This window comes from Glycine max, chromosome 17 (genome assembly GCF_000004515.6).
Source record: "Glycine max cultivar Williams 82 chromosome 17, Glycine_max_v4.0, whole genome shotgun sequence".
Lineage (NCBI taxonomy): Eukaryota > Viridiplantae > Streptophyta > Magnoliopsida > Fabales > Fabaceae > Glycine > Glycine max.
In genome coordinates this window covers 13,450,074-13,522,162 of record NC_038253.2, presented here as the reverse complement: position 1 = coordinate 13,522,162, position 72,089 = coordinate 13,450,074, and the positions used below count along the sequence as shown (strand labels likewise).

General features: G+C 31.3%; 4 protein-coding genes and 1 long non-coding RNA gene across 7 annotated transcripts; 1 reads left to right on the top strand and 4 right to left on the bottom strand.

Annotated features, from left to right (window-relative positions):
• The first annotated feature begins 4,435 nt into the window (after positions 1 to 4,435).
• LOC100791928 (1-aminocyclopropane-1-carboxylate synthase 3) lies at positions 4,436 to 6,634 on the top strand. Its single transcript, XM_006600844.4, has 3 exons — positions 4,436 to 4,817; positions 4,955 to 5,247; positions 5,346 to 6,634. The coding sequence occupies exons 1-3, from the start codon at positions 4,671 to 4,673 to the stop codon at positions 6,331 to 6,333; spliced, it is 1,428 nt and encodes a 475-aa protein (XP_006600907.1). The 5' UTR covers positions 4,436 to 4,670; the 3' UTR covers positions 6,334 to 6,634.
• Positions 6,635 to 31,315: 24,681 nt separating this feature from the next.
• On the bottom strand, positions 31,316 to 33,110 carry LOC100791406 (transcription factor RAX3). Its single transcript, XM_003550910.4, has 3 exons — positions 32,823 to 33,110; positions 32,517 to 32,646; positions 31,316 to 32,215 (listed from the first exon to the last, which is right to left on the bottom strand). Exons 1-3 carry the CDS (start codon positions 32,956 to 32,958, stop codon positions 31,462 to 31,464), a joined length of 1,020 nt encoding a protein of 339 aa, XP_003550958.1. The 5' UTR covers positions 32,959 to 33,110; the 3' UTR covers positions 31,316 to 31,461.
• An 11,267-nt stretch (positions 33,111 to 44,377) lies between these two features.
• On the bottom strand, positions 44,378 to 50,382 carry LOC100804453 (protein CROWDED NUCLEI 4). 3 transcript variants are annotated; one of them, XM_006600842.4, is made up of 8 exons: positions 50,018 to 50,382; positions 48,599 to 48,808; positions 48,240 to 48,493; positions 47,460 to 47,730; positions 47,275 to 47,358; positions 45,029 to 47,179; positions 44,806 to 44,900; positions 44,378 to 44,683 (listed from the first exon to the last, which is right to left on the bottom strand). In XM_006600842.4, exons 1-6 carry the CDS (start codon positions 50,204 to 50,206, stop codon positions 45,035 to 45,037), a joined length of 3,153 nt encoding a protein of 1,050 aa, XP_006600905.1. In that variant the 5' UTR covers positions 50,207 to 50,382; the 3' UTR covers positions 44,378 to 44,683; positions 44,806 to 44,900; positions 45,029 to 45,034. The 3 variants fall into 3 exon arrangements, with proteins under 3 accessions (XP_006600905.1, XP_003549990.1, XP_006600906.1); XM_003549942.5 differs by having other exon boundaries at positions 44,806 to 44,883; XM_006600843.4 differs by having other exon boundaries at positions 44,806 to 44,874.
• Positions 50,383 to 56,224: 5,842 nt separating this feature from the next.
• LOC102663344 (uncharacterized) lies at positions 56,225 to 60,579 on the bottom strand. Its single transcript, XR_419101.4, has 3 exons — positions 59,269 to 60,579; positions 58,994 to 59,034; positions 56,225 to 56,550 (listed from the first exon to the last, which is right to left on the bottom strand). It is a non-coding gene; the product is annotated as an uncharacterized lncRNA (long non-coding RNA).
• A 608-nt stretch (positions 60,580 to 61,187) lies between these two features.
• LOC100804985 (lysosomal Pro-X carboxypeptidase) lies at positions 61,188 to 65,928 on the bottom strand. The gene is made up of 10 exons (XM_003549943.5): positions 65,405 to 65,928; positions 65,007 to 65,193; positions 64,374 to 64,507; positions 64,161 to 64,273; positions 63,931 to 64,054; positions 63,477 to 63,626; positions 63,177 to 63,332; positions 61,862 to 61,941; positions 61,708 to 61,757; positions 61,188 to 61,468 (listed from the first exon to the last, which is right to left on the bottom strand). The coding sequence occupies exons 1-10, from the start codon at positions 65,810 to 65,812 to the stop codon at positions 61,329 to 61,331; spliced, it is 1,542 nt and encodes a 513-aa protein (XP_003549991.1). The 5' UTR covers positions 65,813 to 65,928; the 3' UTR covers positions 61,188 to 61,328.
• Positions 65,929 to 72,089: the final 6,161 nt, after the last annotated feature.

The window sequence follows — 72,089 nt, the reverse complement described above, 5'->3', positions numbered from 1 at the left end:
GCTCGCACTAAGTGCGATTAGAGACACAGGTGCTAAGCGTGCAACAGGCACTCAGCAGGTAAAACAGAAATAGTACGCGCTAAGCGCGCAACAAGCACTAAGCGGGCAAAATAGAAACAGCACACGCTAAGCGAGAGGAGCTCGCTAAGCACGCGATCCAGTCTACGTTGAGCAAGGAAGGACGCGCTAAGCGAGCCTACGAAGATCCAAAGTCCACTTCAGCAGATATAAATAGAGAGTCAGATCAAGGGGACACGACACACCGAGTCTCAGAGCATTCTCACTACTACCTAAAGCCTGAGAACTCTTCCTTAGGGAATTCTCTCCTCTCTTTGATCATCTTCTCCCTTTCTTTCTTTCACCCCTTCTACTCCATCAATTTCTATACCCTATTCATTGTAAAGTACTCAATGGCTATGAGTGGCTAAACTCCTAATTAGGGCCTAACAGGCCTAAAAGCCAAAGTGATGTATGATGTACTCTTGCTATTTATCAATGCAATACAATGTGTTTTCTATCCTATTGTCTTTTTTGTTTATCTTTCATGCATTATTCATCTTTAGATTCTTTTAGGGATTAGATGTTCGACAGATGGTAACTTCTAAATAAGATTTAAAGAATGTATGCATGCATTAATTTTAGGGGTTAGACGCTCGACAGGGGGTAAGAAAATCATTGCTAGACATAGAATGATAACTTTATGTCCATACATTTAAGCACACGTCTGGAATTCAATCTTCATGCATTTTATTTGTTGAATCTTTTCAAAGGCATTTGAGAGATAAATAAATAAAAGGTTTGTTATTGTGAGACATCAAGGACAAGTAAATGAATAGATGTGGGTAGGATAAATTCACTTGAATTGATAAAAAAAAATCATAAAATCATACATCCTAAGCAGATAAGGCATGCTAGGTTCTAACATTCACATTCCATTGAATTTCCTATCTAATTCTTTTGCTTTTAATTTTTTTGTTTTCTACTATTTATAATTCCTATTATTGTCCCTATTCTTTTTTCTACCCCTCTTTTTAATTATTTTTTCACTTATAAATTGAAAAAATATCCAAGATAAATACAACACAAAATTCCTGAGAAATTTGACACTCAGACTTCCGAAACTTTATTACTTAAATATTTGATACACTTATCAGACAGTTAACATAACACTAACTTATATATTTTAACTGTGAGTGTGATCACTTTATTATTGTCTAAAATGGATCAACGCTTTCACCATTGCCTCTACATAACACTAACTTATATATTTTAACTGTGAGTGTGATCACTTTATTATTGCCTAAAATGGATCAACGCTTTCACCATTGCCTCTACTTTTAACATTGCCAACTAACTAAAAGGGATATAACTCAAAAGAGACCAATTGTTATTTTTGGCTTTATGTGACCCTATGACTTCAGTTCACCTAATGCATGTGAATTATCGGTTTGAATACTATCATGAAATCAGGTGGCTAAAAAAACTAAGGGCGGATGCCAGGTTGCATTGCAACTTGCAAGTGATCGATAAGCAATTATTGCTTCATTTCTATTATTTTAAAAAATAATAATATATAAACATCTTATTATTTTAAATACTTCTCCAACATCTTCTATTTTTCTTAACTCACTTTTCTAATATATCATAAATTCTATTATATCTATATTTTTTTCTCTCTCTCTAATTTAACACTTTTGTATTTTAAAATCTTGGCACCAACTTCGTAACAAATTCAAGCATTGCTTTTCCTTTTACTACTACTAAATTATGCCTTTTGTTTATACAAAAACCTAGGGGCGAAACAACATTCAGGACTTTCTCTGTTTCAGATTTGCTCTTTTGAAACGAAAAGAAGAAGAGTATATTCATTCTACATTTAAGAGTATTAATTTGAAAAAATACATCAAATTTAACTTACTTTGAAAAGAATTGATGTACCTTTACTTTTTACTTTACACATTTAAAAGAGTCAAATCTGTGTATTCCTTAATCTCTTTATGTTGTTTTTTTTTTAAAAATTAACAACTAAAAATTATCAAATAAATATTTTTCTATGATCACAAGTATTTTAAACTCAAATAAATTAAAAAATTTAAACAATATAAATATTTATAAAAATTATTTAAACACATAATAATGTACATAATTGAATTTTAAAAAAAGTAAGATAAATATAAGTGGTTATTTTTTTTAAGAAAGAGTAATAAATATTTTAATGTAAAAGGAATTTAGTCTAAGAATATAATTCATTGAGATTTGAGAAAACAAAATATAACACAATGAAATTAAAAATAACTAATACATTTAAGTTTTTAAAATGATTAAAGATATAAATAAGGATATATAAAGTAGCGTATTGTAAAAGAAAATATAATAAATTATATTTTATTATCAAAATTAAATTTTTTATTTAATAATATTAATAATTATCAGTAGCAATCCATTATTTAACTAAACAAAGAAATTTTCTCCAATAATTACGTTGGTCTACGTAAAGTTAGGTTAAATCTAAATCATATAAGGAATATAGATTTTTATTTATGGATGGAAAAAAATGATAAATAAAAAATACTCTATTAAAGATGATGAATTAAGTTCTCTAGCAAAAATCAATCATCAAGCATATCAATAAATATTTCATATTTATAACATGTTAAAAAAAACACTGTTTTTTGAGAGACATGGAAACAGACAAGTAATAACGACCAAAGATTTGATTCTCAGCTCAAGGGTCACCTTTCTCAAATTTGTTAACATTGTAGTAATTATTATTATTATTATTATTATTTTATCTTTCCTTCTACATTTTATATTGTAGTTCCACCACTGAACATACTCACCAATCTTCAACCTTTATAGATATCTAGAAAGTATTACCCTTCATCAACTCCTTTTAGTGTGGGCCTCACCTGATTGAGAATCTTTGTTATTGTAATTTTATATTCATAGAGAACAATCTATTATTATCGTCGTTACAGAAGAAAATCAAAACCTGGATTTTAAATTATCGTATTATTATTATTATGTAATCAATTTTTATTGGTTGAAGGAATAAACAGTTCTGTTTCTTGTAAGTACGGCTGGAATTTAAATTTTTGTGATAAATAAACAAAAATGATGCATAAAGTCCACGACTAGCTTTTGAATATCAGAGTCTTGAACCCCAAAAAATGGTCCTTCTATTCTATTTCAATCGTAACAATCTACCAAACAAAATTAAAGGGAAACTTCTTATTTTCGGTCATAAAGGGAAGACCTATTTTAGGTTAACAAAACGGGCATTGCACACACATGTCACATGGCAACTTGCATTTCTATATACACAATTTTACTTGTTCAACTTTCTATAGTGTATGGTTCAAAACCCATTATCGCGATAACAATAATATTAATAAAAAAAATTCTCAAAGTTTGACCAATGAAAATTTGATATTCCGTAATCGATATGTTTACGTGATATTCGGTAATCTCTAGCTGCGAGAGCATAATTAAAACGTATATGAAACGGGAGAAACATATCATCGATATTGTCTTGATGCCCAATTGAGATTCTATATTCATGACTCCAAATCAACAAATTTGTTAGTTTGCTATAGTGCCAGTATATTAAACGAGGAGAGACATTGGGGGCATGTTTGGGGAAAGGTTAAAAAGTGGGTTGAAGAAAATTGCCGACACAAAATTGGACTGGGTTAGGGTTAGAGGGAGCATGTAGGACATGCCATTGGGTCCTTATTAAGCCACGAATGGATCTCGTAGGTCACACTGACCCACTTTCCATGAGATTTGCTGTCGGTATAGTGTTCTCGGCGTCTCTACCAAGTTCCCAAACAAAAATACACTACTTTTTTTTAATTACATATATGTTTTATAATATAAGAGACAATTATATTCAACTGGATAAAATTCTTATGAACAGTAATTTTTTAAAAATATTTGGCATAATAACGTATTTAAAATTTAAACAAAACATTTGGTTAAGATAAAATAATATTATGTCAGTTAATTCAGTACTTGTTACTAAAAAAAAATACACTTTTTCGCCCTAATTTGTACTTAATTCATTATCTGCATCCACAGAATTAATTACTACGTTCTAACCAATCTAGACACAATTAATATGACTTGAGTTGATGGCAATAAAAACAAGAAACAGAACAAAAACATTCATTATTTCTTGACTTGCATAAACTCGAAATCTCCACGCTAGATTAAACCCGGTGGGAGACACTTTCCACAAATAGTGTCAATAACATTTTAGTCGCTGCTTGTTATTGAGCGATACTAAGGAGCGTGGACTTCTCGTGACATGGTTGGGGCGGTGGACAAAAGCGCTTTTAAATTAAGCCCATTTATTCAGAGTTTCTGTCTCCTCTCTCTCTCTCTATCTCTCTCTTCTCAACAAACCTTACATTTTTTTCTTCTTTATAGTCAAAATTGTTTCTGCATTACCACGAGGCCCTCTACCCCTTTAGGACTTGCATTATAAATATATATTGACCAACCTTACAACACCACACACCAATTCTCGTCTTCAACAACGTTTCACTCCAAACATAATTCTCTTCTCTTCTCCTTCATACCTTCCTTTAGAAACCAACCTTGTTGTGATAACCTCTTCATTCCTTACTAATAACTACCATCCCAAACACACAAAAAAAGAAAAAAGAATGAGACTTTTGTCCACAAAAGCAACGTGCAATAGTCACGGCCAAGATTCTTCATACTTTCTAGGATGGCAGGAATACGAGAAAAACCCTTATGATGAGGTCCATAATCCCAAAGGGATTATCCAAATGGGTCTCGCAGAGAATCAGGTAATTAATTAAACTTACACATTCATTTTTCTCACAACCCCAATCTTCTACAACGTATAACCTTATAAAAAACTTTATACAAGTATTGTGTAACATTTTGAGTCAATAAAAATAATAATCTTTTTGGAACATTGCAGCTCTCATTCGACCTCCTAGAGTCATGGCTCGCAAAGAACCCTGACGTGGCAGGGTTCAAACGTGACGGCAAATCCATATTCAGAGAACTCGCTCTCTTCCAAGACTACCATGGCCTCCCTTCATTCAAAAAGGCATTGGTGGATTTCATGGCCGAAATCAGAGGAAACAAAGTCACTTTCGACCCCAACCACATCGTTCTCACCGCCGGCGCCACCTCCGCAAACGAAACCTTAATGTTCTGTCTCGCCGAACAAGGCGAAGCATTCCTCCTCCCCACTCCTTATTACCCAGGGTGAGTATTCGTTTCTATTTATAAGAAACAAATCATAGTGTTAAATATATTATTTAAATTACATTCCCCTGACCTTGGTTTATGAACAACTTGTGCAGATTCGACAGAGACCTAAAGTGGAGAACCGGGGTTGAGATTGTTCCAATCCAATGCAACAGTTCCAACAACTTCCAAATCACGGAGGCAGCATTGCAACAAGCCTACGAGGATGCGATGAAGCTCAACCTAAGAGTGAAGGGCGTTTTGGTCACGAACCCGTCAAACCCATTAGGCACCACAATGTCTCGGAGTGAACTGAACCTTCTGGTCGACTTCATCAAAGAGAAAAACGACATTCATTTGATAAGCGACGAGATATACTCCGGCACCGTTTTTAGCTCCCCAGGCTTCGTCAGCGTCATTGAAATTCTCAAGGAACGAAACGACGTCACTGACGGAGACTGGAATAGAGTTCACGTCGTCTATAGTCTCTCAAAAGACTTGGGTTTGCCGGGGTTCCGCGTCGGCGCTATTTACTCCGAAAATGACACCGTGGTTGCCGCGGCGACGAAGATGTCGAGCTTTGGTCTTGTTTCTTCGCAAACGCAGTACCTCCTCTCTGCCATGCTGGGGGACAAGAAGTTCACCAGAAACTACATAGCTGAAAACAAAAAGAGGCTTAAACGACAACAGAAAATGCTCGTTTCGGGGTTATTAAAGACCGGTATTCCTTGCCTCGACAGCAATGCGGGGCTGTTTTGTTGGGTAGACATGAGACAACTTTTGTATTCGAACACGTTCGAGGCGGAGATGGAGCTGTGGAAGAAGATAGTGTACCAAGTTGGGCTGAACATTTCGCCTGGCTCCTCGTGCCATTGCACCGAGCCAGGGTGGTTCCGCGTGTGTTTCGCGAACATGTCCGAGGAGACTCTGGCCTTGGCCATGAAACGCTTGAAGAACTTCGTGGCGGCTGAGTCTCAGAGGAATAGTGGTAGTAATGGTGGTGCTCTGTTCAACAACAATGGAAGCTCCAAGAGAAAGTCACTCACCAAGTGGGTTTTTCGGTTATCGTCTCGCGATCATCGTCGTGAACAAGAAGAACGGTAGCCTGGTCGTAGTCCTTTACGTCGCTCATGCACAAATTCATAAAATTCAATTTTAATTTTTCTTTTTCGGCCTCCCCAATATTTTTGGTGGAGTAGTCCAAAAAGTTGTCCATTTTTTTTTTTCTAAAAAATTAATGTAGAGAGAGAGAGAAAGCACTCTGTCCATGTGGATGTGAAGTGTGTGGGCTTTCTAGTCAGCCTTATTTGTATAATTGTTGTTCCATATCTCAGTCATTAATTCCCCTACCTTCAAAATCTCCTTACTATCACATTAATGAAAAGTTTTATTTATATTGCTATTACTTATTAATCCAAAATCTCCTATCATATGCAAATCTTCTTCGTACAATCAATGACAAGTTTGATTACTTTATAATGTTTGTTAACGTGACCACAGCTTAAATCTTACTACTTTATAGAATATGAGTTTAAATGTTTAATGATCACGACATATTAAATCAGCTTTACACATTTTTTTGACAGTTCAGCTTTACACATTGAATCACAGTTTTGACTGTTAATATAATTAACAAATTTATTGTAATGATATTTTCATGGTAAATAAAAAATAATAAAGAGTTATTTTATAATGTAGAATTACATATAATTTTTTTCATGGGATATTGCAAAGAAACTTAATTATAATTGTGAAGATTGATATGCGATGTTCTGCTATCTTATTGTTATGTGTGCTTGTAGCTTCTTTAATTTGCCATGTGTTGAACACGCACACTTGGTTTCAAGAGCTTACTTGTACGTAATTAACGGCACCGGCGAGATACACGGCTGAGGACGATGGGTTGGGCTGCCGACGTTGACGGCCCGTTATCAACAAACCGACCTTCACACCCATTTCACCGTTTTCAACCATAACATATTTTTCTAGGCGTTTGAGAAGGAGAATTTGCAAAGTGTCGGTCAGAGACAAAAAAAGTCAATAAGGTTTGATATATTTAGAATTTTTGGTATTTGGTAACAATAATTTTTTTTTTCCCGTTTTATGGGTTTTGATTTAAGACAAGGCAGAAGGTAGCTCCACCTTTTTCTCTTGGACCGCAAGAAAGGGCTACTACACAATGTGCTGTAAACCAAGTAAAAATTTGAGTAATTAATTCTATTTGTCCCTGTTTTTCGTTCAATAGGAAAATAGGAAAAAAAGAAATATAGAATAAAGATGGATAATTTTAATATTAAATAGTATAAACTCGATCTGAAATCTGTGGGGGGAGACTTCGAAGTTTGAACAATGGATTAATTACCGTTTTTGAAACCAACTACGCAATCAAAAAGTGCGCTGGAGTTCCTTACAAGAAATCATTTTAAAACTGTCGAAAAAAACTTTGGTTTGTTGAACTTTCTGGGAGTAATCATAAATCATCACTGCTGAAAAAGTGATTTTGTCTCGAACTGATTTTGCGGTGACGAGTACGTGTGTGTGCTGGCTGTTCCTCAACGAATCACAAGCTCTATTGGAGGAGCTTTTTGTTTTGAGTCGCTTTTTCGTGAATTAACAGAGCAAAAAGCTGATTGAATTGATGTTTTGAATTTCTACGAGCTACTACTATGGAATGCCCAAGAAAAACACTACCTAATTACATTCGCAGTTCACCCACACACAGATGACACGTTCACGTAATTGACGCATTGAATGAAAATGTGCAATCACATGTGTCACTTCCACACGATAGCCCAGGTTCAACAGTCTCGTATATATATATTTTTTTCTTTTAGAGTATAGATATATCGTCCTGATGAGATAATCCTGCTGTTTTTTTTTTTTTACGTTGATTCAGCTTTTACTATACTGAAAAAAAAATTAAGAAAATTTTCAGTTTTATTTATGATTACAAAAATGTTATCTTACTTTTCTGTCAAACTTTAAAGACTTGTAAAAATAATAAAAACAAAATAGTAGTAGCACTACCTAATCAATGAATAGAATATTTTGAAAATAAATTATTGTATCAAATTAGTAAATAGATCCCTAATCTTCCTACTTGTCTATGCCCATGTTAGCAGCAGACCCTGCCTTTATAACTTCCGTTATGGCCATGAGTTCACACTTGAACAATATAATACATAATCTCCCCTACAAGTCTACAGCGCACTCATACAATTGTTAAAGCACCAACCTATCATAAACTAGGGTATAGTATTCTGTATTATTTACTAGATAATAATATGCGTATAAAAAAACAAATATTATTCATGTATTCCAAATTGACCTTGCATAATAACAAAACAACATGGAGTGGATACATATATAGGATATTCTCCTTCCAATTCAAATCGAATCTACTAACGACTTTGCTGATTTTTTAAATAAATAACCTTTAATTTATATAACTGGTGTATTTTGATAATGTCAAGAACTTACGAAAATGTTTCTTTTTTAATTTATTCTACACCTAAAGATTAATTCCTTTTACAACAACAATAATCTAAAGATAAATTCCATTTAAAGTATACAAAATCATGCAATTTGTTAATTTGTTTGTTTTATTTAGATAACTGGCGAAAGAATGAACTTGAATTTCCGGATCATGCCAAACAAATTTTAGGCTAAAATATTGCCTGTAAAGCGATTGCGATGCTAGGAGTCAAAATCTGGAAGGTGGAAGGCCATTCTAAATTGAAATGTAATGCAAGAATGTTGAAACTTACATTTAGCAGCCATTGAACATGGATCCGAGTGTCTTTGCTTGTGATCACTCAAATATATCTACTATATAAAACTAGTTATAAATAATTTTACAATATTTATTACAGCTTCACTTATGTTGTACTTCAATTCAACTTTTAATTTTTTTCTCACCTTAGAGATCACATATGTCTTCAATTTATTAGGTCGTAACTGTTGTTTGACCCAAAAAATTTTTAAACACACATAATGAAAATCAAATACAGAAAAATTCTTCTGCTAAATAAATATTCTCACACATGAGTTAAGACTACAATCTTAAAGAACTAAAGCCGTGTTCTATACGAAAAAAGCACTACTATAATATAATCACTAGAATTAATGTAAAGAGCGTGATCATAATAGTAATTGGGAGAGAGTTTTGAGAGGGAAGAAGGGAGGGCGAGAGAGATGTGTAAAATGAATCAGAATTATCTAATTTCTCGTATAGTTACAATATTTATAGATCGTTATAGGTCTTTGACAGAAAAATTAGTTGTCATGTGTCGCTTAATATTCGCGTTTTTTATCCTATGTCGGTGGTTTTATATACGTCGGACTTAACACATCTAATGTTGGGATAATCCCCGTAACAAGAACTGAAACCGTGTTTGTATAATAAAGAATAGAATTTCATTTTCTGATTTTTTTTTATAATTATATCTTTTATAGTAAATTAATGAGAGACAATTAACTCCATTGACAGATTCATAACGTAACCTTTAATCAATTATAAAAAGGTAACAACATTGCTTACGTCGGAAACAATCACACTTTTTATCTTAAAAATTAAAAAAATTGGAGTGTCATATTTCATATATATTTTGTCAATTCAATATCTTGATCGCATGTAGACAGGTGTCAATAATCGAGGTCGCTGGTTGCCTTGAGAAACTTAAAATTTAATTTGCTGTATCTCATGGGCTATGTTACGACTTGTAGATGGGGACTGAGGATCCACTTGAACTAATAAGATATTGCCGTATTAGTGTGTATGTAATTATATATTATTAAGATCTCATTACTTCTCAATAAAAGATTTAAGTCTTTTATTTCTTAATTTCTGATTTTCTTAGTCTAGTATTTTAAAAAATAAATAAATGTTATTAATTGCTTACGACCTTAATTATATACCACCCCATCATCCTTACATGTGAAGAAAAGCTTTCCAAGCTTCAAGACTTCATTAATTATTAATGGCAGACTCGTAGAGCAATATAATATGTTAAATTAACAAATTATGGTTATATTGATCGAGTTTATAAAATTTTAAGCTTTGGGAATTTTGGTCGATTTCAACATTCTTGTCAACTATATGCATGTGCCGAAGAAGTTAAATAATCTTTTTGCTACAAATACGCCTTCACTTTGAACAATTAATGCTCTGTGGTACAACTAACTAACATATCATGAGGTTCGTTTCTGGTAGGTTTGAGTATGATTATATAATCAAGTATTAAAAATATTTGTTCTTCTCATAAAATAATTATCGTCCCATGGAACACAAAACAGAAAACATGTCAACACGGTTTTCTGTTAAGATTTGTAGAACGAGTCTCAGATTTCGGACGGCAGCTGAACATGAAGTATATCTATTGCATTTTGGAGAATCCAAATATATACAATATCATCTAAGACTAAAGATCAATATAAAAGCTTGTTGAACGATAATTCTAGTTATCCCCACATCCAAGGGGGCCACCACTTCAAGATTTTCTTCTGTGATTCGATTATAATCTTAGCTACTTGTGATGATTGATCGATCAAATGAATTTTTTTTTGCATTAATCATTTGTTATATATAGAGAGAGATGTGCACATACACTAAATTACTAATTAATGATATAGAAAAGAGAAAACAAATCAAAGCGGAAGTTCTATTTTAGAAGAAGAAAAAATGTAATTAAAGAAAATGGCATAATGATTATTAGTGATTGATTGACTTTTTATATTGGATATGATATGCCTAAATATGTTTAGACATCAACAATACGCTGAGAAATTAATCACCCACCCAATACGTGTCACCTTGACACTTGAGAGATTAAAATAACAACATATATATGAACACTATACGCTATTGCACCGAATTTCTGAGATAATTATATATGCATATTATAAAAGCATTAATATTAGTTAATGATGTAATAATGAATGTTTTTTTTTATTATAATGTAATTATTGATGCGGAATATATATTCACCGACCGATTTAACTAATGATTAATCTTGGTCTAAAAATTTAATTACTTTTAATTGGGGCATCCCTCCTACATTAATTATGTTTATTAGTAATTAGTGTAAATTATATAAATTATTTGATTTCATCCTATATTATAGGTGGGAATCTAATTATTCTTAGATCAATTTCTCTCCCAATAATATAGAAGGAAATCTAATTACTCTGGGACTGGGAGCAATTTTTGATAGAATTACTATGTTCAATCGCTCTTTGTAAATATAATATTTCAATAACTTAACTTTTCAGTTATTATTTTATTAAATAGATTAAATCTAAAAATTTTCATTAAATTTTAACGCTTCATTAAATAAATCCAATTTAACATAGAATATATACTTTTTTTAAAATATAATTAAATGTCGACTCTAAAATTTTGTCTAATTAAAAATGGCCAAATTAGTTAAATTTTGGTATACATAATTATTGAAATAATATGAAAATATTCAATAATTGAATTATTCAAATATACATATAGAATAAGTTATTAAAAAGAGTAACTTTACAAAAAAAAAAAGAAGTAAATATGACACACACACATATTATTCAAAAGTTATATAATGTTGGAAATAAAAAAATATTATAAATAGTGGATGAATATTGAATCATCACACAACTCTTTAAATATTTTAAAAAATTGGTTTATATTATATTAGAATTACTATAATTATACCCATTAAAGTTGGCGAATTGATGGAGGATATGTGTAATCTGTAGGAGGTTTTTGTTTAATTAATTTGTATTATTTTCCATTTTGTTATATTATTAAAAAAATTATTATTATCATTTTTATTTTTCTAAATAATTTTAAAGAGGTTTTTCCTAAAAAATTGAAGATTTTTTTGGTAAAAAATCTTGAATCTCAGTCTCTAATAAACATAATCATTCGTACAATATATTTCCCTTCATAACAAATAGCAGCTCTCTAATAATTAATGGATTTGGAACAAGTTTATTAAAAAAACAATTTTTTTTAATATATATATATATATATATTATATTATATTTTATATATATATATATATATATATATATATATATATATATATATATATATATATATAATAGTGAATCATGTTGAGATAATCTAAAATGTTATCTAAGTCCATCTTTAAAATACACAGAATCTAATTTTTTAAACTCAATTTCGTCATACGTACAACCGTTTTTTAACTAATCAAAATTAATTATTAAAATAGAACTCATATAAAAGAACTGTACAGTACGTTATCCTCCAGAATTTTTTAAACTGTATATCAGAAAAATAATGAAGACAAAACATTTGTAAAATTAAAGTAGCTAGGATTTTAACCCCTCCTTTGACATGGATATTTACCTATTTGGGCAGGATGTGACAATTTGATTACGTGGTATGGGTAACATGTGGGTTTCACATGATGTAGCACATGTTAGGGAATAGAGAACACCTGCACAATTTGAATTATGCAAGTGGGGAGAGAGAGAGAGACTATTAGGGTTTCCTTGTTCCTCATGGTAGGAACTAGCAAGCAAGCTGCAGATAAAGGCCTTCCGTTGTTGATGGCGACATGAAGGGTCAAATGAACATGGCCTTTTTCTTCTCATAATAATTCTCTTTCACCCATAAGCCATACAAGAAATTTTAGTATTCTAATTTTGGGCCCCATGGGTCTGCTCCGGATAAACCATGATGATGATGTAGAGATTGCTCTAATGAATGATTGATCAATTACTAAATTGTCGCTGATCGAAACGATTGATTTGCATATATAGGCTTGATTATTGTCAGGTTAATTACCTTTGTAACAACTATCATGTTAATATATAGTTTCATTCACGATGAAATTTAATAATCTATATGCTATATGATAAGAGTTCAACACCAGCTCAAGGTCATTTTCCGTGGGTTTTGTTGCTCTAATCCGCATAATCTTAATTGAGCATGATGGAGTGTTGCCTTCACCAAGTGGGATCGGTTTGTGTTTTTGTCTTGGCTTATTTCAGCACTTCTTGTGCTGCTCTAACCATTTTCAGTATAAATTATTTTAGCCTTTTTTTTTTATAAAAAAAAGGACAAGGTGGCGATCGAGGAATATTCTTGAAAGAATTTGGAATCTCTAGTGATTTTTTCATGAGACAAAGTTTGTGTCATTAACAAGATGTTGAAACTCAAATCAGTATATTTAAGAGATGATGAGATAAGGTAAAATTAATTGTGTATCTTAAACTTATTAGACTTACTTAAAAGTTACTTATTGGGTATGACTGATGATGTGTGAAGGATGTCTAAGCTAGAAGGTTCTCATTAAGTATGTCAAACAAGATTTTTGAATAATGAAAAAAGTAGAGTTGGATGAGTAATTATTTTTTTATTCGTAAAAATTCACCATATTAACTTCATTCAATCATATGGATCGAGGGGGGCCTAGTAATGACATAGAACAAGAATGAACTTAAGTAAATGGGTGTAAGAAGTTGAATGATATTATTATTATTATTAAATCCAAAAAATTTATACAATTTTCTTGTTACAATGAAAAATTACATTTCTATTAATTTTACTTGTTTAAAGAATGATAAGCTCAAACTAAAAGATTAGTGAAATAAATCGTGAATAAAAACTTTGTGTGAGGTAAAGACAAATTAAAGTTAATAAAATAAATAGAACATGAATAAAACACAAATTTCATACACTTGTATAATTCAATCTTGAAGTTGTGGGGGACCAAGGCTCCCCTTCCTCTCCAATGGATCCATCACTGATAAAAGTTAACATAGCAGCGTTTGAATTTCCATGTTGTTGCATATGCTTGACACACAGATACAACAAAAAAGTTGGTGGATGAATAATACACACACACATTATATATATATATATATATATTTATTTATTTATTTTCTCATGCGCATGCAGTTCAGCAGTTATCTATGAACTTGTTTTTCTAAGTCACACAGCATCCTGCAGACTCTGCCCCTTTAACTATCACGGTCCATATATCACTCCCCATCAACATTAATACAAACAAAGAATTAGTATTTTACGTCGATCGAATAAGAATTGATAGAAAGTTCAAAGCTGAGGATAACGATGAGTCGATGACTTCAATTATGTATCCCTAATTTCTAGTCATGGAAAGCATTTTGGTCTTCCATTCTAACTTTGCCTTGTCCAAAGGGGTAGCATTAGTTGAATTAATATGGGAGATATTATATAGTCAAGACATTAGGCTATATATGTTCAAGCATTTGTACCCTCATCGAGCATTATTTTTTTCAAATGCAACAATGAAAAAGGAAAAAAAAATTAAACGTGGGGCACTGGCCATATGGGTGGGGTGATTCCTTTTCAGATATGAATTGAATTGTATTGGTATGCTTAATTAATATCAATGTTTGTATTGTATACGGTTGGGAAAGTAATCAATTAACACATGGATCAGAATTTCCAAGAAACTTCAGAGGTACACAATAGTAAAAAGTTTAGGCAGAATTATATTCCACTGTGTGGCATAGGGTGTGCATGCTTCGTGTCTTCTTCTAAGACTATGGACAATCTTTTTGGTCCCTGCCTTTGCTTTCTATACAACAAACTTATTTCATGGTTCATAAAGTGGTGTAGATATCCCCCATATTCCGCTCTAAGTTCTCCAATAGTGTGATATTCTTCTTCAGTCATATGTGGCGGTGCCCAAAATCCAAAAGTTAATGAAACACTCCCAACATTTTTTCCAAGCAAGATTTTTGTCGGAGCTAATGTTCTCTTTAATGAGTTGGTAAGAGTTATACCTAACGTACGACGGTCTCTAATTTTCCATACATCATAGAATCCATCTATTGCTATAGGGTAATCATACGTGCAAAAGTAATACACTTAATACTAATTTTAATATTTTTTTTTAAACACAAATCATATCCTAACTTGTGCTTTACTTTCTTTCTATTTAATTATCTTCCAGCTAGGTTTTTGTCAGTGTCTGGTCTGTACTTTGAGTTCATGTTTTTGTGGACTTTACGGTGGCGATAGTGTGAATTCTGAAATGTTGTAAACTATGATTGTGATGAAGTCCCAAAAAAATTTTCTTCTTGCTTTTATATAAAAATTCTATTTGTAAGTTACTCATCAATTGCCATTCAAAGTTTTCTCCAACTACACAGACTGAGCGCAGTACATACATTTCAACACAACTAAGCTTTCCTAAACCTAATGCTACGTACGGTTGTTCACGTCACGCCACAAGTTAATTTTAACGACTTTAACTTTTAATTAAATTGGTTTATTTTAAAAATAAGTTTGAGCTATATTTCATTATTTTGGGTTATGCCATCTCAATGTGGCCCCTGGCCTCTTATATATTTTTAAAAAGTTATAGATATTTTTTTAATAAATAAGACTTAATTAATAAACAATATTTCTTAGCATTAGGTCATGATGTTTTAATGTCATTTCGTTTACTTTCCTACTATACCGCAAAATTAATAACCTATATTCTGTATATATAATATGATACTATATTTATATGAATATTATTTGTTATATATATATATATATATATATATATATATATATATATATATGTGTGTGTGTTATATAATATATCTTAATTTTATTTTTATTTTTATTTACTTTTATAATTTATCTATATATAATGTTAAGATTTATACATTGTACTAATAAATAAAGTTAATATTAATTTTATTTCATATATTATTAATTCTTGATTGGGAGATGACTAAGGATTACGTCTACATAGATAGTCCTGTCAAAATTTCAAATTAGTTTGAAGCAAAAACAAAAGTAAAGATATACCAACATATTCCATCAACACTTATACTTAATGAGTTCTTTATGAAAAGTTTTTTCTTCTTCAAGTTTTTGAGATAAAATAACTCCTTTTGATAAAAGAGATAAAAGTAGTTACTAAGCTTAAAGATGCTCCAAATTAAGATTTCAACCACTCGTTTCAGAGTCTTAATTTCATTATTAGATTCTACATGCATGTACTTGTGTATATTTCATGTGTTGTTGCATACCGTAAAGATAATAAATAAATTAAAGTAGCAAAGATTACAACGGTTATGCTTACTAGCATATTTGGAATATTATTAAATAGAAATTTTATTAAAAATATAATAAATATACTGATAATATTAAATGTTATACACATTTTAATACATATTTTCATTTAATGTTATAGTATAATTATCCATCTATTTATTCAGGGGTTTGGATCAACCTCTGATCCAACCCGATTCAATCCAATTAAATTAGATTGAATTTTTTAAGTGTTTAGGTCAAATTCAATTCAACCCAATTAAGATCCGATCATATACATATACAGATCTAATAACAGATTTTTTTAACTCAACCCAACCTGATCCAACCCAACTTATATCATATAATTAAATTTATTATTAAATGCAAAATACATTAGTTCATATAATTTGTTAAATTAAATCACTCATGATTTTTATTCTTTTTTAAGTTATTATTTTTATCTTTGCCTTCATTTTGTTTGTTTTTTATACTAATATAATATTTTATTTCTATATAAAATAAAAATATCATATTAACATTGAAATCATTAATTCTTTAGTCAAATATTGTCACAATCTAATATCTTTTTAGTGCATTTAATTATCATATATTTATAAAACTTTAGACAAAAATAAATTATTATTCTAAAAAAGTTTAATTTTTACAAAATAAAAAATAATTTTTAAATATTAAAATTTGATTAACTCAATCCAACCCAATTTATTTATTATCTGAGTTGGACTAGGTTAGATATGTAAAAAAAATTGCATAAATCAAACTCAACCCAATCTAAAAAACATTGAACAGGTTGGGTAAGGGATTTAATTAAACCCAACCCAACTCAACCCGTGAACACCTATATTATATTTTTAGCAAAAAATGGCATGTGAATAATAATAAAAACAAAAGAAAAGTGTTAATAGTTTGTTCGAATAAAAAATGGAAATAAAAGAAAAGAAAAAAAAAGAAAAGGAAGTAAAGAAATTTCTTTACTTCTTTTCTTCTTATTCTATCTATTCAAAAGTGTTAATAGTTTGATTGAATAGATAGAAATAAGAAAAAAAGAAGGAAAAAATTTTCTTTCAACTTGTTTGAATAGGTAAAAAGTGAGTGTAAATAAATAAAATTATTCATTCTATGTAAAAAAAAAAATTGTTTTTGAGAAAATTAAAAGAAGAAATTAACCACCCTCCCTATCAGGAGGATTTTTTTTTTTTTTTATTGTGTCTCAAAAATTTCCCTCCTCTATATTTATCTCTCTTCTCATGTAAATAATGGAAAGTTGATAATTTTAAATTCTCTCCTTCTGTTTTATTTTCTTCCATTTTATTTCCAGTAAAACAAATGTAGTGTGTAAAAAGAAATAAAAAAAACTTACTAATGTGTTGTTTTTTTTAATTGAGAGATGACAAATATAAAGAACAAATAAATATTTCAAACATACCTTAGTCTACATGTATTCGTTCACTTTGAAAATTTAAAATTCAATTTTAAATATGAAAATTTTCTTACACAAAGAAGTATGACACAACTGATCATTTGAAAGAATTTTTAACATGTAATTTTCTTTCTATTTAAATAATTTAGTATTTACTTACATATAAACAAAAAATCGAAATGTACGTATTGTAAAACTGCCAGGGTTGAACATATTCGTGGGGGTCTCTTTTGGTCTAAATGGATAAAAGGGTTTTTTTTTTCTCTTTTGAAAAATAATAATAAACTAGAAAAAATGAAATTTAATTATTTTTTAAAGATTTGTTGAGCTATTTAGACGAGTAAGTTTGTCAAAATCAATTAGTGGGTGGAGGAGCAATAGGTGCAGTGCAGGTTGTTATATTTCATTTTATGGATTTTTTCGGTACATTCTCTTTTTTCCGGTCCATTCATTTTATGGGCTTAATGATATTAGCTACAGTTCCTAGTATTTAGGTATGTTTAAGTAATTGAGCAAAATTTTGACCCAAAAATGATGTAACTGAGCATAATTTATCTTACTGGGCAAGCTCGCCAGGTTTTTTTTTTTCGAACTTGTTAAAACATGAAAATGCCCGAAAACATTAAAAAGTTAAGATCTGTGCATTCCATAATGGGTTTATTAATATTTAGACTTGGGAAAGGAGTAAGGCATTTCCTATTTACATCACCTATTTTGGCTAAGTACACCTCCATACCTCTTTTTAATTACCCATTATACCCTTTTTCTTAAAGGATTGCACTCCTTGAAACCTCCTTTTTCTCTTCCAGAAAGTATTCTAGAAATGTATTTAAAAAACTATGATACATAGTTTCGGAAATACATTTTCATAATAGGTATATGAAACCCTTTTAAACCCTTATCTTACACCTTCATGTTTCTTAATCTTATTTCATCCTATCATTATTGTTCTTTAAATCTTATATAAAATCTTATTTTCATCTTATCTTTATTGTTCTTTAAATTCTAATTTTGAACTCCATCTTCACCCATATTTATTATATAATAATGTGAATATTACATATAACATTGTATATTTTTCTTTATGTGGCACTGTATTTCAAGGTACATTCATTTCTAATTTCATCTATTATATACCTTAATTGTAAAACAAAGATTTTTTTTAAGAGGTGCAAAACCAAGCTTTTGACAGTGGCTTCTCTCCTTTAAGTGTGTTCAAATAAACATTCATTTTTTAATTTAGGTTCATGTCAACAATTGCAGGTGCAATGACTCTTAAGTGATTTGGTTAAGGTATGTTTTTTCACTATCGAAAATGTCTTTCTAAAACAACTTATACCAATTCCAAAAATGTATTTTTGAAACTATGTATCATAGTTATGGAAGTACATTTCCAGGAATAGGTATATGTTATTCTATAAAGAAATTTTAGGAACAGAAAAAAGAGGTTTCAAAGGGTGTAATGCTTTAAGGAAAAAAGATATTATTGATAATTAAATATAAAAAGGGGGTATGGGGGTGTACTTAGAAAAACTGGAATATTCAAATAATGGGCTAAAAAGAAAATGCTTTAGTACAACAAGAGAAGAGAAGGTTATTGTTAAGTGTACCTTTTTTTTTCGGGTTTAGGGTTACATACTTTCAGCAAGAAAAAATACACAACGAGTTTCATTTATTATATATCTTTTTATAGACCTTTTCACCAAACAAGTAATAAAAAAATGTACCAAAGTATGATGATTTTAAAATTATTTATATGTCATGAGTTATTTTTAACACTTAGAATAACAGAAAATACAACCTTAAATGAAATTTTGTGCTCACTTAACCAGAAATATTAACTTGTTTTCGTTTTTTTTTTTTACCTTAGTCGAAATATAACCAATATATATAAAAAAGAAAGAAAACAAGAGGAGGTGGTGCCTCCTACTATATGACAAAAAGTGAGCACAAAATTCTAAGGTGATGTTTCTTGTTATCCTAAATGTCAAAAATAACTCATGTAAATAATTTTGAAATCACTCTATTTTATTACATAGTTTTTTTTTATTACTTGTTAGGTAAAAAAGTCATCTTAGCTCTATTGAAAAAAAATTGTCAATAAATTTTTCAATGTCTAACTTCATAGATATCATATAGCATAGCTCTATTTCCAATTTGTTACAAAAAAAAAAATCGTCTTTAATGAAAAAAAATCAACCATACAAAATTGAAGTGATAAAAACAATTTTTTATGAGAAAAGATTGAAATCACAAAAAAGAAATATTTGTGAATTACTATCTCTTAGAACTTTAATCTTAACGGATTCAAATCTTTTGTGTTTTCTGAATTGAAATATACCTTCGTCTTATGTATATTTATAGTAGATATACATGTTAAGTAATAAATCTTATTTAAAAAAAGTTTAAGTAATAAATCATGCATAAAAAACATTCTTATTCTTTTTTCTTTTTTCTTTTTACTGAAAACATGCATATTCTTAATCATTCATTATGGATAAAATATATTCATTAAATTTATTTACTAAAATTTTAAATGGTTTCAGGATACTAATATCATATAAACTAATCCATGTTGGAACAAAGAAAAACTAGTTTTATTTAGAGGTTATTAATTTGGTGAATATTAATTTATAAAAGTTCAACTGTATTTAATTACCATGCATGTATCCTTATTAAAAAAAAGGAAACATCATCCCATAGACCGTACATCTTCAGTTCATTCTAATCCTTCTGCCACAGCCAAAATGAACAAGAAAAAGATTTGAAAATTGATCTTGGAGGAAACAATTTGTCTAATCATATGTGGTATGTTGACGAAAATGAATATATATACTAGATTAAACATGTATATGTTCATAATAGTGGGTGCCAATTTCATCAAATAAACAAAGCATCGGGGATTAATTACCTATCTTTGTTTACTACTAATGCTTTTCTTCCACGCATTAAAAGACGAAATGCTTGCAAAAGAAGGTCGTCGGGGTGTATTTGTCGTGGTTTGGGGAAGACTTGAAAAGGCTTCAATCAAGACTCATTTTGTACTTATTTAATCCTCAATTATATACTTCGTCATTGCAATATTGACGGAATATTGTGCCATCTACATGAAAAAAAGTATATTTTAACTTAAAAAATAAAGACCCAAAATCTTTGTTGGTATGCTTTGAATCAGTTTCTGCAATGGTTGCTATTGTCAAGGAATTTTATTCGCCTATAATTCAATTCCCAGCCACTTTATATAACTTTCATTTTTTCTTCATTTCTTTTCTATTTTTTTTATTTGCATATACGACTAATACGTGTAGCATGATAGACGATGATGCTTTGGTGTATGGAGGTTATTATTGTTAAGTCCGCATTGCTTTTATTTTCTTCAAGTTCTCATCTTGTTGGATGTTACGACCTAGCTACCCATTCCCCATCCATTTCTCAGTTATGGACATAAGCTTGTGTTTGGTGGCTCTGGTAAATATTTCTTCATTTTCTCGTTTTATGTTAGAGATGGGAAAGCGTTTTCTATTTATATTTTCTTTTTTTTACTTTTTGAAAATATTTTTTATTTTCAGATTTTTAAAACTTATAAAATATCTTTAGTTTTTTTTCTTACTTCTTATTCTTTATTCTAAAGAAATGAAAATACTAAAAATGTGTTTTTTTAACCAATTTTTGATAAATAAAAAAAAACTTAAAATTAATATTTTATGTATATAATTTAAAATAAAAAAAAGATATAGTTAGTTTTATTAATGAATAATTTTAAATAAAGTTTATTATATATCCTTAATAATCTTAAATTCAATGTATTGTTTATTATAAGAAAATATAAATACAAAATATTGTTATATTAATTATAACCATCATAACAAAGATAAATAAGTATAAACTAACTGTAACTTTCTTAAAGATTTCTTTAAACATTTAGTTACGTAAAGTATGAATATGTTGTTCGGTGAAAATTTTGTGATTAATAATTCGTATATAAAAGAACAGTAACAAGGACCCAATGTATGCGAGAGACAGAGCACACAGAGACAAAATTTATTCTTCAAACATGTGAGTGTGTGGACCGACCAGAAAGAAGCAAGTTTTATCAAATAAAAGAGAAGAAATGAAGCTAATGAGAAAGAAGCCACAAGAAAGAACTAAGAAGCAAGTGTTATATTAAAAATACATCTAGTCATCCTATTTTCAATCAAGAACATTTTCAATTAGTGTTAAAAAAAACACTGAAAATAACTTTTTTTTTTTTTTACTCTTGATTTGATTTTGGAAATATTTTAAAAAAAGGTTTTCCAAAAAAATAATAAACTATTTTTACTATCACTTCTATTTTTATAAAAATAATATTGAAAATGCTTAAAGAAGTGTGACCTAAATTTTGTTCAAGCAAAAGGAGGAAGCCCAAGTTAGTTAAAATCGGAAGTGCTCTAATTAATTAACAACTGCTTAATCTCTAAATGTAAGATGATGATGAGGATGTTTAACTCTTTCTCTTAATCCTATGGGTTGTAAGAATGATAATGCTCTTGGGGATAAATATATATATTCAAGATCTAATAGATTATGTTATTAATTTTAATAAAAAAAATGTTCTTTATTTTATTATCATATTTATTATTTTATTAAATTATTAATTTGACAAGTTCTTGATTAAAATTAGAGGTTTGTTATCATGATAGAGATTATGATAATGAGAAACAAGTTATTTATAATTTTAATCTAAATTATTCTTGATCGTAGGATTATTGTGAATATGACATCAATAATCCGAATAAATTAATATATATATAATGATCTTTATGGAATAAAGATCAATAAATCTCATTTATTAAATTGCATATGTAGATGATGTATATGTGGATGTCATAATTGAATTGACTTAATTAAGAATTCTTAATAGTTTCATTTGACCTAAGATTACCATAGTAATTAATAACTTATTTGTTATATTTTAATTTCGAACACTTAATGCCTTAAGACACTAGTTTAATAAATATTGAATATGATTAAATACTTACAAAATTAATGATTAATCAAGAAGGAATCTATCAACTCTAGGTAATGGGTTTGAGTTCTATGATAGAGAATTAAGACCTTGTCCAGGACAATTGAATGAAAAAAGAAAAAAAATTTCTTAAATCATTCATTGATTAAATGTGTTAACTTATTAGAGTTTGACAATAATACTATACTCTAGAGTTAACCTTGAGCTATAAATGATGAAACGAAATATTACATTATTCTTCTATTGGTTCTTAAAGGTAAAAGATGTTACTTCATGCATGTTATCCGAATGTTAATGACTGTTCTTAGATGTCTACCTTGATTAATAAATTAATTATGATTAATTTACTACTGGTTTAGTATTGAACATACGGGATCACACACAAACGAGTGTTCCAATTTTGTAAAAGAAAATACTTTATTTGATAATTAAATTAGATAAATTAATTTAATCAAATAAATATTTTAGTGGAATATTATTATATGTTTTGCTAGCACCAAGAATATAATTAATATAAAAAGGAGAGTATTATTTTATAAATGTGGAAGTTGTCCATAAAATAAGAATAATATTTTATTACTACATATGAGGATTAGGACATGTGATTAATTATCGTAATTAGTCATGTGATTAATTATGAATTATCTTTGTCTTATATCAGGAAGCTTCTTGAAATAAAAGATATGAGATAATTTTTATTTTTTATAAAGATAAAGATATATGAAATTATTTTAAACAATCATTTTATTTCTTTGAAAAGGACCCAATCCATATCTCTTTAATATTATAAATAGAAACATCTACTTGAGGTAAAGTACATCAGACACAACCTAGGAAAAGTTTTAACCTAATTTTAGACCTGAAAAGTAGAAAAGAGTTTTCTCTTTAGAGAGTTTCACTCATCAAAGAGTTGATAACAGTGATTGGTCTCGATATGAATATACGTAGAGTCTTCACACTATTGAAGAATAATTTTATTTTGTTGCATCAAGAACGCACATTTGGGTATACAAATCTATTTTTCTCTATTTATTATTGTTGTATATTTTGAATGCAAGATAGATCCTAATTTTTTCGCTGCAAGTGTTGTGAACACTTTTATGTAACTATCAGGTGCAATAGGGGAGTTTTATTAGTAGGTGAGACTGTAGCCTATCAAACTTTAATTAGGGATTTGCTTGTCTACTTTATGTATTAGATTGTATTGTATATGCATTTCATTTTTTACCAATCAAACTTTAATTAGGGATTTGCTTGTCTACTTTATGTATTAGATTGTATTGTATATGCATTTCATTTTTTACCAAGGTTCAGCAAGGAATTCCCTCCCTATGGGATCAATAATACTTAAAGCTCGTCTCAATCCAACTTTTTAATACATATTTATAGAAAGAGAAAATAAAAATATTTATTTTCAAATTTTAAAATTTTACTCTTTCAGATGTATAACGATTGAGCCATGGTTTTCTTTTAGTGTCTTTGCGCTGTCATGCTTGAGGCTGAGGGGTTGTTCATCCTCCCGATCATATACTGATAGAATAATGATTTTCTTTTAGCCTCTTTGCACTATTGTAGACAAAGAGATTTTGTACCCCTCCTAGTCATATACTGACCAAGTCACAATTCTTTTTAGCCTCTTTGCACTTGAAATTGAGGGGTGTGTATCCTTTTGATCATATACTAATCGAGTTTTGATTTTCTCTTAGACTCTCTGTGTTGTCAAGATTGAGGTTGAGTGACTGTATATTCTTCTAGTCGTATACTGACCATTTTACTGGGTCATCGATTGACCCTTTGTTTGGGTGTTGACCAAGTTTTCCAGAGCCATAGTGGTCATCACAACTCTAATCTTATCCCAAGGCCACATCAATGTTTTTAGTCTAACTACTTAAAATATGTATTAAAAGAATCTTGGGTAGCAACTACATCATGATACAGAAAACAACCCTAAGAATATCAAATTGTATTCCATCACCACACCAGGGGAGGATATAACCTAGCATCTAACCTAGGAAACATAAGATTACACACATATATTTGAATGCTTTTGGCTTGGTCTCCTAATTTTAGGGATGATCTATATCGGAAAAATAATCAATTTACATACGATCAGTTTTTAGAGAAGTTAGATGAAAAAACTTTTATAAAAGTTTCACTTTCTTATTTTCTTCCCTATATAAATATGTTTGTTGAGAAATTTATTAATCAAAACTCTAATATTAACAAACCTAGCCAAGCACAAGTCATATTTTAAGATATTATTATTGGAACCCTGACGGTGGCCAAGCTATGGGTAGATTTTCAAAAGACTGAGCTAATTACAATCAAAGAGGGTAACCCTGAGGTTAAATAAATAAGTGAAGGAACTTTATTTAGTTTTTACTTGTTAACTCGTTGACAAATGTACCAATTTGTCATAAGTAGTAAAGTAAAACAGAAGTTCGAGTGTCGAGCCCCAGAGACTTTGTTTGCACTTAGATTGATGCAAATCCAATTTTTAAGCAATTAGAAGGAGTAGAAGAGATAAAGAATTATAAGTGGGAAATTAGAAGGCTGAAGTAAAAGATAAGAAAACAAGAAAAATAAAAAATAATTTGAAAGCAAAAGATGAATTCAGAATGTAAATGTGTTGGGGCCTAACATTCCAAAACTACTTGTGATGTAATGTTAATAATTTTTCTCTATCTAATGTTATCCTAGTTTCCACCCGCATTTACTATGATACTCTATCTTTGTTCCGCACATGAAGAGCTTATATATTTTCTCTCTCATATTCCTTTGTAAAGATAAAATAATAAATTGCATTAAGATTAAAGATGCATAAAATAGACTAAACAAATATCATTCTATTCCTAACAATGATTTCATTTAGATGCTCTTTTCTAGTTCTTAAAAAATAATCATTTTCAAATGCATTACTTTCTAAACAATGCATGAGTATGAGTGACTAAACCACAATCAGTACCAATAAAGCACAGAAAAGAACAATAAAAACTAAAATTGCATTAAATAGATAACAAGAAAGAGTTACATTACAAGAGGTTGGTTTGTGAGGCTCCCAACAATGGGGGTTTAGCTTCTCATAGTCATGAGAGACTTTATACTTTGGGTTGATGTGGATAGAAGAAGAAAAGAGATGGATAAAGGAAGAGGGAAGAATGGCTAAAGAAGGAGGACTTCTCCTATTAGAGATATTCAGGCTTTGAGTGTATTAAATAGAGAGTTCTAAGACTCGATGTGTCTTTCCCTTCTGCTTCCTACTCCTTTTATATGCCTAAGGTAACTTAAAATCCACACGACCTCGTGCTAAGCGTGCACATCTGGGCTTAGCGAGAATGACAGTGTGATCACACATTGAGCGCTACAAGGTCTGGGCTTAACGAGTATGGCATCGATCACGTGCTTAGCATGGAATCGTGCTAAGCACGCCTTTGGGCTTCCTCGTGGATTTTTTTTTCACGCTAAGCTTGAGCTGGCCGCTAAGTGAGTAAACGCGTTGGACCTGTCTTATACGCTAAGCGAGTTGTCCCAATCTTCAACTTTTTCTTCAAAGTTTTTTCTTCACATTTTTGCATCAATTTTTCCTCAAAAGCACTTGTAATTTCCTTTTTCTGAATTCAGGTAGTCCAAAATTAAAATGGTATTAAAATTCTCATTATTCCATTAAAAATAATAGTAAAGTAGAGGAATTCTAATCATTTTTAGTCATAATTGACTATCAATTAAACCCAAATTTTACAGTTATCATTACTTTATCTCTAAATTTTTTTAAGAAGGTTGATTATAGCTAGGTATACTAAGATAGTAAGAGATTAGAGGACACAATCGGTTTGAAAATGGTTTGTGTTCTTACCAGGATCTGTATTTCCCGATCTTCTCTAATTTGTCTCTCTCCTTTTCTCTGTGTGTATGAGCTTCTTTTTTTATGGTGGGGTGAGTACTTTAAAAGAGACATTGATATTCAAGTCAGTTATAAGTTAAAAGCGTAATAGAAATAAAATATTACTTTACCTTCTTTTAATGGTTCTTCCTATATAAGTAAAAGGGTGGAACTCAGACCTAACAACCGCCCACAATGCTCACTAAAGATAGTATAAGATCGTGGAGATCAGTTACTGCCAATCCGATCTCCTATAGTTCAGGTATAGTACAATTTGCAATTCAAATTAGTCCGTGTTCTTGCATTATCGGTGACAAATTATTGGGATCCCTCCTTAATTGGAGAGGTTCTAGAAAAGTGTATAATTTTCTAGAACGTTCTAGAGAACTCTAGAGTAGTATAGAACTCTCTAGAAGTTTGTGGAAGAATGTGAAAACCTCTGGAATATTCTAGAGATATGTGGAACCTTCTGGAACCTTATGGAAGAGTATGGAAGGATATGAAAGGGAGTAGAAGAGTGTAGAGACTCCTAAAATGTGTGGAGCATTCTAGAGAATTAATCTCCACCCTAGGATACAAGTAATCTCCACCATTCATTGTGAAGGTGGAGTAGTATAAATAAGGGTAGGAGCCTTCATTTCTAACCATCCAAGACAAGAGTGAATCCACTTCTTAGAGTGAGAAAGCTAGAAAGATAGAGAGCCTCTTTGAGAGAGAAGATAACTAGCTTGGGAAGTCTCTATCCTCAAGCTTAAGTGAGCCACCGTAGAGTGAGTCAATTTTGTAAACACATCCTTGTAACCCTACTATTCTTTTGTATAGTGGAAGAATCTCCATATTGGAGAATTATAATCGTGTGCTCTCATTACTACCTTTAATTACTAAGTGCCTATTTTAACTTCACGAAGCGAGAAATTTTGAGTTTTCCCAACAGTGGTATCAAGAGCTAGGTTCATCCGGAGCCGTCATTAGCTCGTGCAGTTCAAGATGGAGGGTAATGTCGCTCATGATGGAGACATGTTCAAGCTCACGACTAACAACTACTCATATTGGAAGCTGATGATGGAGGATCATCTATACTGCAAGGATTTGCATGAGCCTATCATTTACAAAGACAAGGTAGAAGGTAAGAGTGACGCTCAGTGGGAGTTACTAAATTGGAAGGCCATTGCTATGATCCGTAAGTACATTGACAAAACTCTCTTCGATCATGTTTCTACTTACACAAATGCTTATGAATTATGGACAAAGCTTGAGTCCATGATTCAAAAGAAAACACCTCGTAATAAAGCCAATTTAGTTCGACGGTTGGTGAAGTTGGAGTATAAGGATGGTCATAGTATGATTGAGCACTTGAATAGTTTTAAAGGGCTCGTAAATCAATTAACCAAAATTGAGATGAAGATTGATGATGAGTTGCAAGCCCTTCTACTCCTTAGTTCCTTGCTGGAAAGTTGGGACACACTCGTGGTTACACTTAGTAACTCAGCTCCGGAAGGAAAGCTCACCATGGATACAGTTAGTGACAGCCTTCTCGGTGAAGAAGCAAGGAGAATGGACATAATAAGAGCTAAGATCCGCATCAATCTCGAGGTAGATCTAAATCACGCTAAAAAATTACATGCTACTACTGTGGAAGGATGGGCCACAGGAAAATAGAATGTCGATCCTTCAAGAGAGATCAAAAGGCTGGTAACGTTAAGCCAGACCAAGTCAGCCTAACAAAGAATCAAGAAAAGAAGAATACTACTACCGTAGTTTCAAAAGAAGATTTGTTATATCTCGTTGGTGAAGGTAATATCCTAAACATTGCTTGTGATGATAGTTCTTGGATTGTCAATTCTGGTGCCTCCTTCCATGTTACTCCACATGAAAGTTTCTTCTCATTCTACCAAAGCGGTGACTTTGGTATAGTGCAAATGGGAAATCGAGATAGGAGCAAGATCGTCGGGATAGGAAACATCACCCTAACAACAAGCACCAGATGCAAGATTGTCCTAAAAGATGTGAGGTATGTCTCGGCTATGCGCCTCAATCTTATCTCCGCTAGGAAGCTAGACGATACTGGTTTGATGAACTACTTAGGTGAAGGAAAGTGGAAGCTCACCAAAGGAAGTCTAGTCATGGCTCGAGGAAAGAAGGAAGGATCATTATACGTGATGCAAGCTAAGCTCTGCAAAGGAGAGGTAAACATAACCACTGATGATATGGAAGTATGGCATAAACAACTTGGGCATATAAGTGAGAAGGGTCTTCACATGCTAGCTCGGAAACATCTCTTCACTAACATGAAAGGTAAGCCACTTGATCCTTGTGCTCACTGTTTAGCTGGAAAACAACACAGAGTTGTTTTCAAAAGATCTTCCCCGCCCACAAGGAGAAATAACATTCTTGACCTTGTACACACCGATGTGTGTTCAATGTCCGAGAGATCCATTGGTGGTGCATTGTACTTTGTCACTTAGGATACAAGTAATCTCTACGATTCATTGTGGAGGTAGAGTAGTATAAATAAGGGTATGAGCCTTCATTCTTAACCATCCAAGACAAGAGTGAATCCACTTCTTAGAGTGAGAAAGCTAAAAAGTTAGAGAGCCTCTTTGAGAGAGAAGATAAATAGTTTGGGAAGTCTCTACCCTCAAGCTTGAATGAACCACCGTAGAGTGAATCAATTTTGTAAACACATTCTTGTAACCCTACTATTTTTTTTGTATAGTGGAAGAATCTCCATATTGGAGAATTATAATCGTGTGCTCCTATTACTACCTTTAATTACTAAGTGCCTATTTTAACTTCACGAAGCGGGAAAGTCCGAATTTTCCCAACACAAATGAACTGTGAATATCAAATCATCACTTCAAAGATTAAGTGAGAAACATATGGAAATTAAAAATAAGGTTTGCTCCAAGGCTTTGCCTCCCAAAGAGGGAAGTCAACATTAAATATTGGAAGTTTGAAAGAAATGTAAGTTTTAACAACTCCCATGTGCTGTGATCGTTCATTCATTAAGTGGGCTGCTTTGACCTATAAGCACAATTAGCCGCCGTTTAACGCCCCCTCTCCTCCTAAAATACACTTAGCAATGAGCACTTGTCTTATTAAAATTCATATTATGAGTTTTTTAAAGGGAATATTATGAGTTGTTATGTTGTATAAGTTTGGCATATTATGTTTTTTTTTAAGGAATGCTTTTGTGATTAAATAATACTGTTACATTGAATAAATAGAAAAAATATTTAAAATAAGAGTTTTCAAAGTAATTAAGTAATGAAAAAATGTACATTCAATTTAATTAAATGTTTAATAAACACCTTAGTTCTGGAATAGATATGTCTTATATATATGTGCATTAAAATAGGTTTGTTTTAGTGGATTAATTATTATTTTTTAAATTTAAATCTGCTTTTAACTAGTTTTTCATAATATTTCAAAGTACTTTTTGAGAAAAAAACACAAAATTATGTATATTTCAAGAAACTAAAAATATATCAATGTGACAATTTAAAATAATTTTAAATTTTTTTAAACATTCCTTGTAAAGAAATTATTTTGGTCTTTGTTAGTTATTATATTCTGTTTAAGTCATTGTAATATATCTATTTCAATTTTATGATTTAGATTTATATTATTTTGTTCATTTTGAGTTAGTCTCTTTAAAAAATATTAATGATAGAAACTAAAAGCAAATTATTCACCTACTACAAGGGTAAAAACGAAAAAAAAAAGTATATTGTAAAGACTGAAACAAAATAATAAGGTAAAAAATAAAAAAGAAAAATTATACACAGATCATTTAAAAAGAATAGTTTATTAAGTACTAACATAAATAAAAATATATTATAAGGAATATATATATATATATATATATATATATATATTAATTTTTTTAAAAAAGATATATCATATTAAGTACTCCTCCAATCTAGCTAGAATATAAGGAAAACAAAAGGTCTTAGTGTTGCAAATACATTAAATTTTAATTAATTTTACTTTTATTTAATGAGATTGTTTTAAAAATACTTTTCATTTAATTAAAGTTTTATTTGTAATGTTTCTTTTTTTATTTTTATATCAAAATCCAAATGATAATTTAAAAAAAAATAATTTTTTAAATGAAATTAATACAATTAAATGATTTTAATTAATTTCTTTAGTTAACACATTTTTTTTCTTATATTCAATATTAAGAATATTTTAGTTCAACTCGCGGATGGGTGCTTGATAACTAGATTGTTATTATCAGCTAGATTCTCTGTGAGGATCCCAATTGATGGACAGTGAGACTTAAATGCTCTATTGTTTCTTGTTGGACTCACATGACATATGTACGCCTACAAATAGCAGACATGAAGAAAACTATAAAAGAATGAAGCCACATTTTGATACCTTGGTTGCTAAAGCCGAGCAAGTCATGGCCAAAATGTCAAAACACCTTTCCAACTTTCTACGGTGATCATTTGCTACGGTTTTCAGACCAACTTAATTTGCGATAGACACAATTTCTTCACTATTTTATGGAAGAAACTTATCACAAACTTTTCGCCTTACATTTTGATAAATCATATCCATTTTTTAATTTTCTAACTCTTCAGTGAATATTACTATTTTTTTTATTTGAATCAAATACAATTACCAAAAGTTTACAACAATGCATGAACCACTCATTTACATGTTTAATTAACGACAGTGGACAAAGCTATAAACGTAACCTAGAAATTCAGAGCAGAGCAAAAGTGTAGTGTAATTAATAATTAAGCAACTATAAGAAGCTACAAGCAATTCAAACAAAACAAGAAACAACAAAAAAGGGAGAAAAACTCTAAGCTAAAGTGATCTCTTTAGGGTTTTGTTTGATACTCTTTAAGGAGCTGTTATTGCGTTTGCATTGCAAAGTAACTAGACTCCTCGAAAGTAACATCTTGAGGCATTAATAATCTTTGTTGACAAGCTTCGTAGTCAGAAACCAACAAAGGCGAGTAAACCAAAGAGCTTATGTCTCCCCAACTAATGCTTTCTGTTGAAGTACTAGTGTTTGTGCTACCATTTGTTGCCACGTCCATGGTTTCCAATCCATAAAAAACCCGCATTGACCCATCTATTTGTTGCTGCTGATTCACACAGGCCAAGTCACTGGCCATGGAAAAATTCCCAAACCCTTGAAGCACGTTTGATGTGTGACACGTGTCCGTGGTTACCATGCTCACTGTGGAAGGATGTAAATCATGTAACTGGTTTTGTATTAAGGAAATGTCACGTGATGAGTGTTGTGAATTCATGGTGGTGGCAGTGACTATGTTGTTGCTAGGGAAGTGTTTGATGAATGATGATGTTTGATTGTTGTAGTTGAGATTGGAGTATTGAATGGAAGCATTATTTGTCACTGGAATGTGCCATGAATGTTGTTGTTCAGGCCAATAATAAGGAGTTCTGAAAATAACTCCAACAGGTAACATCAAATCTTCACTCTCTCTCTTGATCTCTTGCTTTTGGTTAAAAACTTTGCGAGCTTGAGCCTGTTGCTCCTTCCTTTGCTTCCCTAGTAGCTTCTTCTTCAGCTTAGTGTTCCAATAGTTCTTTATGTCATTATCAGTGCGCCCTGGTAATTGTGCTGCTATAATAGACCACCTGCATATATTAAAAAGCATAAATCGTTATTTTTATCACTCATGTTCAACTTGTGTACAATGATCATACCGATCAGGTTAGAACCTATGATCTCATACACACTACTTAAACCTTCCACCACTGGGCTATGGAATTGTTAGTTTTTGATATGGTATTAATTAAAGTCTCTATGATCAAGTGATCTAGAGTACTTCGATCCTTCATTCTTGTAATAGAATGTTGAATATTTTAGCATAATAAGAGAGGGACAGGAGTACTTAGAATTATTGGCTACTTGGTGATGAATAATGAATTTAATTACCTGCTTCCAATGGTAACATAGAGGCTGCAAATTATGTTATCTTCTTCTTCTGAGAAACCTCCGTGTTTGATGTTTGGACGAAGATAATTCAGCCACCTGAGACGACAGCTTTTCCCACACCTCTTGAGGCCTACATCATGAAGAAAAGATCAGAAATCAACACTCCAACATAAAGAATTTTGGATTTTGAAACAAGATAGCAAAATTCAAAATTATAAACCAATTAATTAGATTAATTGCTAAAAAAAAATAAAGTGCATATATTTTATATTGATGTGTATGATGGTTGATAATATAGATATATACCTATTTTCTGAGGCAAGGCTATCCAGTTGCCACCAGTTCCATGCTCTTCAATATAAGATTTGAGTTTGGTGTCTTCTTCAGGTGACCATGGACCTCTCTTGACATTAGCTTTGTCACAACAAGGAGCTCTTCCCATGTTTGCTATGCTTCTCTCTCTCTCTCTCTCTGTGTGTTAATTGATCTGATCAGTTTCAAGTCAATGTTTATCGTAACTTGATGAGAATGATGTTAACAATTACGATTATATAAAGGAGGAGGGGAGAGAGAAAGAGGGAGTAATTGCCTCGAGCAAGAAGGACAGAAAAGAAACTTGTGACTTTTTGGTAAAGGAATTAATTCAATTTCTTTTCCTCATTTTTATGTATGTAGATTTTTTTTAATAACATGATTTAGTTTAATATTTGGAATAATATAAATTGAAAATCTCTCCGATGATAATTTTTTAATGAGTATGAAAAGAGTACTACGGGTGAACCCTTGTCTACAAAGTGTCAGCTAAAATGTTGGTAATATTTTATTTAAAGGCATCGTTGAAGTGAAGAAAAAGAGAACCGAAGACTTGAGTTGAGTCCTTGAAAATATAAATTTGAAACAATGTAAGATAATGGAAGAATTAGAAACGAAGACTGGTATTTTTACCATTGTCTTTCTTTGTCTAGAATCTATTTTACTTAGAAAGTTTGTGTTTGTACAATTTTTTTTATAAAAAATAATTATAAAAAGAGAGAGAAAATATAAGATAATCTGATTGACAATAAAAATAATATTTTAAAAAAATTATATGAATTCATTATATAAATAATATGGCTTATTATACTCTCCATTCACATATGTTTTTAAGGTCTCTCTTATCAATTTATTTATGAAAATATATAGCGGGGTTATGCATTATTGTCGTGAATGAATGGATGATGATGATGATCGTAAACATCATGTACGGTGTAATGGTGGGACCAAAGGTACGTAGAACGTTAAAGTGTTCAAAGTTCAAACCTCGTTTGGTTCTTTTTTCTTATCAAAATGCCTAGATAAGGAGCTACCCTATGGAAGAACAAAATAGATATGTCATATGCCCTGAGATTATCGAACTATATCAATAAAAAAAAAAAACACGAGCTAATAAATTAATGTGATTATCAAATTATCTTTTTGCTTTAATATATGAGTTGGATTCCAAGTTATATAATACCAAGAGGTTAAGTTTTGTTCACATTTTATAAGTGTTCTTAAGGAGAGTCGTCTTTCATGCTAATGAGGGGTAAATTTCAGTTCTGTGCAGCAAACATGTTTCACCCGTTGAAAAAGGAAACGACGAAAGAGTAATTATTATTTATCATAGAGAATGAAACAGCTACGAAATTTAGATTGATAATTACAGATCTAGCAGGCAAATCTCATTAAATATTATTATATAATTATAATTTTATTATATATCAGCGCATATTTTTCGTTATGGTTGGTGACCTAATGTCCACTAGCTAGTAATTACACAATGGTTTCGGCATACTCCTCAACTTGGAAACACGGGTTTGGATTTTCTTATCAGAAAAAAAAAAAGTAGAGTATAGTTCAAGACTCTCAACCCTCATCGTGCAGTCAATTCAAGAACTTTATTATTATATTATTATTTTCTTATAAAAAAATCTTTATTTTTTATTTTTAAATTAAGGATATTAAATCATGCATGTTTACGTATCAAATTAAAATTATGTGTTAATAATAATAATAATAATAATAATAATAATAATAATAATATGTACTCTTTTTTTTGTGGGTAATAATATGTACTCTTGTCTTCGGATCATGAATCAATATAATTCGTATTAATTTTTTTCTTGGTTATCAATCGAAACCAAAACACCATAAGTGCTAAAAGTCATGAAATTTAGTTAATATAAAGGTTATTTAGTTGGAAAAAAAAAGAGAAAGTAAAACTGAGAGAAAAAAGCTTAATTGTATTTTTTATTTCAATTTTTTATTTTTAGAAAATTTTATCTTCAATAAATGAATTTGACTCATTTTATCTCAACTCTCAAAGAAACTTCAGATTTTACCATATAAAAAAAGGCTTAAAATTTGTATGTTTCATAAAAGTTAGGATAAAATATGTCAAATTAACATGTTGGGATAAAATTCGTCAGAATTAAAAAGTTAAAGGTAAAATGTACAATTAACAAAAAAAAAAGGAGTAATAAGGTTGCATTTTTCAGAAATTTTAAATCCCGTAAAACCAAAGATAATCAAATATGTTGTTTGGTTTAACAAGGATTTTAAACTCCTTTAAGATTATATTTGTCATTAATGGAGGTTTTAATCCTATCAAACCATTGAAACCAAGTTTTGCATATAATTAGAGTTTGAACCCCGTAAATGATATCAATTATTACCGTTAATTTTCAAATGCAACTCAAGTTCTGCGTATTTCCATGATGTTTTGCAAAGAAATAAAAAGGCCTGGGATTAATTCTTCACCTTTTATTTTTCTTTCCACGTAACCAAATTGTGCACATATTCCAATACCCCTTATTTCCTTCCTTTCTCCTCTCCTTCCCTTCCGCGTACCAAACACACGGTTAATTAATTATCTTTATGATTAATTAATTTTATTTTTATCAAAAAATGATTAATTTTATTTACAACTAGGGAAAACAGGCATTGTATCTAACTATTTTTTCATGCTTTTTCTAAAATAAAAAGAAAGATAATAATAATAATTAATGGATAGTTAATCAAAATAGTTATATGAATAAAATAATAATTTATGAATACAGATATATGGATAAAATAGGTATAGCAAAGTGTACACCAAAATACTATATTTCCTTTATATATAATTATAGATATATTAAAATTTTCTCCTTTAAATATTATTTAAATCAAATTGTGATTATTTTGTCCACTTACGTCTAATTATAAACAAAATTACTAGATAAAATAGTTAATAAAATAAACGAGAGCGTCCAAATTATTACTGTTTTTTATTTTTGAATTCGGTAATGGAATGATACGTTGGCGTTTATGATGTCAAAGATTAGTTTTTATTTATTTATTTTCATCAAAGTTTAGATAAGTTATATAAAAAAGGGGGCCTGTCTTTAAACTTAGAATAAGAATTAATTTGATAAAACATGAATATTAAAAAAAAAAACTTGTAATAACAGAAATACTCTTGGGGCTCATTTTCATGGACATTTGAACTAAATAATTATATGAACATGCCAACGCCATGGGATCACTACCTATACGTACCTATCTTACTGGCCTATTTTCCACACAGAAAATTACAAAATATAATTAATCTATTAGTTTTTATAATATAAAAGTCAACAAGGTTGGAAGCCCACTATCACATCAGTCACAAATTAGACCAGCTGGCCAATATATATTTCCCTTGTTTATTCTTACTTATTCCATCTGTTTTTCTTTTTCATAGTTTAATTGTTGTATCTATAAATTTTACAAATTCACATGTTTAATTAAAGGCATAAAAAATTATGATAAGGGTAAGTGTTTAAATTTTCGTTTGAAAGTTATAAATTAAATTATGATTAGACAGATTTTATTTTTCTTAATTTAATTATATGTTTTATCTTATTTTATTTTTATTATGTATATTTTTTTTAATCAGGAGATATTTAAATTTACGTCTTCTATTTGGTACGGTCAACTAATCTTTCTCTTATCATGTCCGCGTATTGTAAAAGATAAAGTAATATCTACAATTATAACTTTATTTTCAAGCCAGAGATGAAATATTGGTTCTTGATTAAAAAACATAAATATTGAACCACTCTACATGCATTATAAATCTTATTCATTTTTTTTTTAATTTTGCGGCCTAACGTATTAATTTGGTAAAAGCTTCATTCAGAAATTTTAAAATCACTAAACATGCATGCTTGATAATGTGCCTAAATTTTAAAAGATAAAAAATTACTAGACCAGGATTCATAGATTGCTTGCAAAGGATTACAATCACTATCTCGTATCAGGGTTCATAGATTGCTTGCAAAGGATTACAATCACTATCTAGTATTAAGAAATTATAAGGTTGACTTACCAGTGAAAAAGAAAAGTTTAAGGGTTTAAGGTAAAAATGTTGCGTGAATTACCTCACTAACATTTTAAGTTTAATTATAAATTTTACTACTTAATTTTTATTATTTTATAAATTTTATTACCTAAATTTTCATTTTTTTTATACATTTTATCATTGCTGAGGTGTAAAAAATAAGGAATAAATATTTATTTTAATTCTTTAAAGTGTGAGATGATAATAAATTAATTATTAAAATATAAAAAATTCAAATTTAATCCTTGAAATATGTAAAAAGTGTGACAAATTGATCCTGCTAATATTTAATGTCAAACTAATCCCTCAATGTTGTAACTTAATATTAAATTGGTGCTAAAAAATAAACTGATTGTCAAATTGATCATCGAATATTATAATTTAATGATAAAATAGTCTCATAAATTTAACAAGATCGATATATCGTATTTTTTTCATATTTTGGGATAAAATTTTTTTTTAATCTTTTAGAGACCAATTTATCACCATTTCATAATTTTAGGGATCAATATGAGTATTTACTAAAAAAAGTTAAGAATAAAACAAAAACAACATTATTTTGTGGCTAACGTGATGGTATAATACACAAAAATAAAAAATCTGAATGATAAAATTTATAAAAATGTTGAAAGTTGGATTGTAAAATTTGTGGGAAAAAAACTTAAATGGTAAAATCCATGAAATTGTGAAAGTTGAGGGATAAAATTTCCAAAAATAAAACTTAAGTAATAAAATATGTAAAATAATAAAAATTTAATGATAAATTTGTAATTAAACCAATATTTTAGTAAAAAAAATAGTAATTAACATTAACCAATAAATAATTAAGTTCAAAATTAGAAACTAAAAAAGACTGACTTACCCAATGACATGAAATAATTAATGAAAGTCAAACGAGCATTAAGCACGAGGATGTTTGAATTTTCACCACATGCTTGTGACAAGCTATCATGTGCATAGAAATCAAATAAAGAAAGGTTGGGTAACAAACAAAAAGTCCATAATTTTTAAACGGCAAGGGAAAGAAATGGTCTTGCTGGTAGGCCACCATCTCTTCTCAATTTTCCCGTTGTCTTTCTAAGATACTGAAGTAACCATGGTTATTGGCTAATTAACCTTTTCGTCAACAAGAAAAATAGAAAGAAAGAATCGAGTGAATAATTTTTCTTCATATTTTTTGCGTACGTGATGGTGGACCTAGTCTGTAGCCAGCAGGTTTGAAACCATGCACCTTTTTCACAGCCTCCTATCTTCTAACTAACATTCAAACGATTACAGCTCAAGGCAACCATCTTGACTTGATTCTTTTGTACTTTCAATCGACCTCTATTAAGTGGGGAAATTAATTAATAGTTGCATAGTATACGCATGATCTGAATTGTTTAAAACTATATATACAATAAAGCAACATTTCGATCTTTTTTTTTAAAAAAAAAAGCAACATTTAAATATATTGCTCTGTGATATACAGAATATATATGAGTAGAAAGTAAAACTAATGCGTGTAGTTATAACATTGGCTACAGTTAGATGAGAGCACACGTACACCAACCATTACAGGCGATAAAGATAATTAAGGATTTGATACGCGGATAGGCATACTTATATGGTTATTATAGGTACTGAGACATATTTTGAGAAAAAATTTATCGTTTAAACTAGAGTTACTTGTTTTGATTAAATTAAAAGTAAACTATAGAATTAGGGTGTATTTACAAAAAAACAACAAATATCAAACAAAAGAATTATTAGAAAAGTACAATGAGTACTCCAAAGCTCTGAATATATATAGTTAACTTTGTTTGATGATACATTAAAATATGGACAATTACAGCAATCTAACAAAGCAAATGAGGAGTGCACAAGTCAATTCCAAATCAAACTTCCTCTCACACATGGCCTATTATAATGAGGAATCTATTTTACCGCATTTAGGGTTTGAGAGACTTGCATAAACAATTATGATTTTCAATTAAGTAACATAAATATTCCCAAATTATGATTTAGGGTTTGAGAGACTTGCATAAACAATTATGATTTTCAACTCTGCTGAAACCTTCAACTATCTGATTGTGAAGAATACCTGTGATGTATGTATGGGAGAATCGGACATAAAGAGAATAGCGTCTGGTATCAATAAAACAGAAATTAAGAGATAGTTCTGTAGCCTAATTAAAATTGAAACACTAAGAGATAATTTCAGATTAAATAATATTTCTGATAAATAGTACATTATTTCTATGCACACTACTTACTATACTTATTATCATTTGGGATAACTTCAAACGAAATAGTGCTTAAAAATGTCACTGTCAATTAGGTTTCTAGAACATAGTCTGCTGCTTTTGGACGAAGCCAATTTGAAGGCCTTGCTTGTAGTGAACGATCACATCAAAGAGGTGAATTTGTCAACAGTCTGAAAATGATGAAAATTGTTTCAAATTAAACGTATAAAAAGGACTAGCTAGGGAATTTTGAAGTTGAAGTGACAACGACAGTGAGACTCAGTGAAGGCTTGTGCAACCACAAATTTCCCGGAAGGTTCCTTTTGAGAAATTGCGAACACTTTTATTAATGAAGAATTGTTTTTAACTTTTTAGCTTTATATATTCGGTGTTGAACATGATAAACAAAGTCAATCCACAAGTTCAGCATATATAGCATCTGAAACCATTTTATATGTTTCCCAATATACATATACACGGTTGTTTCTACTTTCCTGCTGCCTCTGGTCATAGCAATAATTTTCGCATATTTGGACAAGAAGGAACTCATAAGCAAGCTTAACTAATTATAAAATTAACTAGTGAAAATAAACCTGTGAATCTGTTATGTTTCTTTTTTAACACCGGAATTAGAAATTTTGATTTACGGATGAGATTTCGAAGTATTCCATAAGTTTTAGCTTTTAAAATTGATTATGAAAATGATTTTCAGATTAAAACTTATTTATACTTAAAGTTCATCCTTTTTCATTGAGGATGTGAATTGAAAAACTCAAATCAAAATTCTCATCTACAAGCTCACTCAACATGTATTGTCACCTGATCCACACTCACATTTATAAACTTGCAATGCTTCTATTTACTGATAAATTTCAGGGATATTATTATTTATTTATGTATTTATTCGTAGCTTCAGGGACATTATTGTTTATCTTTATGAAGTCAAGCTAGCATGGGTATATAATTTTAGGGATCATACATATTTGAGAAAGATTAATTTCTAGGAAATAGATTGAACCAACCATGATATATCAAAGTTACAACTTCTTTAAAATAAATTGAACCAACCACGATATATTAAAAAAGTTATTATTCTATCAGAGTAATTTTTATTGCCAAGATCTCTAGTATTGGGTTAGGCTCAAGTTTATGTAAGCATGACAAGGGTGAGTGCCGGCGATCTAATAACCGTGTTGAAAGAGTAAGTGTATGTGGGAAGAAACTTTAGTTATATATAATAATTAATTGACTGGTAATATCCATTATAAGAAGAAAGGCACTTCTCACTTCTTAGCCCTACGGAAAAGGAACGCACTTGCGACGGTATTTCATGGTTACACTTTTGTATAGTTAAACAATAAATAAAATGAAAATGGAGGAGACGAGTCAAAAAGGGTATAACAAAGTTTCAGATATCACGTTTTGAAGTACAAATGAAAATGCATGCTTTATGAGCTAATGAAAATATATTCTATCTACATTGATGCAGTCGCATACCGGCATTATCAGTGACATTTATGCGGGTATTTTTTTAATTTATTTTTTTATTATTACAGGGTATTTCTTCATGATATTGGTCTGTTCATAATTAGAAAATCAGATAAATTATTTTTAATAATTTTTTTCTTTTCAATCATTTTTTTTAAGCTCAAACTCAAAATCTTATTTTTAAAAAAGTTGGTAATCATCCCCACCCATTAAAAAACAAAAAAGGAAGTGACCACGGACTCAGACTGAGGCGGGGCGAAGCTCAGAAGAGCCCGCATGAAAACTAGCTACTGCCACTAAGCAGCAGTACCAGGAGGTGTCCAAAGAGTATCAATATTGAATACTTGAAGCAAATTGAATTATATGTGCTTCATAGGTTGGATACTTCATGAAGTATTCAAGACTATCAATATGGAATATATGATACGTATCCATATCGATAGAAATATGTAAGACAAATTGGAGCATCAATTTTTTTATTTATAAATATTAATTATTAATTTGTTATTTTATTAACATGAGAGATCAAACCCACAATATTTTCCTCTTTTATATCTTCAAATTGGAGTATAAGTGCTTCATAGGTGGTAAATATAATCACATTGTTGGCACATGCTACTTTAAGAATGGCTTTCCTCTTGGCTATCAATCCAGAACCAAAATTGTCAATTTTTCTTTTAATGAGACTGAACCCAGTAACAATCCAGACTCCCGAAACCAGGCAACAACCTTCGCACTAGAATAATTTCAAGGGAAGCAATCTCAAAGAGTCATACTACCACTAAGTTAGTCATTCCTAATCACATTGGCTACAATACTAATGTGTATGCAACTATTTCTGGAACAGTTTTTGTAAGTGATTGTTTAACTCTATATAATGTGCTTTATGTTCCAGATTTCAAAGTCAACCTTATTTCTGTGGCAAAGCTTCTTGAACCTGATTATTATTGTGTTATTTTCAACACTAATTCATGTCAGATTTTGCAGAACCAAGCCAAGATGATTGGTTCAGATAAGCATAAAGGTGGTTTATATATAATTCCCGAGAATATGCATCCCTGCAGCTATTTGTATTTCAATCTAGTTTAAAATGTATATCTTAGCAAACACTATTGAGTGATTATGTCTAGGCAATTCTGGTGCAAATATGTCTTCAAGCAATTCTTCGTCTATCATTCCAATATTTAATATTGAAAACTATCATATTTGGGCTGTGAAGACGAAGTTTTTTTTTAAGATCTCTAAGGTTTACGAAACTTTAATCTTGGAAGCTGATTCAAAGTTATTGAGCGAAAGTCCTACCATTTGCTCAGATGAAAGCTTATGAGGAGGAAAAGCTGGAAAAAAGATAAAGTCATCACTTGCTTGCATTCATATCACACTTTTACCAAAAACATGGACTTGAAAACATCTGAATAGGTGTTGGACAAGATCCAAGACGAATTTGAGGGCGATAACATGATCCAAAACAAATTTGATGGCAATAACAAGGTTAAATCTGTCTTTTTTACTGTTTTTCATCTTTATCAATTCAAATTCAAATTAGAATAAAGAATTTGAATTGATTAAGATGAAGGACAATGAGTCAAAGATTATTTTGACAGGTTAATTGATGTTTTAAATCAACATCGCTTCTTGGTGAGACATCATTTAGAGATCAAAAGGTTGTAGAAAAGATCATGGTTTCAGTGCCTGAAAAGTTTGAAGCCAAGATCATGGCAATTGAAGAGCCATGCGATTTGAAAAATCTCACAATGACATAGTTAACTTGCAAGCTTCATGCACAAGAGCAAAGAGTCTCAACAAAAAGTGATAAAACAGTTGAAGGTGCCTTTCCAGCAAAACACAATGCCTTAAGGCACCTATTCAGGTGCCTTAAGGCATTTTGAAAACCTACATTCTTCCAATAACAACAAAGGGAGAGCTAAAGGTTATTCAAAAAAAGGAAAAGCTTTTGCCTTGTTCTCAATGTAAAAAAAAAAAAAAAACAATTATGCTGAAGAAGATTGTTGGTAGAAAGATAAACCTCTTTTTCAATGTAATTTTTGCAATAGACTTGGTCACGGTGGGAAGTATTGTAGATTGAGGAAAAAATAGTCTCAGCAACCACCAAAACAACAAGCAAAATTGATTAACATAACATTGATGAAGAGCATTTATTTATTACATCATAAGAACTCAATTCACATGGATTGAATACTTGACTTATTGACTGAGGTTGCACCAACCACATGACCAAATGTCTATCAAGTTTTACCTCCATTGACAGATAAATTCAACCAAAAGTCAAGCTAGAAAAATGAGAAATTGTGCAAGTCAAAGGGAAAGGGGTAACTTCTATATCAATCAAGAAAGGTTTGGTGATTGTCAAATATGTTATTTACATTTCATAACTGGATCAAAATCTTCTTAGTGTTGCACAAATGCTAATAATATATATTGATTTATCATTAAAGAACACTGAACAGATTGATGGGCAACTTGCTTAGTTCGTGAAGCTAAAACTTGACATTTTTGTGGCAAATCTTAAGGAAGAGTGTTTGAGTTATGAAATTTTGCCTTATTTATTTGGATTTTAAAAAATACGATTTAAAACTTGACATTTTCATGACAAATCTCAAGGAAGAGTGTAAGAGACTTATGAGATTTTGCTTTATTTGAATTTTAAATAAGTTGTAGGTATGATTTTAGTTATTGTTGCAAATTTTATCTTTTATGCTTTGTTTTAGTTAGTTTATGTAATTTCAATTAAATCTGATGACAAATTAGAATTTCAGGAATTTCATATCAAATCTGATGACATAAGACATTCTTATATATGAATTTTAATGGCTATTTTCATTTAATTTTAATCTCTTTATTTTCGAAACAAATTCCAATATTTTTATTTTTAATTATAGAGAAGATTTCCAACATAATCTTTCAAAAGCCTCAAATATGATAAACTCGTGAAACTATAAAGGTAGAACGAACAGTAATGGGAAAGGAAGAAGAAACAAAAGGAACTTGTGGGCATGAGATGCAATGGGAGTGGTGGCACGATGGAGTTGGAAATTAGAGAGGAAAGTTGAGCTTTGGGTTGTTAAAGTTAGAAAAAGGAAGACAAGTGTGGCCTGAGGGTAAGGTCTTGTAACATTGTTGAATGCCTGGTCGGATTACGGTGTTCTCCATTTGTGTCTGTCTAACAAAGGAGGTTTTGCAGTGCACGTCTGTTTGTGTTGCGTGTCTTCTGAATTCTAAGGTGCCTCTCTTCTACAGTTCTACTTACTAGAAATCACGATAAGAATATACTAATAACATCAAATATCTTATTTGTAGAAAAATCAAATATCATACTTCATAATAAAATTTTATTTTTATTCATTATCCTAAAGATAATTCAGTAAAATGGTTTTTTTGATGCATTCCTTATATATACAACCAAATAACATGATAAATTAATTTTGGCCATCGATCTGCAGTTAGACATGTTTTTGCACCCGAAAAAAACAAAACTTGTTTGATTTCAATAAAAGATTTTTTTTGTGGGGTATTATTACATTTAAGTACAAACTCTTGAATAGTATGGTTGGTGACTTGGTAAAGAATTTGCGTATTAATATTAAGCATTCGAGGAACATAATTACGCAAAATAAAGAACCAGCAAAACACAAGCTTCAAATACATGCGATTCTGACCACCATCGTGTGTTATTGAAGACGCAAGCAAAATCACTATTGATGGCTACACGATGATATTCAGCGTTGTGTCCAAAACTCAAATCTGGAGGGTTTAAACACCACAAACAAAACCATGCTAGAATAATTCACTGAATCAGAAAACCAACACATTTTGGTAGAGCAACGTACCCTTGGCTGTGCATCTAACTTTGCTTATCTCTTTTTCTTTCCCTCGTTTTGGAGTACATAACATCCCTATTTTACGAACTATGATATCAACATTCTACCCCACCCTAAATTGCAATTTGCAACTGTATCCATTAAGTGTGTACACACAGCAGACATCTCCAAGTTAGTTCTACATACATTACCCAGCTCCAAGTCACTAACAAATGAAAAGTCCATTCCTATGACATCCTGCATTGCAAGAGGATGAATCCAATGAACATAGAAAAATTCATTGTGACATTATCTAATGAAAATGAACAGAAGATATAGTTGAGAGGAATGTACAGCTAAACATGTTTTAATTGACGCACCTCATACACTCCTAATATATACTTGTCTTAACCACACCAATTATAAGTACCAATACTCATACCCATCATCTGCAGTCCCTGTCCACAAACAACACCTGCATGAATATATAAGCAAAACTTATGCACAAAAGGAAACAGAAAAAAGCAGTACATTGAAAAGACTAGCCTGGATAAGAACCAAACTAAATTGAGGGGAGAAAAAAAATTGATTGTAAACCACTACCTAACACTAACAGTGCTCAGAAACCTGTTCATTGTTTCCTTTGGATATTTCTTCTGTGCTTCCCAATACACTAGAAGCACAAGGCAAAACATCTTCCTGTCTAGTTTTATAATTTGATTGATCAATTGTTTCTCCATGAAGATTACATTGATCTGCTCCCAATGTAGGACTCGGGAAATTATCTCTTGGTTCTTGACTGAGGATAGGGAGAACATCAAGTTTCTCGGAAGTCACTTCTGATACATGAATAACCTTATCAACCATTATTACTACACGAGTTTCTTCCGTGTTCCCTTGTGTTTGATTTGATGACGTTAACACCTGCTGGACCTTAGACACACCTGATTGGACCTTTTCATTGGTTTGTTCTTCTGCTCTCGATTTCTTATTTTGCCCCACATCTACAAATGGATTGCCAACTTTATCAGTCATGTTCCCCCTCCTTCTTTTTAGTCTGCCTGCACGATGTCCATCTGGAATCAGGAGAGCACTTTTTCCATTCACATCTTTAGCCTCAGATTCAATCTCACTTCTTCTAGCATCATCTAGAGAGGGTACTTCAACTATTACTTTTGGTTCTTCAAGAGCAAATCCTATTTCCTGTCTCTTGCCAATATTACCAAGTGGTTCGTCATTTTCCAAGTGCTTTTTCAGGTTACTAACATTACCTGTATCAGAACCCATGAGAAAATCCTCGTTTCTCTCAAGTGGCCTCTCAGGAGAATTTCTGAAAATTAGCTCCGTGCATCGTTTTATCCATGAGAATCGAACAGGGCTAGGAGGAGAAACAGTTGACTTCTGCACAAGTGGAGTATCAAACCCATTGCTGATTCTATCACCACCATGTGTAAGAGATTGATGCTTCAAGTTCTTCCTTGCAGAGATTTTCTTTTGGTTAGACTCCATATCAGATTTAAGCATTTCAGTGATAGCATTATCATCAGAGACAGCTTTCAAATCTTCTAGTTTTTTCAATTCTTCAGTCTGAGCATAAATTTCAATTCTATCAGCATGCAACAGTTCTCTCTGCTTTTGGAGCTTATCCCTTTGAACCTCGAGTTCCTCAATACAGTTAGTAAGTTCAGCCCATTCCCTATTTCTCCGTTCACGATCCAAATTTATCTCAGCTCGCTCAGTCTGAAGCCTTTTCATCTCCAAGGAAACCTGTTCCAACTCTTTTGCTGCTTTCTCTTTAAGAGCATTAATATACTGAAGTTCAGTGTTCTTTTCTTCCTCAAAAGCCTTTTCTCTTTCCTTCAAATAACTTTCCACCTCTTCACGTCTCTTCTCAATGAGGTTATTCAGCTCCTGCTTTTGCAACTCAATTTCCCGCAAGAAATCTGCTCGCTCTTGCTGCATCTTGCCAAACCATTCAGCATGTTCATGTGCCATCTTGTTCATGAACTTTTCTCGTTCACTAGCAAGAAACCCCAGATCTTGGTTGTACTGATTGTGCAGATTTTCTTTCTCTTCTCTTAGTTGGTCACGTTCATTCCTAATAAAAGTGGAAACCGCTTCCCTTTCCTTTGCTATAAATTCTGCTTCTTCCCGCAACTCTTCTTTTTTTTCATCAAGAAGCTCCCACTCAGCTTCAAACTTTGCCTTCTCAGCTTTCAGCTTCTCTGCCTCAGCCAAAAGCTCCAACTTCTGAGATCTTACAAGGTCAATCTCTTCCTTTAGTTTCACTTCCAAAATTGACAAGTCACCCGTTTCACTTTTCATGGCTTCCAGTTTCTCCTTTTCCATATCAACTTGTCTTATTTTATCTTCCAATGATTCCAAAGACTTCTGCACATCTTGTTTTGCCTGTTCAACATGATCTTTCTCCTTCTGCAAAAGCACTTTATTTAACTCAAAGTCCTTCTCAGCAGCACTCAACCTTTGATCTTTTTCTTCAAGAGCACTTGACAGGTCCTTCAGATCCTTCTCCTTCTCACTCAGCGACCTTGACAGAACTTCCAACTCATGCTGCCTTTCCAGGATTTGATCCTCACAATGTTTAAGATCAACCTCCTTCAACTCCCAAGCCCGTCTCTTTTCCTCAATTTCATTTTCAACCAATTTGCGCTGCATTTGCAGCTCAACTTCCAAGTTATATTTTTTGGTTCTCAGTGCGGCTTCCTGACTAGCAACAACTTTCTGTGTTTTATCCTACATTTTCCAGCAAAAAAAAAAAGAATAATGATATAGAGAAAAGGATCAGAACTAAAATGAAATGAAAAGTAAATAATTGTGAGAGAATGTACAGATTCTCTATTAGAAAGTTTCGCTTGAAATTCAAGTAACTCTTGTTCTTTCTTGCTCAGCTCAGATTTCCATTTAGCAAGTTCCTGTTTTCACACAACATAAATCAGCACATGAACAAGACAGAGATAGTAAGTATTTAATATTAATATCATCTTGAGCCAACAAAGAGTTTTCAAATATGAACCTCTTCTTGTTGTATTAAGGTTGCCTCCTTCAGTTTTAGGGTGGTTTTCTCGTCATATAGGGCTTCATGTTCCTTTTCAAATTTCACTTTTGTGTCCTCCAACTCTCTTTGAAGACGATTCAGTTCCTGAGACCTACTCAAAAAGTGTTCCTCTCTCTGGTTCAGCAAGGATTGTGATTGAAGTAATCTTTCCTGTTCTTGTTGCAAACCCTTTTGCCTTTCAGAAAGGGATTGCCTCTCAATAATCATCTCCTTATCTTTTTCATCACAACTGAGAGATAGAGAAAGAGAGAGATAAACATAATTACTGAAAAAATAAATATGAAGCTATCAAAATTTTCAATATAGTCACACATGCAACACGTGGAACTTATAACCACAAAACTTAATCACATGTTAGCATGTTGCTAATTGTTAAAAGGAGGTATGTTAACTGTTAGTTAGCTGCATCATGCATAATCTTGTCAATTGTATGAATTCAAAAATGAATGATTATATTAAGTAGAAGAATAATTCAAGTAATCAACTATGCAACCTGAAACCAAAAACAAAATTTGATACACTAATTTCGTTCTCCCTCAACTATAACTAAGATCTGTGTAAAAAAGTGCTCAGAATTGTTCAAGACAACCAACCATCTCTAGACAGCACAATATTGAGGCTCGGCTTAATGTGCTTAGATGCTTAAAATCACAAAAATGAACCAGGGAGATAGTAAGTAGTGAATTTCACACATTAATTATTATTATTACTATAATTATAAGTATACAAGCAACATACTCGGACTTGAAAGATATGATTTGCCGCCTGAGATTATCTTCACGTGCTTCAACATCATGAAGCTTCCTTTCTGCAACATTGTGATATCGCTTAGCCTCTGCCTGCAAAGATTCAGCAGCACGCACCTTGGCTTCAGCCTCTGTAAATTTTTTCTGTGCTTCATCTATTAATTGGCGTGCTTCAACAAATTTACTCTCAGCTGCAACCTTTGTTTCAGCACTTTCTGTACGCAGCTCATGCAAGGCCTTCTCAAGCTACAAAAGACAATAAAAAATACCTCTAGAAGTGTGAGCAAAATAGATATTTGGAAAAGCAAGCATGTATGGTTTTGCAAGGGGAGAACTATTCCGTAAACTTACACTTGCTATGCATGCATCTTTGATGCTTACTGTCTTCTTCAAACTTTCTTCACGTTTCTTTGATTCAGTTAACGCAGATTTATTCATGGTTGAATCATGTTTATGCATTAACTCGGATGATTCAGCCAAGGCCTTTACTTGCTCATACTTCGAAGCCAAATCCTTTTTCTCCAATATGAGAAGGCCCATGTGGTGCTGGTGATCATATATCTACACAACATATAAAGGTCAAAGTGAAAGCGAGAAAGGAATAACGAACTTTGTTAGCACTAACAGCAGGAAAGAAAATAGTGTATCTTATAAAAATGAAAGACCCCATAAACCTTGTATAGAGCATTCACTTGCAAATGCAATTCAATTAATGGGAGAAAGAGTTGGTTTGAGTGATAATAAACCAGTTCACAGTATAAGCATCAGATCATTTGTTCATCTGGCTTTGCAAGTGATGGGTACTAACCAACCAAACAGAAAAATTAATGGAAAGCTATTCAATTGACAGGGTATACAATGCAAGAGAACAGAATGCAGCAACCTATAATAGAAAGCAAACTTTGTAATTTATGATACATGCACCAGGATGAACAAAAAATTGGAAATGTCAGAGTAATATAATGTTGGTGGAGGACCAAATGAATTTTGGCCTGATTAACAACCCAAATGACAAGGAACCTTTCTAAACTCTTGGGCTACAAAGAGTTTAAAATTTTAATTTTTTTGGTCGTTGATGGGATATCATCACTGGAAAATCTGTAAAACTAATCCCTTGGACAAGAGGTGGTGTTTAGGTAAAGCCCTCCTCAGAATGGCGACTCTAGGATTTACATACTCCACTGGTCCACTTCCAACGCAAATTGCAAGAAATCAATGGTAATTTAAAATTGAAATTCAATCCACTGCACTATCAATGTATCAAAATTAAATCCAAACTTAAAACCATACAATTCAAAGCATTCTATAAAAGGAAAAACAGACCTGAATCCACAGTTTCCCCCAATACCACAAAATTCCAAACAACGACTTCTGCTTTCTATCCAATCATAACATCACCAGGAGCAGCTAATCACTAACTACTACGTTTAAAGATCATGAACACAGAATCTATCCACCGTAATTATCAAGAAAGTGGGACTCAACCAATAAAGCAGCAACGCAAAAAGAAGATCTCACACTAGGATAAACAAGATACCATATGAAGCGACATCCACACTGAAATTCATCATTAAACCCAAATAATTGCTAAGCCATCTCAAAAGACTATTAATGAATATTAAATAAATTATCCAAACCCACTCAACATAACAAATTACCTCACTAACCCGATCGCATTGCATGTTTCCAATAAACGGTTCCCCCAATTCAATTCAAACAAATTGCAATTAAAAATAAAAAGGTTATAGAGAGAGGAAGCGAACAACGAACCTCAGCTTCGAGCTTGGCGATGTAAGCAATAAGCGCAGCCTTATCTTTGTGCTTAATCGATTCCTCATCGAAGCCAGCGTCACGGAGGCGCTTCCAGATCTGTTCGTCGGAGAGAGGGTTTCTCAAAACCCTAGAACCCGGCGTAATGGACAAGTGCTTCGAGGAAGAATTCGGAGTCGACAGCTCCATCTCCGACTAACTCCAAAACGCGATTCTTCAAAAAATCACAAAACCCTCCCTCTCTCTCTCTCTTCGCTAATCTTGGCTTCGCTTCTTTCTACGGAGTTCTTTTTCTATCTCTTTGCTTTTGGGAATTTTAATTTTGACAGTTTGGAAGTGGAAGAAAAACGCACTTTACCACTCGCACACTGAAAAATAAAGCTCGCTACTTTTCTTTTTCGAGTGAGTGTGTGTTGGCGACGTGATGGGAGTCAAACGACCTCGTTTTGACTTTTTTTTATTTATTTATATTTTGAATTTGAATTTTCTTTTGGATTGTAGAGGCGCCTTTTACTTCAAATCCAGAGTGGAGCTGACTAGTGATGGAAAATGAAGATACGATTGCCCAGTGATATTTTCTTTTACCTTAAAATGCATTTTTTTCCTTTTATCAAATTTATTTGTTTATTTTTATCTTTAAAATATTTTAAATAACACTTTAAACATTTAAAAAATATTATTTAAAATATTTTAAAAACCAAAAATAAAACAAACACATTTTAGAAAACTAAAACAAAAAAAATTAAAGATAAAAATAAAATATTAAATTACAGGTAGGGGTGGGAATAGGCCAGGCCAGCCTACACCTATGACCTGACCTACATAAAGTCTGGTTTAAACTGACCTATTTAATTAAAAGGTTATGCTCAGACTTTTTTAAAAGCCTATTAAATTAAATAGATCATGTTTAGGTTTATTAAGAATTATAAATCTAATAGATATATATGTATATATATTTATATTATTTTTTTGGTACCAATATATACTTATTATTTTTTGCGTATAATTAATTTTTTTTAAAACTATCATACTTTGATTATAATGTGAGTCATGTGTCCTTTAATATTTCTCATTATTTTTATTGGTTTTTCTATTTCTGTTGATGTTTTCTTTTCCTTTAATTATTATATAATTATTACTACATATCTTAATAAACAGTATTTGGCTTTATTTTTTTTTATCGAAGATTATCTTTTGAAATTGACTGAGTTATAGACACGTTTGATTGATCTATTTGTCTTAAAATTGTAGAAAAATAAAACCGTAATAGGTGACTTCTCAAAATATTACATGGGATTTATTTGTTTGCCAACTATTTAGAATTGCTCAAAGAAAAAATACACAAGAATTTTGTGGCAATCACATTTTATGTGTTTGATTTTAGATGAACGTAGTTTGAAAAATTAATTTTAAAGTAACGCATTTTTTTTTCGAATCTATTTTAGCTACTACAATTTATTTATAGTCTATAGTACATACTACATAAAAAAATATTTTCCAAAAATTATGTTTACATGTGACATTCTTAAGAGTTCTAAATAATTAATTGCTTGTTAATTTAAAATTAAAAAAAGAATAATTATCACACATAAAATTAGCAAATCAATTTTTTTTCATTTCTGATTTAACACAATTTCACAATTATTCTAGTTATAATAATAATGGAAAATGATTTAAATAAGAAAAGTTACACATGATATTCTAAGGAGCTTCACGAAATCAATTGATTTGAAAGAAAAAAAAAAGACAATTATATATGAGATTCTTAGGAGTTCAACTGAATAAATTGATTTGAAATGTTGAAATAAAAAAGCTAAATCTAGACATTATAATATGATTTAAAATGTAACTAATGATAATTTATCTATTCAAATCAATTTGTAATTATGACATACATTTATATGATTTTTACCATCAATCCTTATACTTATAACTCCATTTTTAATTAATATACTTATAACTCCATTTTTAATTAATAATTATAATTTTATTTGAAATCATAAACAATTTGAATAAAATTTTTTATCACATAACAACTTTCAACACAAAAAATATTGAACAGAATCTATCATAAAATTTCTAAATATTTTAAAACTGTTTCTGAAAATTAGATTGATAAAAGGATTCTTTTTCTTATCCATTTAGTATTATTATTATTATAAAAACTATTTTGTTGACATTTTTATTTAAAATCATAATTATTTTTTGTGAGCCTTTAAAATAATAAGTTTATACATTAGACTTGTAAGAGTCTACTTTATATGAAAATGATAAAAAAAATACTTATAAATAACATGTCAATTAAACATTTTAACAATATAATATAATAAAATAAAATAGTAAATCATAAATTTTACAATATTATTTAAATAACTAAGTCTAATAATGCATCATTACTAGATAATAACTCGTGGAGGTAATAGTAGTGATATAGCATTCTCATGGAAGATTTAATGTTATTGGAGAAAGAGAGTTTGATTTTGTTGGGGGCAAGGGTTATTCTATTTAGGATTAACACATCAAATAAAAGTATGATGAACCCTAAATATGCAAAAAATAATTCAAAATGACTTGTGTTTTGGTCTATTTTTCTTAACTTACATACTCCTGACTCAATGATAAACTCGAAAGTATACCGAGTTTGCATCGGGTCTATCTTAAGTCTATTAAAAAGAAAATTTACACATGAGTTAACTTGTAAAAGATAATTGCATTCATAAAATTATAAGAATTAAGAGTTAACTCAAGAACTTGATAATCACATTTTTTTAATTAAAATCTTAATATATTATTTTGCAGCAGGGTAGTTTACATCGAATTACAAACTTTTGTTTTCGTGGTAAATAAAAATTATTTTTTTGTTTAAATAGTCAATTAATAGATAATTAAAAAAATAGAGAGATAGTCTATAACAATTAAAGTAATTAATAAATAGGGGTTATGTGAATATGCATGTGATCTTGCTTATTAACATACCTGAGTTAGGATTGTTTAAAGGAAGAATAATTAAATATTTTGATACTAACACAGAGCACAAATGATGGCCTCCGATACACACTTTTGTGTTTTTACCGGTCCTCGTAAATCTGTTTAATCAAAATGGTAATATATGGATAAAGTATCCAACGTTTCAGCTGCTACAAAATATTATTGTTTAGATTGGTCTCTTTATAAATTAATGTACTAGGAAAACTATTAGGATAATATTTTGATGAATTGTCCCACGCTTAGTGATGGGGGGAGGGGGGACAACTTTTGTTTTTAACTATAGATGTTGTTGAACCATTGAAATAATTTTGGGGGTGATTGACCCTGTACTCATATACGTAGTTTCGTTTCTAGTTGTATGCGTCTTTATTGTTCTAGAATCATGATTGCAAATATAGGTTTCCTTTGTATTTTCTTACAATTGAGAACATTTGAATTTGGTTATCCCCTCCTCTGCCAAACTCAGATTTCGTCATCCTCCAACTTTTTTTTTTTTTGGTTTTGAGGGGGTATATATATCTCAATGCATTTGATTGATCCAAATTTTAATTTAATTAACTTCAATTTTGAATAATTAAAAAAACTCAACATTGCCCTGCTTCTTGTACCAGGTGTTCTGAAGGTCTAGAAAATTCTTGGAATGTATTCCTGGCTTGCAAGACCAACAAGGAATGTTGGAAGAACCTGAACTTGTGGACCTTGATTGGGAACTAACTGACCATAGTAGCACTATGACAACTTCAAATATGCTTCTTTATTTTCGAGGCTTTGGATGAAGCAAGACGATCCACCTTTGCTATGACTCTTTGGAGAAGCCTAAACCAAAAATTATGGGAGAAAAATGATATCAATGCAGAAGGTACCATCCAAACAGCTAAACACTCCCTATCTAAATGGTTTGCAATACATCACATTCAACAAAACTCAGAAGCACACCCAAGCTCCTCTTCAAATGCAACATTGGTGAAACTTGTCATTCATCTGAAGGACTGACAAGTTGGGGTTTCTATTGTCTGTGATGATACTGGTGCATTGTCACTGCTAGATCCCTTTGGTTTTCTCACAAATCGTCAGTTTTGGAGGGAGAGGCTTTTGGCTTGATCCAAGCTCTCCAATGGGCATCTAATTTGGACATGAGCCGAGTAATTGTTGAGACAGATGGTAAGCTGGTCCATAAGTTGAGTGAAAAGTAAGTTCAATATTACTTGATTGTGTTTGAATACTTGTATTCCAAAATTACGTTTGTTATAATTGAACTTGTTTGGATGCTAATAATCAAAACGACCTTCAAATGTGTAATGACTAACATGTACTGAATTTGATTTAATTTATTATTTTAAGTATTTTTGCATTATTCTTAATAAAAAGGGGTGTTAAAATTATACATTTAAATTAAAAAAAATGTTAAATTATTTAAATAAAAAATTATTTTATCAACCAAGATATAACAAATGCAAACAAAAAAAAGATCCATTAAATTAAAACAAAATAGATAAAGAAAAATGACAACAATAAATATAACATAATTCAAATACAAAAATATCATAATATTCTTCAAATTTAATTACAACAATAAATTTATATATTTATGAAATATACATGCATTAATAATTAAGTTGACATATGCTCTCTAATTTAGTCTAGAATTGAATCTCGTACAAGATTCATCTCGATTGAAGAAGTCATAGTTAAAGGTAAAAGGTTGATCTTCACCAACATGATTCTCTTTCTCAGCTCCAATTATATTTTCATCTTCATAATGTAGGAATTCATAATCAATTAGAAATTTTCTTGTAATAGAGTTATGTATAGTTATTGTTGCAATAAATATTTGTACTTGTGTTTCAAATTTGAACTTTGGCATACCATGTAAAATTGGAAACATATTTTTTCATACGCCAAAAGTTATATCTATTATACTCCTCAAACTTGAATGATAATAATTGAACACCTCATTGTAATTTGCAAAATCAGATGAACGTCTAAATTCTAGAAGATGATAACATTCACATCTATATGGACCAATATATCCTATTGGTGTTGGGTAACCAACATCAACCAAGTAATACTTGCCTAATAAAAAATAAAATTATTATAATGTAAATGGTGAGTCCATAAGAATATAAATAAATTACAACTATAATAAAAAAATTATACCTGGAGGTAGATGTGGGAAGTTCAAGGAAGGAATTGTGAAAGCATTCTTAAAGACACATGCATAATGCACGGTGGCTTCCTATCTAGACATGGCAAAAAAACCCGTACTCGTGGGTATCCGCCCGAATCCATCCCGACTTTGACGGGTAATATCCGAGTTGACCGGGTACGGGTACGGGTTCGGGTTTTCCCCAATAACCAAAAGTCGGGTATGGGTACGGGTATGGGATTACTAGACCCGTCCCGACCCCGAATCCGAACCCGCCCCGCCACTTAAAATCTTTAAAATTTTTGCATAATTTAATCAAAAGGCATATAATTTTTATTACTAGTTAATTTTATTTTAAAATTTTTACATAATTTAATATTATTTTCTTAACTATTTATGTAGACACACGCGTTATAATAAATTTATTGATATATAAGTAGTTAAAAATAAATGTTTAACAATCAATTTATTTTTTTCTAAAATCAAATTTTTAATATTTTTTTACAAAAAAAAAATATTTTTCTAAATGGTGTGTGGAACGGGGTTGGGGATACCCGATACCTGACGGGTACGAGGATGGGACAATAAACTCAAACCCGTCGGGTATCGGGTACGGGTATGGGAATATGTTGAGGAGTCGGGGTAAGGGATTGGGGAGACAATACCCGTACCCGACCCGCCCCATTGCCATGTCTAATTCCTATCCTGGTAATGCAAATGTGAAGCAGATGTCCCAATCGCCAACAACCATTACATTTTGTGTTGAATGTCATTTTCTGCCAATAAACTTAGGTTGTTCGCTAGAGCTAACCGTACATTGGATATGAGTACCATCAATTGCTCTAATATAGCATCCTTAAAAAATGGCCAACATCGCTTGTTATCTTTAAGTTTTTTATGGGCAACATGAAATCTAGAATCTTGTGACTTGATATAATTAAAGGTTAATCTATGGCATGAAACTAATACGTGATGGAAATGCCTACTTACGGTTTCTGCTGAATGTTGAAAACGTTCTTGAATATTCCTATTTCCTACTCAATGACCAAGCATGTGTACAAACATTGTAACCATTTCTTGAACACCCATTCGCTTACTTCCTTTTAAACCATGTTCAACCAATTCAATGCAAAGTTGATTAAATACATGTTTTTCCAATCGAAGCATCTCATAACAGTGAACGGGATGCCCATGCTAGATGTCTAGAACTCATGAAAGACATGTATGCTTGATAATTCCACAAGGCTCTTTACATAAATATTTTGTGGCATACTCACTAATTAATGCACTGATATCTTCAACCTCTTGTAGATCATCTTGTAAAATAGAAAGTAAGGTAGATTCTTCATTTTGGTGTTCTACAAAATCTCCATCCCAATCCTCCATTTATGCTCTAAACCTGTTGGCGTAAGCAAATAAAAATTAATAAAAAAATATACATAAGTTTTCGTGAAAATACTGTACAATTACAAAAAAGAAATATAATGTGAATTATTTAAGATCAAATTTAAATTATTTGGTGTCAAAAGCAAAAGGTGTACCAATAACTAATCTATAAACAAACAAGTAACATAATGTAACTAATCTATAAATAAACCTTTTGGATAAAAGATTATCTACAAGTTGTTATTATCTATTAATAATTTTAGTTATGATTTCCCTTTAATTTTTACTACTTGGTAACCTTTTTTCTAGCGATTAGCAGTAAAAGCATGTTCAATGAGCCTCTTCTTAGTCTTCTATGTGTTATTTTGGTAACCCTGGTACCTTTGCTTATTTAATATTATATTCAGTTTGTAGATTAAAAAAGGTCAAATAAGAAATAAAGAGCTTCAAACAGGACTAGTTATTTGCACAAGTTGCAGTGCAGGAAAAAAAAAACAACTGATGCATACAAAATCACCTGTCATTCTATCCCTTTTTTATAGAGGCATTTTCCAAAAATAGAACAAGTGATGCATACAAAATCAGTAGGCAATGGAGGCATTGAAAATCACATGTCATTCTATCCTTTTTTATAGATTTAAAATCATATAACAATCGAACACATACGCACATAAGCAGTGGAGGAATGATCTATATTTAAATTGTCACCATAGGTTGGATAGAAGTCATATACAAATATTAATATAAAACAACTATGATCCTAGTTTCAAACATAACAAAATAACATTAAGGTCTTAATTTCTACTATATAACAGTAATCCAACACCATATAGCAGTCTAATTCAAAGTATCCCAAAATAACACTAGCCTAATACAATGATCGAACTAACTTCTCATTGATGGCAATCCATTCTAAGATGCATATTTCAGCCAACCTAACAGTTTTGTCTCACGTCTTTTCAATGCACAAACATTTCCCTAGCAGACTTGGACAACATAAGTTAATTGCAGTGGGTGAGCCAATCCTCATCACTCACAATATCTTTAATTTTGTCAAGTTCATCCATCACCTCAACAATTGATGCACCACTTACTACTAGTGTGTTTAGGGTAGTTGACCGTGACTCGGAAGTTGATGCAATTCTACCAATTGCATCAACTAATTTTTTTTTGAAGCAAGAGCTTTCACCTTACTTTCATTTCCAACCCTCTTCCTTTTTCCGGTGCTATTTTCGCTATTTCCTTGTGAAGTTCTTAAATTGATATTTTCCAAATCTGAACTTACTCCAACACTAGCAACTACTTCCTCACTATCCCCTAAGCCTTCCTCTAGGTCTCCATTGCCGCTTTCAAATTGTGGATGTTATACATCATCAAATTCCATTTACACCATAAGGTAATATTCCAGAAGAAGGTGCATAATTGTATTTACCTGTAGCCACCGCATCATCGAACAATTTATCTAACTCATGAACAAAAGAAAAGTCCTTTATATCTGAATTTTGCATGTAATGGATTCTCCTGCATGTTTACAATTAATCAACACAATATATTATGCAAAACAATATAAAAAAATCTAACTTGCTTAAAGACTTCATACCAATTGTTTTTTTCCCACCACTCATCATTTGGTGCCTTCACAATATTCCTTACATTGTGTCATCCTAAATTTGTCTCTTTCCCAAACAACTTGTTCCATACCGACCATTCCTTCTTAATGTTATCCCACTTGTTTTTGAACTAAGTCTTGCCATATTTTCTTCCAATTCTCCTATTGAATTCAGATTCTATATCTCTCCACCCTTTCTTTGAAAGGGTAGTTCCATTTTGTTCTCCTTTATCCCATTGCTTCAAGCATAATTGAATATAAAGTTTAGTTGCCATAACATCGCATGCAACTTTTTCCTTATCACCACTCATTGTTCTATATTAAAAGAAATATAACAAATTTATTTGCAACCTCATTGAAGTTAATTGTAGTGCACATGTAGTAAAAAAACTGGAATAAATATTTATTATCATACACCCATAAAGATATTTGTTCTGTTTTCTCTAAAAAAAAACAATATGTACATCTATATTTTTTTACAGCAATAACATTTCATTAAGAGCACAAGAGGTGTTGGAAAAAAAAAACTGAATGACAAACCACAAACCAACTAAAGAAAAAAAAAATACACAAGCCTCACAAACTCTGGTGTTTGGTTACAAGATCCAACAATAAACCAATACCCACCAAACAAGATATATATGAATGAAATCAAGAGACCAAAACCACCCAATACCAAAGCAGAAACAAATCTTGGCTTATAGCATGACAGAGGATAACATAAGTATCAATACATGGCAACAAGTAGAGAGGTTACACCAAAAAGTAAAAATAGGAAATATCAAAAGCTAACCAAGGTAAACTAGATGGAAAAAGATTCATTAAAAGGAATAAGATGCAAGCTTACCAAGCTTTCCAGCAAACTGCAACCGGGTTCAAACCAGAATCCTGTAATCAGCACCCACCAAAGTGTCAGATGCAAGAGCTGGAACCAGAGCAGCAAGGATGCAGATTTAAAACCACATGAATAAATACAAAATTTGAAACCCATATCCGCACCCAATTCACTAAATTTAAGAGTCTTCAATGCTGGTAGGTAAAAGGAGTAGTAATGGTTGAGAAAATTTAATTTTTTTGTAGACAAAAGCAAAACCCATGAGCGTTAACGCAAAAGCAACCCACCTATTGCTTTCAATCAACTGGCGTTTCTCTCCTACGCGCATCCAACTGAACGTGAAAATAGATTGTCAAACATGTTGGTCCGGCATTCAAGAAGACTAAACGGACGCTGTGTCTCTCAAACGCGTAAACAAACACTCGAGCAATGCATGTGATATCTCATAAGTGGGTTCTATCCTCTAGTGGTTGCAAAACCATCCTTGCTATTAATCCAAACTTTTTTGGTCAAATTTATTAGGAGACAAGCTAATACAGCTGCTCATAGCTTAGCTAAGGCAGTTGTTGCTTATGCTAGTCCTGCCAATCTTCATCATATTCCATATTGTATTTTGGAAGTTATCAATAATGAAATTATATAAACTGATTTTCGTAAAAAAAAGGCTACTGTCAGGGCTTTGGAAGTAATGGCAATTTCACATGTGCGAGTATGAAGAGATAATGATAGCACTATTGGGAGTTTGTTTTCGGAATACTTTTGAAAATGTGAATTCAGAAAAGAAAAAAAAAGGGTATTTAATTTAATTGTCGATCTTAAATAATGCATAACTGTGTTTAATTGAAATGTCGATATTAAATAAATGTTGTTGGGCTCTTGTATGGTGTTACATCATGCTATGGAAATTGTTACATATCCATGGATCAAAGAGAAGAATATCAAACTCATAGGAGAGATAAATACCATTTTTTGATACTCACGAAACAACATATGAATTAATTAAAGAAAATGAGAATTACTCAATGGAGACTCTTGTTTATAGAGTTGGATGTGTTAGCTTTCCCTAACTATCTTCCTAACTAACTAATTTTGTATTGCTTTTGTTATCCCCCTCAAGTTGATAGGTGATACAATCACTATCACCTGGACTAAAAGCATTAAAAAAAAGGAAGAAGATAACCACTGTGGTATAAAAAATGTAGAACAACTAAAACTATAAAAGAAATATTAACGCAACGTAGTTCAAGCTGAAACTGAAAAAGTGAAAATTGCAATAAAGCCCAAAACATGACATATATGCTGCACTGTGACAATAACATGCCAGACCCAAAAAAGAGAAACCAGGAACTGTGTGAATGTGAGATTCAAAACCACGAGGCAAACGTTATGCAACAATGAAACAGAGACGTGATTCTGGAATTTTCGATTGCTAGGGAGGCAATGCACGATGGAGTATGTGTGAGAACTCTGCCGGGATCAATGATAAGAATTGTGTGATTTGCAAGCGTTATGGATATCAATTAGAGTATATGATTATTAGTTTGTTATGAAGTTAGTTACATATAATTGGCACAAGAAGATCTATAAAATAAATAGGAGTATTTGTAATTCATTTCATCATCTTTTAATTGGCACAATATGAATTCTTATGAGATTGCTTCTCTTGAATTATTTGGCATTAGCCTATGATCACTATCCCTCACATCATCTTATATTCACATGAGTATCAACGTCATTCGCAGATGTTCAAATTTACAAACTTCACATTTAAGATGTCTAATCTTTGACGTGAGAAAATTGTATTAAAAATTTCACATCAACTATTATTTAGTGACATGACTAAAATAATACTCCTTTTGTTCCTATATATAAGACTCAATTACCTAATTCGTCAAGATTAAGAACAATAGTTAATTTAATTGATAAAAATAAATTTTTCTTAAAATTATAACTTTTTTCAAGATTATTCTTATCATTAATACTTCTCTCTCTTCTAATGGTTTGATAATACATTATTTTACTTTTAATGAGAAACATTTATAGTCTAAAAAAATTATGACAAGGAATATTATAAATTAAATCTTATAAAAAGAAACAAATATTATTTTAAACTTAAGTCTTATAAATAAAAATAAAATGAGTATATATAAGTGAAAGACAATTTTTACCTTATAAATTAGTTTTGTGAAATTGAATTAGACTCAAATTCAAAGAAAAATTGCTTGCAAATATTGTCCCGAGCAATTACAAAACCAAACAAGAACATAAGGTTTGTCAAACCTAACAAACGTGTTTTACTGAGCTATATATACAGAACAGTGCTGAAGCAAACAGTAGAAAGATTCTGTTACATATCAAACATAGCTTCATTTTTCTGGTGGTAGTCACTGATCCAACCTTCTATCAGCTTTATCTCAGTCTCCCTCTGCTCTACCAACCAATCAGGATCATTTTTTGTTGAAGAACGTAAATCTATGTGGTGTGCACCTGAGGAACGGTTCAAGAAAAAAAATGAATTAACTTCTTTCATCAATTTAATGTTAGCAACATGCTCGAGAGTTTTAGGGACCTCACTATTCACTCTATAGTTTAAAAGTTATGTAAAGAAGTTGCATGTAGTTATAATCAATAAACCAAAACAAATGTAGTAATAATTTTAGACAAGAGAATAGACTAAAATACATACAGCAGAATACTAACAAATTCAAAACAATCAAATGCTTTACCTTCTTCAGTGACAAGTGAAACCACACTTTCAGATATATTCTGCAAAACGCTGTAACGGAAATAATTTGCACATTAGAAACTGTCCAAGGTAATCATTGTTGGAAAAATATAAAACATAATAGCCAAGATATTTAAAGAACAAAAATATATCACCCGCCACCACTCCATGGATCCAAGAGGCCATTTGAGAAAATTATATTGCTTCCAAATTTCTTCAAGGTGGCATGGATATCCTTCAACACAAGATGCCCAGACACAGAAGCACCGGGTTAAAACATCATACTATCAGAGTGCTGCTTTAGGTTTTAATTGAGCATGCTACATACAATCTATTCCAATGGCATCACCAAGGGATGGGACTATTTCAAAGTATCAACTATCTTTCATTTGTTTTCTGGAAAAATAAATTCGTGTTGCAAGCAGAAAGAGACTTCTGACAAAATTGATGTTGGCAAATCCACCCATGCAACGTTGTCAAGCAAGAATAGAAAAAGTGTGGTACAGTCATCTCAGTAATCATATTACAGTTTAACACATCAGTATGTGCCTTAATACACATCACAGTACATTTCTATAGAGAAGGAAATTTCATTACTACAGAGTAACAACCCTGCAGAAAAGGCATGTTATAGCATATACTTGATATAGATAGCTTAAACAGCTGAAGCAAAAAAATAAGTTATTTTTCTATAATCTATATTAGCACACAATTTACTAGGTCAGTCAAAATCACAAAATTCACTATAATTGCATACATATTACATTTTTCCTCTTTTCTTCACTCATATTTTCCTCCAAGTCATCTTTGCCTTTTCCTACTCCCTAATATAGCTTACCTTAAACACATATTTTAGTCCTTGTACGAGTTGCAGATACTCAGTACTCAGTTTAGTCCTTATGCGTCAACACTTATTAAATTGGTCTATGTACGTGCAAATGTTATCAATTTGGTTCTTGTTGTTATGACGTCATTTACACATTCTTAATTTAGTTCCTACACATGCAGTGCATTCTTAATTTAGTCCTATATGTGTAGCACATTCTTAGTTTGGTCCCTAGAAGAATTAAGAATGCACTTCATGTAAAAGGACCAATTTATGAATGCATAAATGGTGTCATAATGGAAGGGACCAAATTGATAATGTTTCAACCTATAGGGACCAAATTAATAACTTTTTACATACAAGGACCAAATTGAGAATCCAGGACACATGTGAAGACTAAATTATGCATTTAACCTATAGGTTATTTACACACATAAGTAATATTTTCCCTCTACTTGAAGAATAGATTGGTTCCATCGGTTCAATTTATCAAATATGTAAAATTGACTAAAACAACCAATTATGTGGTGTGTGTGTGTGTGTATCATTAAGAACTAAACCAGAATATCAAATTATGATGAAAATTTGTAGTGTTGAGGATAGTGTAAAATTAAAGTAAGATTTAACAGTAGTTATTCCCTTACATGCCCGCCGAATTCTGTAGTAATCCATCTTGGCCTTGGCTTCACTCCAAATTTCTTTAAGCACTCCGCTTGGATAGAAGTGTAATTATACTCATATGGGGGAAACATGCTGGACTCCTGGCTGCTAGACATTGGCATAACCATTTCAGTGCAAGCCTACACCAAAGATAAGAAAAAAAGGAACAAACCAAGATTAACAAAGGAACATATAAGTCAAGGCATTTTGTGCCATTGGGCCTCAATACTTATCCAGCAACTAATGAAAATAAAAAGGAGAAACAACGTTTAACTCTTGCAAACCTGCCATTCCCAACCGCTCATGCCATGAGGATCATCATCCAGTTCAAAACATTTAGCTTCTCCAGTATAATTGTAGTAGACATTCACTCCTTCATATATGCGCTCTAGAATACTAGTCCCAGCAGGACCCCCATCAATCCTTCTACAAACCTATAAAAGAACACACACACACACACATATATATTCATTGGTAAAGACAAACAAGACCTTTCTGGGCTTAGAATAGGAAACAAATTAAGTCCTTTACCGAAGCTACAAGCTCAAACATGTTCCTGGAAACAACCAGAAGTTAACTCAATTTCCAGGTTTGCATCATGAAAATCAGTGAAGGAAATTTTTAAGGTAGGATAGACAACAGGACTAAATTGAGAAAACAAAAGCACCTTATATACAAGTTTGTACAAATTATAAGATATTCCATCATCATATACTACAAATTTGAAACCATACTAACCTCCCTGATGGGGTGTTCAGGCAAAGTCATCATGAATTCAGCAGGATATGGGTAGTTCACCATCGCCAAATAACTATACGCAGCCTCTGCCCAGTCATACAGATCTTTAGTCCTCTTCAATTTCCTTCAATTAATTCAACTAAATCAGCACAAGAAAAATAACAAAACATGGATATCACCATTCACAATCATGTGACACACAAACAGGCACATATTTCTAAATGCCTTACTGACATAAGTTGAAAGTTTTGGTCAGAAGCTCCAGCCCGTTATTTGTTTGGCCTGTAGATGCTATCTCATTCCATGACTGTTTTATATAGTTAAAGCAAGTGAAACTTTCACGCTATGGACACAAACAACAGAGTAAAACTGTTAGTATAATACACTAATCACAACACTGGCAAATACCTGAACAACTTACGATGACTCACTGACTTACTTACCTTAAAAGCATTGGAAACAAGGTCATAGAAAGTTTCAGGTGGCACAATGTCTTCAAATTGAAGAATCGGAGCGGAAGAAGCTAGTGCCCCAACAGCAATATGAGGATACTTGAGTCTCATCCATGCAGCCAACACTGTAAAAAAATGTTGAAAAACGGTTATAAAACTAACTATTCATAACTCACTATGACATGTTCGGATTTGCCTAAATTACATACATAGTTCTTAGAATTTGGATTTGAACACACCAGGGTCAGCCTAATGGTGAGGATTTGGATAGTATTAATGATGCCTTAGGTTCTATTTTCATTGATGTCATTGTACACACAAAAAAAACTAGCCAAGAGGTCAAGATTGCCTCTTACTTATATACAATGTACCACTCATCAATGTGGAATTTCCAATGCACCCTGAGGACCGGACAACTCAATCGTGTTTGAGGGATTGGACATTTAATGGCCTTAAATCAAGTAACCTCCAATAACAACCACTGCACTATGATACTACATTTGAATTTGGTTATAACTCGACCCCAAAAAGTTAGCTTTTGAATAAAGGGTTGCCGTCAATTATTTACACTATTTCGATCATATCACTGGTTAACCTGAGATATCCATTAACAGTGTTACTTACTTCCACCATATGATCCTCCAAACAAGACAACGGGGCAATCCTTGGCGGAGTAATTATGCTTGAGATAAGTGATGAGAACGGAAAAATCAGCAAGTGCTTGTTCTGCTGTTAGATACGATAAGGTAGTGGCATTCTTATACGCTTCCTCTGCACTCCCGTAAGGCACAGACTCGCCGTAATATCGATGCTGCCACGTTAGAAAACAGTTAAGTGAATGTGGAAAGGCCTGTTTGTGTAAGCTTATCCAGAAAGACTTCTAAGAGAAGAAAAAAAAGAAGAAGTTCATTTTAGCTTACGCATAAGCTAATCTGTAAAAGCTTTATCGTATAGTTATTTTGAAAGAGATGCGAGAATTTCTATAAATTAGATCGTGCATAAGTTAATTGGCTTGGGCTTACTTCGGGGAAAACCACCATGGCTCCAAAGCGAGGGGCGATTTCCCAGACGAAGCCTGTGTTTTGGGCGAACCATTCGATGTCGCCTTCGTTGCCGCAGTAGAAGAAAATTGGGCCCAGGCGATGTGGGCCCACCCAGTGTTCGGTGCTGATAAGGTAGCGTTGAGGAAACGTGGGTAGCTCCGAGAAGCTGAAGTGGTCGAGGCGCTGTTGGAAGTATCTTTTTTCGTAGTGGAATTGCGGCGGTGGCTCGGAATTTGAATGGGTTCGTGCTGTTGCTGCGAATTTTCCTAGGAATTTCGGAGAATGGTTCAACGCAAGTGGTTGTGCTGGGTAAGAGAGTACGATGATGATAATGGAAAGAGTGAAGACAAGCGTGCTCATTCTCAAGCTCAACCTGTGTTCTTCCATTCTTGCCGAGCTCAATGATCCTGTCACAACCACGTTCTCGGATTCGGAATCAGGAATAGTGTACTCTGGTGGGGTATGGTATGGACTTTGGTTTGTGTTTGGGCCTGAGTGTTCCGTTTCAGTCCAAAACCATCTTCTAGATATTTAATGCAAAAAATTGTTGTGGACCGAAAACAATATGAAAATACTGTTAGTTTATTTCACTGGTTCATTTATTGCAATCAATAACTAACTTGTGTTCAGCTGGCAAAAAAAAAAAGAAATAGTGAAATTGGTACTGAAGGTGTGATGCGGTATTAAATTAATTTTTAAAAACTAAAAAATATAAATTTAATTTATGAATATGCAAAAATATAATAAATTAGTCATGTCATTAAATTTATGAGATCATTTTATTATTGTAATATTTAATGACCAATTAAATAATATGTTATATTTTTTAAATATTAATTTGATATTAAGTTGTAAAGTTTAGAGATTAATTTGTTTTAATTTATCATATTTTTTGAACATTTAAGGATTAAATGTGTATTTTTTATCTTCCAAATACCAATTTATGCCAGAATTTATATCAATTTATGCATTTTTCTCAACCAACTAAACTACATCCCATGTTTAGAATTCAACCCTTTACACCACAAATATGTGAAATGTAAAAATAAAGCTAATAATTATTGATAAAATAATAAATATATTTTATTAAATATAAGTATCTTTATGTCGATTAAAACAAATTCACATGTAATCTAATAATTAAGTACAAGTGGTTAATATATTTAAGGTAAGGTTAAATTATTCAGAAATTACTCAAGTATCTTTAACAGAAATTACTTTTGGTTAGATTTTATTTATAAAAAAAAAAGACAAATATACATGTTCTTCTTGTATAGAAGATTTGTTTTGGTGTTTAACCCATGTTGTATTCCAGTAAAAAGAAAAACTGTTATAGAAAATGATATGATTTCATGAGATTACTTATGAACTTTATTATTTTATAGAGACAAAATATTTGTATCAACAATTTAATTTTCATTAGCAAATATTATATCGATGGAAAGAGAACTTAATTAATGCGTAATCGTAGTAATGACTTTTATTTTACTCTACCATTATCACTTTTGTAATTCTCATTAATTTCTCTATATATATCTTCCTCGTATTATTACTGCATAAATAAATAAACAATTCCATTTCTTCATATACTGCCACTTACTCAACAAAAATCTTGTTTTTCTCTCCCAAAAATTTGGTAATTAATTTGCCCATTTTTTTGTCCTAGAAAATTTCAGCACCTCGGCAAATTTGAACCATTCACATAACGCTTTACCCAGCAAAATTTTACCATAATTTTTTTTATTTATAAGAATTAAATACGATATTAAAATTTTTATTATATGTATATCTTCTATTTAATCAACTAAATTAATTTATTTTTTTTATAATTTTAAGTTAATCTAGAGGACTGACCAGAAGAATCAACAAGCACCTACGTGTTTAGAAGGGACCAGATGCAATTATTTGTGGGAATGAGAAACTATAGTGACCACTGCGCATGCACTATTATTAAAGTGTGTCCTAATAAAACGGGTTTATGCTTGGAATATAAGCAAATATATGCTCTGGTAGTTAAATAGAACCTTCTAATTCAGAATTTACATATATTCTTTGCTCAGGGTCAACCTGAAGTTTTCACATTTGCATTACCTTCTTCGGAATCAGGATTATATATATGATATAAAGATGCTTATGCCGTTTGACATACGAAATTACTGGCTTTCAAAAATCATTCTTATAATAATGAGATCCACGACAGCTGGATTTTATAAGAATTGGAATTATATTCTTTTGTACATTTTGCACTCCATTAGGGGCACACAATCACCCGTTGGATCATCTAAGCACGGTTCTATGTGCCCTATAAACCCTAACAACCCATGCTTTACTAACACGTCCTCATCATGTAATGTCAAATACTCAAATGTAAAGAGAAAATTTTAACAGATGAAAATAAAAGGAGCAATTAGATGCCTTGATTCTATATATGCATGGTAAGCGCAACTATGTAGTATTAGTTTTTCTTAGGAAAAATAAAATAAAACTGAATCAATTCTGAAAGCTCAACCTTTAAAATTGAGAAGATTATTCAGAGACAATAATATTCTTTTAATCATATCTCGAATAAGTTCAATTTATACCTATATAAGACAATATAATTTACAAAAGGCGTTGAGATTCTGCGTTCGATGAAATCATTTGGAGAACGATGTTTCAGACTAAAGCATGTTGAGTCATCAAAACAAAACTAACTAATACAACTATATATTTATTAAATTTGCCCTATTATTGTTTTTCAAACATGCATGCATTGGAATTCCTTGTGTAGTTCACACTATGTGTGTGTAAACATGAGTAACCTCCGAATAATAAATATTATAATGATGAGATCTTTCAAGAATTTTGCGTCACCATTCCAATATTCTCCCTTTTCTATAATATTCAATAAAAAAACATTTATTAATTTTTAAATAATACTTTTAAGACACCGGCAATTTATAAAATCCTAATACGATAAGTGTCAATGGCAAAGAATCTTGGTGTTAATTCCGTGCAGCTTTCAATTTAATTATAGGGTCGTCACTCATCAGTTTTTCAACATAATTTGCTCTACACACACGGATTCAAGATGCTAACCGCCAACTATACCCTTGAGGTGCTGCACAAACTTTGCTAATCATTCAAAACATGCGCAATCAAATCATGCATGGTTAGCAACCAACGGGACATTTAAGAAATATAATTGAGAAGAGATTTCAAAAAATTAATCAATTAAGTTTTTGGATGAAAATTAGCTATGGATAAAATTAGCAAATATTTTATATACCAGTAACATGATAATTAAAAGAAATATGACCAGAAAAAAAAAAAAAAATAGTATAGTCATGACTTGGAATTTAGAAATTCCAAGCAATTCATAGGCGTGACGGAATAATAGAAATTAATAGAGAGGTCATTAATTATTGATTTAATCGTTTCCTAGCGGCATATTCTTAATTTCTCAGCCTGAACACCACAATATTCAACAACCAAAAGCAACGTTTCTCAAACTGTCTAGTCTAATTTTAGACTGTGTTCTTCTCACTAGTTTCTGTCCATTGATTTGGTACATAGACAAACACAGACCTAGGGTCTTCAGCTACATCATCTAGCTCTGACTTCTTTTGAATGAGTCCATCTCAGAAACCATAGTTTCAAGGTTTCCACCTTCCGCGTGATTGACCCTTTTATCCACACTCATTATATCAAGACAAGACATTTTTTCAGCATGGAATTGGTTGATTATGGCCTATATTGTATTATGTGATATAAGCACTTGGAAAATTCTTATATAGGAGGAATTATGGTAATCATATATTAAACTCCACTTTAGAAAATGATCAATATGTCAATGAAACTAGCTAGATTAAAATAGGAGGAATTATGGTCCCTAATTTTAGAAATTAGGCTGCAAGACTATGTATAGCCAACGAAGAAGTATGCAGCGAATTTCGTTTGACGTTTCAGATATGATTTTATATATTTGGGATGTGATTTTTAGAAACTAATCTTTATACTTTTCACATCTAAATATGATTTATTTTTTCTTAACAAGTTTCGAGACACATACCTAGACTCTTTTATTAGGCTTCACTTCAATCTTCTAAGTTGATTTATACTTGAGTACTTGTAGCTAGAGTCGAATCGAACCTGTTATAGGTTATGAATGTTTGAATACTTATGGTCAGGAGAGGTATTTTGCTATGAGGATTAGTGAGCATTTGACCCTTGGATCCAATATATCACATCTTTCTCATGAATCTAGCTTTTTTTTATGCATTCTCATGAATCTAGCAAAAACACTATTCATATTACTCTCTAAAAAGAGCGAGAACAATATAATTAAAAGGAGATCACTTGTTAATCAAATAGGCGTGGATCAACTATAAGTCAAGTTGTATGTTACTGAATCTATTCACTAGACTATTAAGTTTGCAATGAACTCTGGAGTCTTTGGCGAGTGTATTTTATAATATAAGCATTTGAAAGTTATTAAATTAGAAGTCATATATTAAACTCCACTATCATAAAACATGTTAATCAATTGGTATGAAATTATTTTAATTAAATTATAGGTCTTAAATTTAAATCATGTAATTATATTAAATATTTTAAAAAAAAAAATTTACCGTCTATAATAATTTTATTTCAACTTAATCAATATTATTTTTAGCGGCAAATATATTTAAGGTCTAAAAAACAACTCCACTTCAGAAAATGATCAAAATATATGCGAATTAAAACTAGCAAGATTAAAAGAGGAGGAATTATGGTCCCTAATTATAGAAATTAGGTGGCAATAATTCCATGCCTTGCCATTGGGTCTGGCGGTCTGCTCCTGAATGATGAAAGATATCTTGTCCCAAATACATCCACCAATTCATCATCGTGATCCACTTGTGTTGGGCAACGTACGCATGGAGCAAACCCCTCGTTATTATTGATCAATATATAGAGTTAATGCATGCAATGTATTTGTAAAAATTAATATTATTAATACCATGGGGTACCCCCAGCCCCATATATATAGGCTCATGATCATAGAGATGCTACGCATGTGCCTAGGTCCTATGATGTTCACAGTCATCCACGAACTACATATGCCATCTCCTCCACTGACAACAATCCATTTGTACCACAAGAGGATATGTCTCCTTTTCATCTGCGTATGTGCCTCCTATTACAAGCATGGTTTGCGCTCAGTGGGACCCTGTTGCCTTAACTTTGTGCCACAACTTAAGAGCCAAAGCCCTTCCAAGTACTGTTTCTACTTTCTACCCCTTACCACCGTATCTAGCATCATTAAGAGAAGTCAATCTCTTTTTAGGTTATGCTCATTTGATTTGCCCCTTACCACCACCATATCTAACATCATTAAGAAGTCAATCACTTTTTGGCTTGTGTTTATATATTTGATTTGGATATATTAGATATTAATTAGTGATATTACATTTGATCTTTTTAAAGTAAAATCTTGAGTAGAGTATGGTAGATAAAAAAAAATATAATTGAAAAAAAAAAATCTACTAAAGACATTTTTTGATTGTTAATTAGTTGTCGATAAAATTAATGAATATTATGTATCAATAATATGATAATTAAAAAATATAATATTAATTGTTGTTTTGATTAAATTTTGAGATAATTTTTTTTAGACTCTATTTACAAGTATCCCACAGTAATGAGCATATATATATATATAGATATATATCCTGTGGTTCCTTGATTGAGTTTTTGAAACTCACTGCTACGTGGAAAGTCACCTTAGTGGGGGTGACATGGCTGTTCCGAGCTTTCACTACTTTAAACGCAAGCATGATGGCTATGTGTGAAATCTTCACTCAGCAAGTCTTAGAAAAGAGAGTTCAAGTGGGGCAAGCGAAAAGCTTTTGCTTTATTCATTCATAGATTAGTCGGTGTGTTTGTTGGATGGATGCTCCCTCACTCACGGCTAGAAATAATAATACCAAACAAGCAAAATACATTCTTAGTATGTAAATGCAATATTCTGACTAGGCTTTCGCTGTCCTTTCCCCACGAATGAATGATTCTCAGTTTGACGCTTTCTACTTGCTGAGCTAAGCCAGCCACTCTCTCTTATGACTACAATGTCAACTTTTCATATCTACCCGGTTTGTAGATAAGGCGTAAGCCATTAGGGTAACTTTTCTTTGCATTTTCTTTTTTTTTTACTTGAGCTAATATTCTATATTCACTTTAAGCATCTTGTAAGTAAATGTTTATTTAATTAGTAACTCGAAAGATGTGAGTTTAAATCTTATTTGTTAATATAAAAATATTATTAGTTAACCATTTATAAGTATTTTGTAATCGTTTCTTCAACCTAGAGACATATATATACTGTTTAACTTACCTATTCCTTGTTAGCTAAAAAAAACTTAATCATATTTGTCACTTATAAAAAGTAAAAACAAAACTAGTGATGCCCCAATTACATATTAATATTACAAGAAAAAAAAATCATTTGGTATGAAAATTTTTTTCGCACGTTAATTAAATTTTTTGTCTCAAAGTTTATTATACGACAAAATTTGTATTTTACCACAATTTTGCTCGTTGCAAATATTTTAGGAAGAAGTTTTATTTTTATCTTTAATTTTGACACGAAAAGCAAGACGAAATATATTGGTTTAGTTTTAAAAAAATTAAAAATTTGGTGACA

Coding starts and splice junctions, on each gene's coding strand:
- LOC100804985 (XM_003549943.5), bottom strand. CDS start 65,812: ATGGAAGAACACAGGTTGAGCTTGAGAATGAGCACGCTTGTCTTCACT. Junction 63,627..63,930: donor CTGAACACCCCATCAGGGAG/GTTAGTATGGTT, acceptor GTTCTTTTATAG/GTTTGTAGAAGGATTGATGG. Junction 63,333..63,476: donor TGAGCGGTTGGGAATGGCAG/GTTTGCAAGAGT, acceptor TCTTTGGTGTAG/GCTTGCACTGAAATGGTTAT.
- LOC100804453 (XM_006600842.4), bottom strand. CDS start 50,206: ATGGAGCTGTCGACTCCGAATTCTTCCTCGAAGCACTTGTCCATTACG. Junction 48,809..50,017: donor TCGCCAAGCTCGAAGCTGAG/GTTCGTTGTTCG, acceptor TATGTTGTGTAG/ATATATGATCACCAGCACCA. Junction 47,359..47,459: donor CCTTAATACAACAAGAAGAG/GTTCATATTTGA, acceptor GTGTGAAAACAG/GAACTTGCTAAATGGAAATC.
- LOC100791928 (XM_006600844.4), top strand. CDS start 4,671: ATGAGACTTTTGTCCACAAAAGCAACGTGCAATAGTCACGGCCAAGAT. Junction 4,818..4,954: donor TGGGTCTCGCAGAGAATCAG/GTAATTAATTAA, acceptor GGAACATTGCAG/CTCTCATTCGACCTCCTAGA. Junction 5,248..5,345: donor CCCACTCCTTATTACCCAGG/GTGAGTATTCGT, acceptor CAACTTGTGCAG/ATTCGACAGAGACCTAAAGT.
- LOC100791406 (XM_003550910.4), bottom strand. CDS start 32,958: ATGGGAAGAGCTCCTTGTTGTGACAAAGCTAATGTCAAGAGAGGTCCA. Junction 32,647..32,822: donor AGCCTTGCCTCAGAAAATAG/GTATATATCTAT, acceptor TTCATGATGTAG/GCCTCAAGAGGTGTGGGAAA. Junction 32,216..32,516: donor TATGTTACCATTGGAAGCAG/GTAATTAAATTC, acceptor TAATATATGCAG/GTGGTCTATTATAGCAGCAC.